Below are 72089 nucleotides of genomic sequence, written 5' to 3'. Positions count from 1 at the left end.
TACCATGGAATTGTATGCTTGAAACCTACGTAATCTTATTAAACAATGTCACTCCAATAAATTTTATTAGAAAACCGAACCCAAAGAAACTCCCCCTACCATTGTGCCCCTGCCTTTGTATCCACTGCCTTTCTCAGGCTGGGATAAACCTCCTTTCCTGGGCTCCTGTCAAACCTTGGGCCACTGCAACTGTTTGGATAGAGCTTTCTTCATTGTAAGGACACTGAGCACATGACTCGGTGGCGGCTGCAGAGTGACTGTCTTCTGCAGTTTGGTATGCCTTGGCCTAGAATAGGCAGTAAAGACACTTGCTCAAATGAACTGAACTGAACTTAGACAATTTTTACATGTACATTCTTTTAAAAACTAAAATTTGTACTCAAATCCATGGTCTACTCAAAGACAAGAAGCAGAACACAGTCATTTTGAATAGACATTACAGATCTACTCACTTCTTACAGATATTTTTAAATATATGGCAGTATGTTAATTATAAGGAATTTAACATACACGAATATTTTAACATGCTTCATTTCATTAATAAAAAAGCACTTAGGATTAAATTGTATAGCTTGTACTTTTATTTTTCTTGAATAGATTTATAGATAGCTGCTCTGGTTTTTCTATTGTGCAGAGATTTTAATTCATTATGTCTGGGTGTGCAAAAAAAATCTGTAATAAATATCTTGTTTGAGTCTATCTCCTTAATTGCATGAGATAGTTCCTGCCTGGAACTCCAGGGATTTGTTGAGCATCCTTAATGGATTTAAGGTAGTAAAGGATTTCTCTGTCTGTGGGAAAAAGCATCCCTGGAATAATGTCCAGCTGCCTCAGATGAGGCCTGTGTTTGTCCTGGGTGAGGTCCCTGGGCAACCCCACCAAGGGCATAAGTGCCCACCTGTGGCTTTGCACTGGGGGAAGAGACAGAATGAGAAAATGCCTCTAGATGAACTCGGGTCCCTGAAAGTGGGGATAATGATCCGAGCCCTCTCCACACGGCCTCGCCCAGCGCTTCAGATGCAGCAAAGTCTTGCCAGATATTTGCTAAAATAATCAAGAAGCCCCAGAGCCCTGGGCCCTGGGGCCCTTCGGGGCAGAGGCAAATCACCCTGGACTGGTCACAAGCTGCCATGGCACTCCAGCCAGGGCCACAGGTTATTCTCATAAAACGTAACTCAGAGACCATATCCATCATCTATTGTCATAATAACTCTGGGCAACAAATAACCCCCGACTCCCAGTGGCATACAGGAAAAGGCAGTGAGTGTTTCCCAAAGTCTATGGGTATCCATGAGTTCTAGGCATTGGGCTGGGCCAGTTTCTCTCCACTGGACTTAGGAATAAATCTTGATCGCTCTGGCCGGCAGGTCAGGGCCAGCCGTTGAGACAGCCTCAGCCAGGATGCTGTGCATACTTCCTGTGGCATCTTGTGGCCCAGGAGGCCAACCTGAGCTGGTGCCCCTGCAGTGGTAGGGTCTCAAGAGCAAGGAAGTCTGCAAAACCCCTGGAAGCCTAGGCTCAGATTTAGCACGTCCTCACTTCTGCCACGTCCTGGTGGCAAGTCTCAGGCCTGTCCAAGTCAAGGAAATGGGGACTAGAATCCAGGTCATGGTGTAAGGAGAAGACGAGTCATGTTGCAGAAGGCGTGGAACAAGGGCATTCTTACAACACACCACAGTCACAGAGAAAAGCTTGCCTTACATTCTTTATCACATCTTTAGAGGGAAGCAGGGAGATACAGAAAATGTTTTAGAGAGCTTTTAATACAAAACAATGAAAGTTCCACATCTAAGCAGGAGCTATCTAAAACATTCAAGATGTGGAACAAGACAGTGTGTTTTTACATAACCAAAGTAATGCATATATTTTGTATCAAATTGGAAAATTCTTTAAGAAGCACAAAAAAGAAAATAAAAGCCACCCAGTCCCCACTTCTCAGAGATAATAATGCTCACATCTTTTTCAATCACAAAAATTTCCTAACATGAACAAAAGCACCCATGTGCCCTTCATCCAGGTCAGTTTCAACAATTATGGATAATTTGTCATCCTGGTTGCATATTCATCCTCCTCCCACATTTTCTCGTACTGAAATATTCTAAAGCAAATCTCAGATCTCATGTTATTTCACCTGCAATATTTCAGCAGTGTGTATTTCTTACAGTGTGGACAGAGCCATCACACACACTCAGTAGCATAACACTTAGCAATTAATGAGAATTCCTTAATATCATCAGCTAATTTATGCATTATCTCACTCATGCTCGGTTTCCTCCTTGTCTCAAAAATGTATTTTTACAGTAGATTTGTTTGAGTTACGAGTTGAACCGAGTTCACAAATTGAATTTGAATTATTATTATTACCTTGGTACAAGCAATGAGCATTTACTCTCAGGGACCCCCAGATTGGCTGCATGCAGGTGGGCTGTTCTGGGTGAGCCAGGATGGGACTCCAATCCATTTGGGGGTAACTAACCCACAGAGGTCATGGTCAGATTCATCTAGACTCAAATAGAGTAACTTTAGAGAAGTGACTCTAGTTCACTAGCCCTCAGGTTCTTCTTTTCTAATGACTGGCTGACATAGTAGCCACACGGTGGGGTTGCCGTGAGGGTGACGTGACAGCAAATGCGTGGTGTGCTTGGAACTTAGCAGTGGGGCTCTCCCTCCTTCAAGGCAAGGCGCAGGAAACAGCTCCTGAGTTCGGGTTTTTCCGAAGATGTGTAGGAACACACAGTGAGGAACTTCCGTGGGACCTGGTGTGGCCCCCAGGGACCTCCTTCCCAGCATCTGCTCTGTCATAGGAAAGTCGGCCGAGAACCTCCTCCTCCGCCACTCCCTTCAGCCGGCTGCTGTCCAGGTTTCGAGCCCAAGGGGTTGGATCCTGTGTCTAATATGACTTTCTTCCTCAGAACAGAGCACAGTTTTCATGGGGCAAGATGCAAACCCAAGCTGACACAAGGAGTTTTCCCTGAAGGTACAGGTCTGGGGTGTCCCCTGGACTGTCTCGTCCAGCCCTGTCCCACTGCTCTAGCTGATGAGACGTGCTCGAGAAATCATCTGTGCCTGGGCACAGCCTGTGCATCTAATGAGGAGAATGAGGCCAGGATGCATCCTGCCAGTCCCATGCCTCCTGGCACCTGAGGGTACGAATACCCACCCCCCCGCGGGCACGTAGGCACCGCCTCTGTGCCCACGCCTTTGATGGTTCTGACATCCTTTGTGGGGCTGCCAAAGAATGTTGCTGTACAATTAGTTCTTTTGGCAGGACCTGTGTCCCAGGCTTCTGTACCTGCCTGCTCTTGGCAGCTTGGAGCTTCCCCAGGTGAGAGCGGAGCACCTGGAGGCCTAGCTCACCAAAGCTTCCCGAGTAGAGAGGGAAGATGGAACACGGGTCTGGTCCTTCCATAACAAAAACTGTGCCACAGTGTGGCAATCTGCTTCTCAGGAATTCTGAAGCGGTAGTTCCTGTTGTATCTTATCTTCTTCTCTGAGTAGTCTCACAGGAGACTCAGCTAACCTATGCATTTACTGAGAAGTATATTGAAAAGTATCATTTTCCAAGATAGAGGACTAAAAGACTGAGGCAACCTCTTGCTCCAAGAGCTCTCCATTGATGGCAAATGATAGCGGTCATAAATGTCTACAGACCAACGGGACAACAGGGATATAGGTTTTTGCAAAAGAGAACAGAGAGGCAGAACAGCTGACCTAACACGGAAGACACAAGAGACACCCAGAGTAGAGCAAACTCTCATGAAACTTTAAGGAGGAAGAAAAGCTATCTAAGCAAAGAAAGGAGGGTACAGCAGGGTGGGTCAGAGCGAGGGACAGCAGGGTGGGGCCAGGATGCATCCTGCCAGTCCTGCCAGTAATTCTATCCCCTTTGGGAGCTGTGAGCAGTTTCTCAATGGAGCAGACCGTGGAGGGGGTTTCTAGTGACAACTCCAGAGATGTGAGGTGTGAGGGCAGCTGCTGAAGGACTTCTCACCTCACACCAGGTTCGGACTCTCACTGTGTCGTGATAAGTCTACCGAACAGAAGAACCAGGTTTTCTATTTCAAAGTGGGTTTGCCCATTTAATAGATAAGAAAACAGAAGAGCAGAGAGCTTAAGTGACTTCTAATGTCATTTGTATTAAGTGAAAAAGCCAGGATTTGAGTATGGATTACCTCATATGGGAAAGATTATGTTTGCAGAACCTCATAGAAAAGATTAAATACAACTGGGTAACCACCGAGTGGCGGAGGAAAGGCCAAATAAATTTGTCTAGCCTTCGCCTCCCAGACTGTACACATGATTTGAGCAAGTCAACAACACCTTCACCAACCTGATGAAATCCCAGGTCTTCTGCAGGACTAGAACATTCATTCACTTTGCAAATAATGGGTATTCCCATTTGGAAGAATCTGTCAATTGATGAGTCCATGTAAGACTGACCAACTAGAACGGCGATTGGCTGTTGTCAAGCTACCAAATGTGAGGTGTGTTTGAATGGCGTGTTTCTCTGATAAGTAGTCACTCCACTAATTTAAAATGTTCATTTAGTGTTGGTTTTGTTTTCCAGGGCCAGCTAGCAGTCATTGCAAATAACACATGCATAATCTGGGAATTTTGCGTGTGTGTGTACCTCATGGATGGAAAGACCAAGGAAAACAGTACTCCATTCAACTTGGTTTTCACTGTAAATACACCACACACATTTCAGATGTTCAGAAGCAGACAAATGAGAGAAGTTTCACTATAAACCTACAGAAACCACAAAACACATTGGTTTTCTTCAAGGAGTCTTGATTTGGTGAAGACAGGCTGACTTTCTAATTTCCGAAAAGGGAGTGAGTTCAAAAAGGTTAAAAAAAAGACCCCTATTTCCAAGTCTGATGACACACCTGTTCCAAGTTCAAAAGTCATCCTGTTCAGTGAGAAGAGGAGAAATGCACCCAGCTGGGATTCCAGGCATTATGTGGATGGGCACATTTTCCATGCACCTCCCCATTGGAGATATGAACATTATTTCCATTGAGCCTTCGGGGGTGTTTTGTGACTTCCTATTATTTTAAAGTATATATTTCTCTTCCAGAAACTGAGAGAGCAAATATCACATGATGTGTTAATTAGAGTCCTAAGTATTAAAAGAAATTAGAACACCCCCAAACTTTATCATTTTCATGTTTAAATAAGTTACAAAGGTAAAAATAAATTCTAAAATTCTTAAATTAACCCTTTATACAACTGCCAGTATCTGTTTGTTTTTATTGTTAGCGAAACTCTTTAAACCAGTTTCTATTTCTATCATAGGCAGTTGGCTAGTTGTTAATAAAGGAAGGAACATAATCAACTGGGAGCATAAGCTTGTCTCTCCAGGATGTTGCTGCTACGCACGCGCCCCAGGGGACTGCAGTGCTGTCCCACAAAAGGAATTGATCACCCTCCCTCACTCATACAGGGACAAAGAACTGCCTTTTCAATCTCCCCTATTGCCCAGACTGTGGGAAGAAATAAGTACATGTGCCATAGAAGCCAAAATGGCGACCATAGAGGCCTGTCCGTCTAGCCTGAAAAAAGGATCAATTGGCTAAAAGGCAGGTCCAGCACAGACCCATGAATGCTTGGGAAGTTGATTGGTTATTTTGAAAAAACACCTGGTCCACCCCAGGTCCAAAACAATACAACCCAGCTTCACAAAGAATCTCTCCCTCCCTCTCTCTTTCTCTCATGCTCACCCTACTTGTTTGTGTGTTCTCTCCATGGTGACCACCTGGGTCCAGCAGCTGCGTGGCCTCCAAATGCAGGCTCCAGACAGGAGTGTGGAGATAGCAGCACAGCCGGAACAGTGCTAAGCTACTCGGATGGGAACTGAGACCACTTAGCAGCCACTTGTGGGCTCCAAAGGACTAAGCTTTAATATGAAACAGAAACTCTAGACACTGGCATTTGTTTTAGCCTTGCTGAGGACACGGTTGACTCTTTCTTAACAGTGGGACAGACAGAGATGGAACACAGGGGCAGCCGTCTATTTCCACCTGAATAAATCTCACCCTTATTGTTCAGGACACTGCCACACAAAGGGCATGTACCCGCTCCCATCTGACGTAAACATGCCATTTGTACCCAAAAGAAGATGAGGTCCCTTTATTTGGCCTTCACAGTGATCTCCCAGTGGCAGAACTCTCACAGCCTCAGCTCTTGCCTCCCACTGTATCTCATCACAGACTAAAGGTCCCCAGCCCCACACCCCAGAGGTCAACCATCAGACTAAGGATCACTCACGAGGAGAACCATCAGCTCATGCCTTGTTTTTGCAGTGAAATATACAAAAAAATGAATAAAACACATGAATATTTTATTAACAACCATTAAGATCTACTAGAATAGACTCTATTACACTAGTAATAAAAACGATCATAATGTTATTGCAACAGCAATAAAAACAATTGCCCGTGTATATTGCCGGAGTTCTCCACAGTGGGCACTGTGAGGGCCACTTTATAACTAACGTGTAGGGAGCGTGTTTGCAGAGGACAGCTCCCCTGCCTCTCTGCTCAATGCCTTTTAGACACTCTTGCTCTTTGGAGAGGAGGGTCCTGTCTCCCTCTACCCTCTTTCCCACAGTAAAAGCCAGGACGTCCCCTCCCCGTGCCTGGGCTGCTGCCAAGGCCCATACTTACAGTTGGTCCTTCCAGATATGTAACCATCATCGCCATTCATCTGCAGATCTCTTTCATCCTGCAAAACTGAAACTGTGAAACACTAACTCCCCACCCCCAGACCCCAGCCCCTGAGGGCCCTCAGCCCCCAGAACCACCACTCTGCTTTCTGTCCCTAAGAACTTGACTGTTCTAGGGATCTCACTTAAGTGGAATCATGCAGTGTTTGTCTTTTTGCAGCTTGGCTTGTCTCACTTAGCATAATATAGTTCAAAGTTTCATCTGTGCTGTAACATCCGACAGAATGCCCAGAGACTGAATCCTATTCTGCTGTGTGGATGAATTCATTTGGCTTATCCCTTCACCAATCGACCACATTTTACTTCCCAACCTGTGTGCACACCAGAGCTTCAGCCTGCTGTGGTAGAGAATGTTTGTGATGGCTAATTTGGTGGGTCAACCTGGCCAAGCCATGGGCTTCCCAGATAGTTGGTCCAACGTTGTTCAAAATGTTTCTCTGGGGACATTTTTGGATGAGATTCATATTGAATTGGTGGACTGAGGACACCAGACTGCCTCCTCTCTTGGGGGAGCCCCATGGAATCGTTGAAGGCCTGCATGGAACAGAGGCTGAACTGTTCCGGAACAAGAGGGGGATTCCCCCTGCCTTTGAGCTGGGATGCTGGCTCATTTCTTCCTTGAACTTGATTGAGACACCAGTTCTTTCTGGGCCTCCAGAAAGATATGCATATATATAATATTATATAGAGATATTGCTTACATGTATAATGGCTATGTAATTATTTTTGTTGTCATGCATGTATGTAATATCTAATTACATAATACACAGTACATATATTGGTTCTGTGGCTCTGGAGAACTCGGATCTAGCACCCACTGTGTGAGTCACTCACAGCCCTTCTTCACCTTAGAGTCTCGAAGGGGAGAACAGTGAGGTGGAGGAACCAGAGACCGGTATCCCCAAGGGCCCCTCCCTGTCGAGAAACGATGCCAAGGAGCCAGAAAGCAACTCTCCTCAAAAATGTTTGCTTTGGTGTGTCAGTGTGCTAGGGCTGCCGTAACAAGCGCCACAGACTAAACAACAGGAATGGATTGCCCCACAGCTCTGGAGGCCAGAAGTTCAAGGTCCAGGTGTCACTAGAGTAGGTCCCTTCCGAGGCTGGGAAACAGAAATGGTCCCATGCCTGTCCCCTAGCTTCTGGGGGGTTGCCGGCTGTCTTGGGTGGTCTGTGGCTTGTAAAAAGCCTATCTAGCTTCATCTTCATGTGGTCTTTCACCTGCATGCATCTCTGTGTCCAAATGTCTCCCTCTTATAGGGACGCCAATCATATTAGATGACAACCCCTCCTACTCCAGTATGGCTCATCCTAACTTAACTAGTTGCATCAGTAATGACCCCAAATTCAAGTAAGGTCTCATTCTGAGGTACTAGAGATTAGGGCTGTAAAGTAAAAGGATTTTTAGGAGACACAATTCAACCCACAAGGCCTTGGTGAGTGTTGTTTGTTTTGGAGCTTGCAACACTTAGCTCTCTGGGAAAATCACTCCCATTAAGTCTCGGAGAGTCTTTCCCAAATGTGCCAACTCAGACATGACCTCAGCAAGGCCCGGAAGTAGCACAGCCCCTTCTCCCCATCCGCTGCCTTGGCCAGTTTGTGGATGCAATGCTGGGCATGCATTATTGATGGACCCGAGCTTGCCAAGCGAGCTGGCTGGGTGTGTGTGTGTGTGTGTGTGTGTCACACAGAGAAAAAGGCAGACAAAAGGGCGTGGAGAGGATGACACCTCTTGCTGGTAGGGGTTCCGCTTTCATTAAGGACATGTTCTGCCTTGATGCCCCTGACAGAAGCTGTGAAGCAGTGGACGGTGGAGGCAGCTTTGAAGTCCAGTGAATACTCACTAAACGAAGAGTGTTCAAGGACTTAGCAACCTGCTTTCAAAGGCCCATTCAGCAGTGCCCTGCACGCCCCCTCACTTGGCCCTCCATCACCTCCGCGCAGCTTGGTGGCTCTGCGTCTCCAGATTTTGTTCTTGCTGTTCCGGCCCCTCCCTTCCCCCCCACCCCCGCCCTCTCTTTATTGCTCGCAGGTCCTCTCTGAAGACTCAACCACTTACAGTTGTTGAGTGATTAAATATTTAAAATCAGGGCAATGAGTGAGGTGTTGAATAATAAATGCTAAGGTTGGAGCAGCCTTAGATAATTTCTGCAGATTTCTTCATCCATACCCTCTTTGATTCCAGGGCAAAAAAAAATCCTTTAATTAACTTTTTGGGTGCAGCTGTGACAGTCGATAGGCCTTTATCACTGTTTTTTCATGAACTGCTGCCCTGCCGTTGGTCTCATTCTGCCACCCACCCGCATGGTGAGGTGCACCCTCCCTCATTTGTTTCTGAACGTGCAAGGGGAAGGCATGTTTTTAAAACTCAGATCCCTAGAGCACATCACGAAGTGTGACTACCGTAGCCATTTTGGGGTGTGGAAGAAAGTATCTGAGGCTCGCTAAGTGCAGAAATACAGCTTCCTTTTCTTGGGCCACAGTCAAGCAGTTACTCTAACATTTCATGCACACTTGTCTTTAACTCTCAGCACAAGTCTATGTGGAAGCTACTGGTACTATTCAGGTGTATGTCTTTGGGGAAGCCACGACCGGAAGAGGTCAGATCATTTGCTCAAGCACAGAGCTGTGGCGGACCCTGGCTCTCCTATTAGGGCAGGTTCCAGTTCAGGGAAGAGGGATAAAGAAAGAAATCAGGAGTAGCCTCTGGCCTGGTGGGAAGCTCTGAGATGCTCAAGTGCCCAGCAAATAGAGAGAACCACTGTGGGGAAGGTTGATGGAAGAGAGATGTCTGAACAGAAGAGCAACGGGCCAGCTCTGTGCGCAGGTGTTTGGAATACATCACAGAAAAGAAGACCTATGAGCTGAAGCTAAAAGAGTGTGAGATGTTTTCCCGAGGATGAGCTCGGGGAGCGACCAACCTTTCATCTTCTGAGTATTTCTGAATTGTCCATTTCGAATCTTCAGAAGGGGCAGGTGAAAATGTTGCAGTCAAACTCTCTTATCTTTTTGGGGACAAGGTTCTATCTAGTACTATATTCTGAAAGCACAGACTCAGAGGGTATTTGAGGCAGTTTACATGTGGTCATTGTGACCAGTGGAAAACTTTTATTTTTTGCTATAGACCTATTTTCTCTGCCCACCTCCAAATTCGTATGTTGAAAACTAAGCCTCAGCGGGGTTTTGGGGAAGTAATTAGGTCATGAGGGTGATTTAAAAGACCCCACAGAGCTCCTCCGCCTCTCTGACCACATGAGAGCACAGTGAGAAGGTAGTTGTCTATGAACCAGGACACAGGTCCTCACCAGACACCGATCCTGTTGGTGCCTTGATCTTGAACTTCCAGTGCCCAGAAATAAAATAAATAAATTTCAGTTGTTTCTAAACATCCAGTCTGTGGTATTTTACTGTGGCAACTCAAACAAATTCCAACATTACTATAGAGTGATAATATCAGAAATCACATAATTATTTTTTAAAGATGAAGGACATTCTCCCCTCAGAAAAGGATGCTAGAAAGAAAAAAAATATCCTCTCTTCTCTAGCACAAAAGGAAAATTAGGTGGATATTTGGAGCCGAAGACCTGGGCACTCGTGTTTCCACGCCCACTTGCATGTCTGTCCTGAGATAAAGGAAGCCGTTCTTTCACAGCATCAAACAACTGTCGAGCCAGGTGTCAGTCCCACCCCATTTGCAAATGGGTCCACATTCTGCCGTATCCCGTATTCTGTTGGGTTTTCAACAACCTCATCTCCTTCTCCTCCCCATGCCCCCTCAGGGGCACAGGCACATCTGTCGGGAAGCTGACACACTTTCTTGGGTGCTTGACAAGGGGACTAACCTGCAGGGACCCAGAGTTTTGTGTCCTCAACATTTTCCTTCTTCTTGAGACTTGGAAATTATTCCTTTTGGCATTAGAAAACCTCTCTTCCAGCTCCCTGGGTGCAGAACCTCGAAGAGTTATCTTCTTGAATGTCATTGATGATATTTGAAGTAGAGGGAGATCACAAATTCACATGCAAATCGAATTTATCAAGTGCCTCTCCAGGCAAAGCACTTTCTCAGAAGCATTTTATCCATTACAGCATTCAATTTCTCCACAACATTTTATAGGTGAGACACCAAGTCTTGGAAAAAGTTCAGTGGCAAGCCCAAGGTCACAACAGTGGGAATGGTCAAGTCAGGATTAACCTCAGGCTTCTGAGTGCAAATGTGTCCCTGATTCTAACTAAGATCCTTTGACAAGCTGATGTATTTATGTAAATACAAGACAGAACTGTGTCAGTGGGAACTGGAATCTGTTTCTTTTTAAAAAGTCTAGGTATGGTAACTACTATTTCTCTAGAGCAGTATTTTCCCAAATTTATCTGTGTAGAATATTGGTTTCATTAACGAATTTATGAAAGGAGACCTTTCGAACAAGTTCAGGACGTGCTGGCTTAAGCAAAGTTACTTTCTTGGCTACTGGTATTCAGAGAGTTTTTAATACACTGGTGTGCAATGTGGATTTTCCAGGTGCATTTGTGGCGTTAAATTTGCCTAACAAAGATGTGTTATGTTTAGGGCCCTGGGATAAACACTAACTGCAGTAGACAATAAAGCTGTAGGAGATAAGCAACTCTATTCCACAGAAGTTTCCAACCGGGCAGAGTGGCATTGCATGTGTAGTTACAGATTGCCTGACTTCCGGTTGCTCTTCTGAGTATTTTTCACTCCTCTCCCTCAGTGAATGTCTGTCTCAACACATCTATGGGCACTCAGGTGAGTTATTCATTTTTTAACAGATACTGAGATCTGACCCTCTTTGAGGCCATGTGACTGCTTGTTGCACATGTTCAACTCCTAATGCTTGTCATTGAAGTTTAATGAAGAGCGAACTGTATAGCATCGTTCAGAGCACAGGTTTGAACACTGGCGTTGCCACCTGCGAGCTGTATCAGGCACATCATTTCATGTCTTTGCATCTTAGTCTCCATCTTTGTACAATGTAGGTGAAAATGTAAATCAGAGAGGGTTGTCGAAGTGTGCCTAGCACATGCCTGGCATGTGGCAAGTGAAGGCCTCTTAATGAGGCCCCTTTGATGTTCCAACTGAAAATTTCATCCCCCCTTCACCCCCACCCTGGACACTTTCAGCTCTCAATGCTGCTCTACTTATTTAAATCACTATTTTTATCACCTTATAGCTTAACATATAATTTACTTCAGCATCATGCCTGTTGTGCATTGCCTGTCTCCCCCCAATGGCACGTTCACCCAGGAAGCAGCAGTCTCTGCCTGCTCTGTTCATTGATGCAACCCGTGGGTCAGGACAAGAGCCAGGCATGTAGGAGGTGCTGGGAGAGATGTGCTGAACTGGCCTGTACCTCTGACATGGAGCGAGAAGGTAGGTATCCGGCCGAGGTATCCGACTGGGCACGTGGGACGAGGAAGCGAAGGCCAGAGGCACAGAGAGTTCTGAGTAAATATTTCCAAAGCTTCAGAAGCTATTATAGTAATGACTGGTAATACCTACCTGCACCACTACTATATGGGCAATACTATTCAGCCTACACTGTGGTTAAAGAAATTCCGAGAATAAAAAAGAAAGATTAAATAGCGTGCCCAAGTTCATCCCGTGGGTCAGGACCCAGGTCTTAGACTACCTATGCCATGTCTCGAGTGTTGATGAAATGGTAACAGTGAGCAGACCGTGGGAAAGAAGAGGGAAAGACAACTGGTGACGAGAAAGCCACCTATGTGATCAGAGGCAAAATGCTGTAAAAACACTGTCACGTTGCCTCTGATGAAGGGGGCGTGCCCGCCCCCTTTTTACCAAGGACTGTTTGCACACGGGTTCCTGGTATTTTTCTGTTAGTTAACCTATTGGAGATAATAATCCCAAGACGGTGCACGTAAAAAATCAATACTCAGGTCACAGCTGTCGCTGGCTAGGGAAGAGCCATTCCTTTCCAGCACAGTTCACAGGCTACGCAGAAGTATTTCTAAAGCCTTGCTCTTGCCCTTGGGTCCCCAGGACAACAGCCCACACTTCTGGCATCTTTGGAAGGGGGAGGCACACAATGGGAAAGGGCTCTGGGTTAACAGGGCCTCTGCTTTATCCTTTTCTCAACAAAAGAAAGTCATTGCCAAGTCACCAAAGGCCGCAGAGATTTATCACCAGCTGCCAAAGCTTGCTGGTAAGTTCAAGACACCCTGAACCCACCAGAGGCCACTGCAGAGCATGAAGCAGGAAGCCCAGGAAGGTGGGGAGAGTGCAGGGCGGGACCTGGCACCAGGTAAAGATGAAAAATGCCTCTCGGGAAGATTCATCCTTCCTATAGTCCACTGTTAAAGTCATAAAAGAGCCATGATTCATTTCTTCCTTGATAATGGAGGAGACAATTAGTAATTACTGGATTTATGGTATTTGTTGTGTTAACTCAACCAATAAAGTCTCCAGCAGAATGGAGCTTTGAGGCACCCTGGTTGTAGAATAGTATTATGAAAGTTTTCATAAAGAAAGCAGCTGTTCTGTGTGTCCCGCACACTTACAGGCGGGAGGGGGCCTGGCCATGACCATCTGAAACCTAAAGATGCTGAGTGTTTTCATCCTGGTTCTCTTGTTTCATTCCTCCAGAATTAATCCAAAGAAATAGGACCTGGCAACCAATGCTGCGAGTTTGCCTGAATGAGCTTTCTCAGAAACGCGTGTCCAGTCCACCCCCACAGCGCCATGGACTGCCGTCCAGTGCCTCTGGGACTTAATTTTACCTGTGTCCCTGTTTGATTAATGTGTCCCCCAACCTTAGGCTACAACTGAACAGAGGTCAGGAACTGGCCGTTTGACCTTTCATGTGTCCCAAGCAACAAGCACAGAATAAGGACTACTGGGAAATGTTCGTGGAATGAAATGGATATCTTCAGAAAACTCAGTGAGTAGACTCACCACCATCAGGAATGTTCAGGACAAATGCTTACCTTCAGTGAGTTTGACCATGGTTGTACAATTTAGGGAAAACTCTGTGAATATCTGACAACAGAACTATTTAGAAGATCACAGTAACTATCCAGCCACCTTCAACATATAGTATATGAGTGAACGCTCTAGAAATACAATCAAATTCTTAGAAATGATATTCAATGGGTAAGGTGGAAAACAAAAATGTATAGTACTTGAAATATGTATTCACCTGGATTAAAACCAAATGCCTAGACCAAGTGCCTGCAAGACAGGGCTTACTTAATTTGTAAAATAAATATAAAGTCATTCAGATAGATGAGAATTGGTATTAAAAAGGCAAGAATATATGTGTCTGAGTTAATTAACACTTATGTTGTAAATACATGTTAATTAAAGTAAAATGTTTAAATAATTAACACTTTAAGTGGCTATCATTATTTGCATCGCACTTTTTTACAACTATAGTTAAATACTGGGTCCCCTTCCTTGAGAAGTTTAATTTATATCATTCGGTAGAAGGAAACAGACATTTTCCAGTTCCCATGACTTCACAGTGGAGCCGCTTCACTGTCCTGATGTGGAGAAGGTCACCTTGACATGCCGTCACTTCCCGTTCCCCCCCCCAGTGTTGCAGTCCAGTGGGCCTGGAGAGTCCACTAGGTTCTAGCCACCCTAACCCACATCCAAAATGTCAGGTTCTTCCCTCCAAACCCAGGGGAGGAACATAAAGTCAACACGGAGTCAAATAACCATCCCAAGGCCAAGTGCCTTGACATATACAGCTTTGCTCTCATTGAGCCTGGGGATTTCAAACTTTTCAAAGTCAAACCAAAGTCACACTTTGACCAGTTGAAGTATTGTTTGTTTGGAGGTGATAATTGTGTCCATTATTTTTGAAAACTCCTAAGGGTGGGAGAAAGGGGGATAAATAAGGAACTTCTGCTGATTTATGGGATGTCAAACTGAGCCAGAGTGATGGTGCAATCCCTCCATCCTGATTTACGTGGCTGAAGATTTCTGTTTAAGCAATCAGCGTCCACTGGCCTTGCATCAGGTCCTCTGAGGCCCACGAACTTGGCTGTTAAAGTCATTATGTGCTAACTGTAGCCATTAGGCTAAGCCATGTTGAGCAACAATAGACAAACACATCACCAAACATGTCTATCAAAAGCTAGCATCTGCTCAGAACTGTGGCGTCACTGTGATGTTGATTTCTTAGTGGGCTACTGTCCCAAGGAGGGTCCAAGAAAGCAGCACTGGACTTGAACTCAGAGAACTTGGGTTTCACATACTAACAGGCTTTATTTCTTAGGGTCCATGTGACTTTGGGGCCATTGCTGTGAGTCTCCAAACCTCAGTTTACTCATCATTGCGTGAAGGTGATAATGACTAATGACATCTATCCTGTCGATGATACAAGCTAGTCTGTATGACTTTCACTATGTGAAAGGGATCCTTTTCATGTCCATTAGTAAGAGCTAAAATATAACATCTTATTTCATTTTTAAGGACTAAAATAAAGATCATAGAAATTCTCACATGAGTGCCAATTCAGCCAAGGATAAACAGAAACCATTTGGTCATCCCCAAACCAACCCTAGTGGTGCTCTGTTGGCCTGTGCATGGCTAGCTTGAATCGTGGTATTTCAGCACACTTTGATGATGAGACTGACCCACTGGAATATTCCATGAATAAGTAAGAATGAGCAATGGGGCTTTATGCTTCTGGCTTGGACTACAAGGAAGATGGACGCCAAGGGAACCCCAGCTTGAGCACCTGTGTGCCTTCACTCTAGTTTTGGCAGCACTGCTGGGAGGTAGATGTAATGAAGAACCAGAATAAGTTTGTCTAGCTTTGGCAAGTCACTCACCAACAAATGGCAAAAATAGGTATTTGACCCACATAGCTGTACCTTCATATACTGTGCCTCTCTCTTCTGGCACCAACAATGAGTTCTTGAATCTTTTCAGGGGTTGCCATAGTAAAGTCTTTGCTACCTTGTCATGGAGGTCTTGGCTGGCTGTGGGCTTCCAGGTTCCTCGGTCTTATGTCACGAATCTCCAGGGCTGCTCAGTCGCCTGTCCCTCCACTGAATGAAGCTCTCAGCTCAGCCCAGCATGTTCACCTCCAACTCCTGTAAACTATAACAGAGGACATAAATGAGCTTTTTTAAAAAATTGAAACTCATTTTGTGGTGGTGAGGAACATATCTGGGGTTAGGAGCACTCAGTTTGAATCCCTGTTTTGCTCTTTTTCAAGGTCTTATTCCCTAAGTTCTTTAAAACTTCATGAGCTTCAATCACCCCTCTACAGTAGTGAAAAAGAATAGGCTGTAGAGGAGAGGGGACCCCTGTGCACTTTGGATGGAAATGCAAGTTGATGCAAACACTACGGAAAATGGTATGAAGGTTCCTCAAAAAATTAAACACAGAACTGCCGTGTGACCCAGAAATCCCTCTTCTGGACTTGTACCCAGAGGAAATGAACTCACTATGTGGAAGAGATGCTCCATGTGTATTACACAATGATTCATGACAATCAAGAAAGGACAGCTACCTCGGCGTTCGTCAAAGGTAACAGACACAGAAGATGTGGTGCATAGAAGCAACGGGACATGATTCAGCCACTGAAAAGGAGACCCTGCCATTCGTAACAGCACGACGGCCCTTGAGGGCACTCTGCTGAGAGTAATAAAGCGGACAGGGAAAGGCAAATGCTGTACCATCTCACACATGGAATCAAAGAAAAGAAACTGAACTGCTGGATACAGAGAACGCAGTGGTGGGCACCTCGAGTGGGGGGTGGAGCGAAATGAGCAAAGGTGGTCAAAACCTCCCGTCCCCCCAAAAAAACCATGAAAAGTACTTTAAACAGTTCCTGGAACATAGGTTTTACTTTTTAATCTAACATAAGATAATTGTAAAACAGATTTCTTTTCATTTATTTTTTTAAGATTTTACTTATTTATTTTTAGACAAGGGAAGGGAGGGAGAGAGAGAAGACTCACCAGTGTGTGGTTGCCTTTTGCATACCCCCTACTGAGAATCCGGCCTGCAACCCAGGTGTGTGCCCGAGACTGGGGATTGAACCGGCGGCCCTTTTGTTCACAGGTCAGCACTCAATCCACTGAGCCACACCGGCCAGGTCTCTAAGAGATGACTTGAGACACTGGGTTACAAAATCTTTACTTTTCTGACACTTCGGAGGCCTGATTTAAGTTAAATACCTTTTTATGCACAAGAATCCCTATAGTATATTAGCACATATCTGTGTTTTTCTAATTATTCGGCTAAGGAAACAGTACCAGGTGCCTGGTCTCAGACAGAAGTGGTCTCAAATAGAAGTGGATTTGCACCGGGCTCCAGACATCCAAGGTCCTGCCGTTGACCGAGGCCAGGGTGGGGCCCCGGGTGGTAGGGAACCTGCTGGGGGCCAGCGGCATTTGCCCTCCCCTTCCGGGCCTTGGTGGCACCAGTGCCGTCTGACCCGGGGCCCCAGATGGTGGCTGTGCTTCCCAGGTGTCCATGACTCCCAGCAAATTACAGTAAAGGCTGGAGAAGGTGGAGGGGAAAAGTTAAAAGCCATGTTTTCTCTGAAATTTTTATGTGCTGAAATGTGAAACTCACTGTCACAAAAGCATTGCTTTTACGGGGCCTCTGGCATCAGACCAGCCCGGAAACGGCCCGGAGCAGGTAACCGTGAAGGGCCACCAGCAGGCCCCGGCGCCCCAGCGCGGGACTCTCAAGTATCTCTTCCCAAGTCCACAGACACTCCTCCCACGAGGGGAGAGGGCCAGGTTGGCTTCTCGCTCATTCCGAGCTGAGGGCCAGGTGATTCCAAAGCCTGCAAGGCCCTGGCAGAGGACCTGGAACGGGCTCCAAGAGGCCCCTGTCGGGCTGGCTTCTCGAAAACCGCGCTCTCCCCAGAGCCTCATATGTGAGCAAAGTAGTTCAGCTGATGGATTCTCATGTCATTTTCTAAATCCAAATGAGCAAAACATCCCCAGTCTGATTTGGGCTGTGTGTGTGCATGTGTGTGCACACATGTGTACGTGTCTGTAACGAGGAAGCACAGTGGCAATGGAGCAGATGGGAAGCGTGGGGCAGCAATAGAAAGAGCGGCGTGATCCTCCCCTCTGGGCCGAGGTCTCCCACCACGGGGCAGTTTGATGGAGGAGGACCTGCTCCACCTCAAAGGCAGGGAATGATCAAACCGGGAATGAAATTCGATCACAACTTACGAATGCTGTTGTCTCTGGCACAAAGCCCTGTGCTCCAGCTGCCGGGCCACTGCTGTGTTCTTCGAATCACAACACTGCGGAGCTGTGGGGACACATCACAAAAGTCATCTCGCCCAAGCCTGTGAAAAGTCCCCTTCCGGTGCCCCTGGGCTCCAACTCTCCCAGAGCCCCCAGGGGATGGAGACGAACCTGTGACCACAGACAGCTGACTGCTAACCCTCCTCTCCTACTCAGGACCTGGGTATATGTCCCGCAGTGTGTGTGTGACTGTGTACGTGTGAATATGTGTGTACACACACATATCTGTGTCACACAGACAACAGGCATTTAATTCATTCATCCACTAACTACTCATTGAGTCCATGTCATGTGCCAGACCCCGGGCGTGGCTCTAGGGTACAGTCACAGACCAAAAGAAATGGTGCCTGCTTTCATGTATCTCAGTCACTCAGTATTTCAAAATAGACCTACAGGCCAGAGCAGAGACTCAAGTTGCCGGACCAGAGAGGGGTCTGTCAGAGTGGGGAGGCCTGTAAGGGGAAGGCTGGTCCCCGCGTTAAGGAAGAAGTTCAGCTATTGGGTTGTTCGGTCAAAGTCTTGTCCACTGGCTGAGCAAGATTTTCTGAAATGTCACCGACGTAGATGAGGTTGACCTCAGCCCCATGGAGTGCTCGAGTGAGCCGGGCCCACCGGGGGACATGGGGCCACTGGACAGAAGAGGAGGGGAAGAGGAGGCTGGGAGGCGGGCTGGGTTCATCCCTTCCATCCTTTCCACTCTCTGGGCTGCTCGCTTTGCTGCCTGTCCTGCATTCCCTCCCTCACTGCGGGTGCGTAGGTCAGCTTCTGTCATGGAAAGTGCTGTGGAAAGACCAGGGGAGAGTGCGTGGGACCTGGAGCTCTAGGTCTCCTCCGAGAGCCAGGCACTTAGCCTTGACCCCACAACCTTCCCCACAAAGGCCCATGACCTAAACTTCTGTTGGAGTCCTGCTCACTGGCAGCGACCCCTGCCTTCTTCCAGGGCTTCTGCCTAGAAGGGTCCAGAGGGCCAAGGCCCCACTCAGCTGGTCCTGCAGCAGATCCTCGTTCCAGTGGGTAAAGAGTTTGTCCACTGCTGAGGCCCCCTGGGAGAAGGAAGGATTGGTCCAATTAAGCAATTAGGCTCGATTAACAACTTAAACAAGAGCCTAAGGGAGTCCGTGTTAATGACAGAGGGGGCCCTCTTTCTGAATAGAGCTCAGAGAAGGAAAATATCTTCTTTGAGATTCTGGAAGATTCTCCCAGATCCCATAAATGTGGTTATCAAGGAGGGCTTCCCAGTAGAGTTAAAAACTGGATACATGAATAGGAATTAATTAGAGAAAAAGGGGACTTGCAGGCAAATCGAAGCTTGCATGAAAGTCCAAGATGAGATTCTAAGAACTAGGCTTCATTGGCCTTGACAGGAGCTGTAAGGAGACACAGCCCGGCAGCCCCGACAGGTGGACTTGAGAGAAGACCAGGCCACCAGCCCGAAGGAGCAGGGCCTGGTGTGTGGGCTGGACGGGACTGGCCCAGCCTTCCTCCTCCGGGGTCAGCACCACACCGAGAGAAAAGCACTGCCTTTGCCAGATTCCTCCATGTTGCAGTTCTGAGACCTCAGTTAACGCCTGTTAACTGTTTTTACTTCCATCATCTGCAAGATGACTGCAGTGATTTATTTCCCAGAAATCACTGAGAATTTCTGCAGAAATCACTGAGAAGATGAAGTGAAACAATGTATATAAAACCTGGAAGGGCCCAGGGGTAGTCGCACCCAGCGGCAATGAGCACCCCTAGGACCCAGGTTCTGGGGTCCAGATACCATCCTTCAAGAGAATAAATCAGTCCGGAGAAGCAGCAGTTTCCAGGACTGGTGGGAAGACCTTGGAAGATGAGCCTGTATTGTCTATTGGCACCTGAAAACAAGGACCTTCTCAGGAAAAGATGGGGATTCTTGAATGGACACAGGATCCAACTTGAACTTTGTTCTAATGGCCAAATATAGGACAGTTTTAACAGGAAGATATATGATGGCAATGATGGACTCTACCCCACAGGACAGAATCAGAATCCTTGAGTACATAGTGATATAACTATTCTAATCACTAAATAAGGACATGGAGAAGGGCAATCTCTTTCTTATAAGAGAATATCGATTTAGAAATGCATTAAAATACCAAAAAGGTTTTTTTTAATCATCTTTTGAGAAACACCCCAGTAAAAATTGTTCAGGTCAAGAATCCTTGATCGGTACTAAAATAGGTGGGTGAAACAGTGATGAGAAAAAAAGATGTTTGCAGTTTCACAATTTGGTGCCATAAGACCTCACTGATCATGAAGGAAAAAATAGTCACTTACCAATGCAGAAATCTGATGCCACAACCCCTTAGCTCAGTGGTCCAAGTGGACACCACCAGCAATGAAACATGGACCTCAGGGACCCTAGACACTGAGAGGAGCACAAATACTGTGATATTCTTGTAAAAAAGGCATCATTTAAATTTAAGGATAAAGAAACCCCAGACGAACTCAAATGGAGGCTTTATTTGGTTAGAGTCACAGGCAAATACTAATTTTCTCTCTTTGGTCATTGCCCTGTAAATGCTAATATTGGGGGAAGCAGGGAAAAAGCTATATGAGAATTTTGTGCTGCTTTTGCAACTCTTTCTTAAGTCCAAATTCTTTCAAAATAAAAAATTTGACTTTTTTAATTAAAAAGGAACACAAACCAGACTACTATCTAGGAACACAAAAAAGGTGCTCAGCAAATGGCAGGCTTGGTTGCCGCGGGGGTTCAGTCTATTGTCCCCGAGAAAGAAAACCTTGGCCCCCAAAAGGGCTGAGCAGGGAAGCAAAGTTGTTTTGTAAGGGCTGCAAACTTCAAGGCTGCTGGGAGGCTGTGGGGAGGGGGGAAATGTGCTGGATTCTGGAAAGAATGGTCCCTTTTCTTCTCTGTGAAAAGAAAAAATACACACGACAAAATTCAGAGAGACAATAAGTCTTCAGCAGCCTGTGACTGGAGGCCAGCCATTGTTCAATGCTCAGGGCCGAGGCCTGAAAAGGATGCTGCTTCCTCACTTCCTGGGCCATTCGCTGGCAGCTGCATTGTCTCTGAGAACATGAAGGCTGGAGTAGGGAAGGGCGGAGCCTGGCTCACACCTGGGAGGGGTTTTCAGGAGATGGAACCTGCCCCCTGGCACTGACGGGGGCTGCACTAGCAAGTGCCGGAGGGTCTCTCCCCACCTGTGACTCCACATGCTTTGAGTGACCTCCCTTCTTTTAAAATAAACAGGTCACCCTAATGCAATCATATACTTGATTGTGGGGTTCTGTGCCACAAGTGTGGGGAGTAGGGAGGCATGCATTGCGGGAGCCACCTTCAATTTGGGCTGTGCCCTGCCACAGCTGACTGTCCTCTGCCCTGCCTCAAACCACCCCCTGCCACCTGGCCACTCTCAGAATAGATCCTAAAGCACTTGGCGGGCTCACTCGAGCTTCTAACCCAGCCTCACCTCCAATCATCCCTCCTTGGATGACATGCACTAGCAGTCAGGAATGACCTTCAGTTTTCTGAGCATATCTTACAGTCCCAAGCCTCAGGACATTTCATTCAGTTCAGGGACCGCCCTTCCTAGATTCTCCCAATGCCTCGTGCCAACCACTCGGAGGAGAGGGAGTCATTTTCTGCTTGCTGGGTCTTTCCCCGTTTCCGATTAGGACACGTTCACCCAGCACCGTGATTTCTCCTGTACCTCTCTGTCTTCACCTCGCACTGCCAGGTGCCCCAGGCAAGGAGCTGGACCAATTCCGCCCTTGTGTCCCCAATATTAAGAAGAGTCCTGGCTCTAGAAATGGCTTCCACTCTGAGTTGAGAACTGCTTGACTGCTGAATGCACTAATACACAACGTTTTGATTTATTTAGTTTTTTGAGAACATATATAAGCAGTTAAAATTTATGTATTCAGAAACTATAAATTCACCATTTCCTATTTCTCCAATGATGAAGTGTTTAACGATGAACTGTTTATAAAACTTAATGAAAATATAACACATTGTAAAGAAATGCCGTCTAAAAAGGAAATATTTTGCATTTAAAGATGTCATTTATTAATTCCCATAAACATACATCCACTCAAATCGATGGCTCACTTTCACCAAATAGCTCGTTAGAAGCAGGAGACTGCAAGTTGGTGTCATGTTATTGTGGGGTGGAAAGAACTGAATGGATGTTACTAATGGTATACACTCTGCCACAGATAAAGACAAGTAAATCCTAATCAAACATGACAGAGCATACTTGTATACATATAGCTGTAGTTACACATTTGTTTATTGATTTGAATTATAATCTAATTATATTCCACACTAATGTAGCTGAGAAAAGTTAGGCTTCTTAGGAAACCTAAATATGAACCTCCATGAAATTCTGATGTCAAAAAATATTTGTCCAAAATATTTTATGTAATAAACTTTTTAAATTACACTTATTGGGCTGACACTGGTTAATAAAATGTATAGGGTTCGAGTGTACAATTCTATGATGTATGATCTGTATAGTATATTGCATTGTATCCTCACCACCCAAAGTCAAGCCATCTTCCATCACCATGTATTTGGCCCCCTTCACCCTTCCTCCCCTCTCACCCCTTCCCTCCAGTAACCACCACACGTTGCCTGTGTCCATGAGATTCAGTTTTGTGCTTCGTATATGCATACGATACACACAGTGGAATACGGCTCAGCCACGAGATGACATGCTGCCATTTGCAACAATGTAGATGGGCCTTGAGACTATTATGCTAAGAGAAGCCAAGTCAGATGATTTCCCTCCTATGCGGGCAATCAACTCTATTTTGTGTGTGAAGCAAAATGAATGTATTGCCGGAGAGACAAGGTTTCGGAACAAAAATAAACCTCAACCTAATCAACACCCAAAGAACTTCAGATTATAATAAACAAAATCTGCTGATTAAATCAGAATTCACAGGCAATGACGGGACTTACAAACCCTTTATTATTAAAAAATACACTACAGTCCACTAATAATTTATCATTGTGATTATGGAATTTAATAAACATGTAAAGTAAATTTGGGAAGAGTTGCTATGCAGGTTAAAGCAATTTCTCACTAACTGGTGTTTTTTTGTCTGTCCCTACTCGTCGAAGGCAGGGACCCACCACCCTGATCCAATTACTCATCACATCTTGCTTATATTAGGTCCTAGTCAACCTCCTTCTCCGTTAACTTCTTCCCAGCCACACTGTCACCTCACCTGGCCACACGTGTCTATGAACGTCTACAGCTTCCCCACAGGTCCCTCTGCTCGGTGCCTATCCAGCCCCGACTTCTTGTGGCCAAATTGACTTTTTCAAAGCAAATCTATGACTTTTTCCGCTAAACCACTCAGTGACTTCACCTTGCCCTTGGATAAACGTCCACATTCTTGCAGGATCAACAGCTCCTTGCCTCCTGGTCCTGCATTCATTCACTCATTCATTCATTCATGTGTCTGCTCACCCGTTGATGAACTCACCCAGTATGTATGCGATATTGCTGGGTGGCCAGAAACAATGTCAGGCATCAAGGCTGATGTGAGAAAAGACTAAAACAAAGCTCTTGCCCTTGACAGTTATGAAGTCTCATGAGAGGCCCAGACCTGCAGGGACAAAAGCGGTTAATGCTTTCATACATTCTCTGATGCACGTCCGTTCATTTGGCCACAGCAGGGCGAGAGAGGGCAGTTCAGGAAGTTTGCTCTGCAGATTCTGAGCGGCGGAGGGCTTCGGGGGCAAGGAACCTGGCGCATTTGGAGACGACGTGCCAGGGTGAACCAGAGAAACATGTTCTCACAGTATTGAGTCAGAGGCGAACCACCGTGCCCGAAGTCTGGACCTTTCCCTGTTGTCGGTAGTAATCCCACAGAAGTTTGTCGTCAGGGGAACCAACACAGTCAATCTGCTTTTGAGCAACCCAACTTCTAAGGTCCTTTTGGTCACTCACTTGCTAAAAACTCCTTAGTAAGACCGAACTTTGTCTCGTTTACTAAAATTGTCTAGGAGTTAACCTCTGCTGACTTTCGACAGATTTGGAACTGACAAGCCACAAAATTAGGGAGGGATGAAATAGTCCAGGGATGGTTAAAAGAAACTGGGACCCAAGATGTCCCAGAGTCACCTTGTCATTAGATTCTGTACAAGGTGACCGGGAGGGTCCAGTGGAAATCCCAGCACTCACTCAGAGTTGAAAAGAGATTCTGGCACTTGTGTCTACAGAGGCTGTGACTGCGTGCCTTGATTGACCTAACATGTCACTGGCTAGTGCTGCCTCAGTGACGAAGAGGGGACAGTGCCACGATGTTTGATAACTGATCTAATAGCCAGTCAGACATTCCTCTGTTGCCCTGGGTTCATTATGCTCGATCACCTTAATAATGTCCTCGTCCTCTGCTTATTCAGCCGTGGCCTGGTTCTCTGACTTGAATTGTTTGGGACAGCCAGGTCTCTCCTGAGTGACTTGTCGAGTTATATTATGGTACCTGACCTACTTTGTACAGGTCTCAGGCTGCTGTGCAAACAGCACAGCCCCATAAATATCCCCTGGACCTCTGGCTAGAGACGGTGTAGGCATTGAACACCAGAAGGGACCTTCAGGATTGACTATCCTAACGCTACCCTTGCCCCTCCTTCTGTGCACAACCCTCAACTGCCCCTTCAAGGAAGAGCGGCCGCTGGCCAACACTCCCGCCTTCCTGATCATGAACAGCTTCCACTGATTCACTCAACAAACAGGTATCGGTCCCTGGCTCCATGCCAAGCCTTGCCTTAGGCATTGGTGCTATAACAGGGTAAGGAAGACATCGTCTCCACCGGTCCAAACAAGACTCAGGGTACTAGGGAGTTAATCACTCGATTGTATCATCAGAGCTTTAAAGAAATGATATGGAACATGATGACAGTGTGGACAGAGAGCCCCCACCTACCCTGGGGTGTTAGGACACGATTTCTTGGGAGGAGTGGGAGGATACGTGGGGTCTGACTAATGGGCAGAGGGGATGGGGTACCCAGCGAGGAAAATCGAAGTGCAGATTCCGACTGAACGAAGAAAACCTGCAAGGCCAGCATGCTCAGGTGGGAATGTAGACGGTGGTGTGGTCTGGGGTCTATGGGCCTTATGGGTCATATTAAGAACCTTGGTCTTTGTCCTTAGAACAATAAAAGCTATTTAAGCAAAAAGATGACATGATCAGAATGGCCTTTGACAAACATTTTTTAACTAAAGAGCAAAAAATTCATATCTAATTGTTAAGATATGCAATTTTTTCATTGTATTGCATAGAACAGCACAGCATTTGGGGCCAGGCACTGCTTTGTCTGAGTCTGAACTTGGCCTCTTACAAGGTGAGTCATCGAAGGCAAGTTTCCTATAAACTCAGAGCCCCACTTTTCTTCCTCATCAATCTACCACTTTACCTCGATCTGATCAAGCCAATAGCCATTCAGGATAGGTTAGAACAGACACAGGGGTGTTTTCCCAGAGCTGCTTTAGGGAACTTCATTTTGACTCAGCCACAGATAACCCCTGACCACCTGCTGGGCCCCACGCTCCAGGGCTGGAAACTAAACCACACGGCCTGGGAGGCCCACGCCTGGCCCCGGTTGGTGCCGAGCACAAGAGAGGAAGCAGACGCCCGTGGTCACTTACAGTTCCGGCCGGCAGAGAGAGCTGGTCCGGGTAAAGGGGCTGTGGCTAACTCAAGGACAAAGGGTCAGCATGCCCAAGTTCAAAGTGCAGGTACCTTACTCTCGGCATTAACTTCCCTAGCCCCCAAGGCCTCTGCCTTGCCTAAGACCTCCAGGTCTCAGTTCTGGCACTGCTCCATCTGTGTGGCCCTCTGAGAATCCCAACATGGGGTTACAGACCTGCGTCCCCCACTCTCCCAGGAGGGTGGACTCGCAGTTCAGGCATGTCCAGTGGACAGATCTCTGCTCCCTCAGCAGACACTGGTCACAGAGGGAAGGGACAGAGCTGAATGTGGTGCCATCATTTCCTTTCTGCATAGCCAAGTGAGAGCCATTATTCTGCATGTGTAACAGACATGTGATGCTATTTGGGGGAGAAGGGTGAATGGTCCAGGCAGTGCTTGTGCGGACACGCTGCTATCGCTTTCTAGAATAAAACTTAAAATAACTCTAGTTAATCAGAGACTCTTGAATGAGCTTCCATCAAATTAGTTGGTTTGCTTGTTAAATTAATATTTACTGATTGAGGTTTGCACCTAGGGAATATTCTATGGGAATATAAAAGTAGGCCATTCGGGCCAGGCCAGAGGGATGGAGCAGGTGCAGAGAACGTAGGGGGGAGCACATCCCGTACACAGTCATCCTATAATCGAATCCAGTAATGCTGACGGAGACCATGGAGTGAACACTTCTTAAAGAGAAAAATCCACAAAATATCTATTACAGTGCAACAGTAATATGTATATGTACAAGAGTCCATTGTACGTATAGTCCTTCTGCAGGACAAGTGCCCTGCGGGGCTCACATGCTACAAAGTTCCTGCAAATGGGAACTTTGGGAAAGAGAAGACACACATGTCACACTGGGTGCTGGCTACGAATGCAGACTCCAGGGCTCCACCAGTGAGGCTTCTCACACGGAATACCCGAGACAGGCCCAGGACAGGCATCCAGCTGGCTATTGGAACACACTTCCGAAACACAGCCTTAAAGACTGAAGGCAAACTTCCTCATTGTACAAAAGAAGAAAACGAGGCTCAGGTGTTGGCTGCTGTAACAACAATACCATAGGCTGGGTGGATTTCTCAAGGTCCTGAAGGCTGGAAGGCCAAGGTCAGGGTGCCATCAAGGTTGGGTCCTGGCAAAGGCCCCCTGCCTGAGAGCAGGCTGCAGACTTCTCCCCATATCCTCCCAGCGCAGAGAGCAGAGAGAGCAAGCTTGCTCTCTGGTGACTCTTACAAGGGCACTGATCCTGTCATGGAGCCCCACCCTTGTGGCCCCTTCTAATCCTAATCACCCCTCCGGGCCCTAGTTCCTAACACCAGCATGTTAGAGGAAGGGTCGCAGCATAGGGGTGTTGGGGAGACAGGGACGTCCAGCCCATAAGAGGTTCTTTGCGTAACTGTCCGGAGTTCCTGTTGATGTTTCCTGGCACAGCTGGGGCTCTAAGCCAAGATTTCCAGCTCAAAGCCACGTTCTCTCTCCGGCAGAGCTGTTTGCTCTGTGATCCTGCTGGTCTTTCTCTATGAGCCAGAGGGTGGGGATATGACTTAGGAGAAACAAGGATGGGCAGAAGCAGGCTTACAGTTGTGAGTGTGCGAACACAGAGTTTTATCTCATGTTATTTATTAATTACTGTGTTATTTTCTATACGAATGATGGCAAACCTACCTTTGTTCCACCCTGTATACCTTTAACAAAGTGCCACGTGGACAAAAACATACCTGCCTTCCATGATCCCCAAAGAAAATGCTCTGGAAAAATGATCTCCTGATGCTGCTACTCACTCATGCCTACATTCAGAACTCCCTGGTCCCCATTCCCTCGCAGCAGCGATCTGTGCACACAGAGAGAGTTGTGAATAATTTAGAGGTGGAGGCCGAGAGGTAAACCAGCAGCATGAAATCTGTATACAGAATGCTGAAACGCACAGCTCCTGTGGGGGGAAGAACCAAAGACACCCAATCATATCATATTCTCGGTGGTGAGGACACCACGGCACGTGCAAATCACAGGCAGCAGAGGTCATCGGAGATTTACAAGGGAGTCCCTGGCCATTTCGCTTCAAAGGCAAAACATAGTTTCCACTGAATTACAAGCCCTTAGCACCTGTGAATTGGGCCAAATGTCCATTCCATAGCAATAGCCCTGACCTTGAAAAAGAGCTGAGGGTGGGGAGACACCATCAGTCAGCCTCTGTTATTGATACCAGAGTCAGTCATTTGAGGCAGAATTTGTGTTTAAATGTGCATGTTCCTGGCCCCCTCTGTGTACCTCTTAAAAGGCAGGAGTGGTTAAGTTTCACTTTTTGTTATTTGCCACTTTCAAACCAAGCCTTTTTTTAAATGTGCTCAGTTTTATACTGAGGACTTTATTTACACTCGCTTATTTAACCCTCCAACGTGTCGAGGCTGGTTCAGCTATTTGACACTTCGCAGGAAAGAAAACCTGTCTGAGAACGGACGGTGCCTCCCTGGCCTCACTGGCCAGCAAACATCAGCGTCCGAATTCCAGCCCAGGTCTGAGGATGCCCCTAGGTGCTGCTCAGCGTTTGTGTTCAGCTTCTCGGCTCCAATTGCTCTGAATTCCCTGGTTTACCACCCGAGACTTGGGGACTAATTTTGGCCTTTTGTATTTGCTGAACTTTTGTATTGGTCTTTCAACTCTTGCCTGGGCACACACGCGAACCTCGGCTTCCTTCCCAACCCTAGGCCCAGCACTTGGCATCTCCCGGCTGCAGGTAGCAGACCCTCTTTCCTCCAGACCCAGAGCACACCCTTGCCATCTGACTGACCCAAGCTAGGTATCTGCTGGGGTGGGGGGCATGTGCACAGGGGTGTCACGAATAAATGAAGAGCTCAGGTGAATCACTGAGAGTCTGAACAGCGGTACATTCTAGGATGTAAAGGTTTGTCAGCTGAGCTAGGGGAGAAGAGTTAGATGCTCATTTATGCTTGTCCCCAACTACTGCGAAGATGTGGAGCATCAAAGACCCACCGACTATGGTCAAGTCACTGCAAATATCAGGGTAACAACCCTCCCTAAGCATAGAACATGCAGAACATGGAACGTTGGGGGACGGTGGGGGACCTGAACTTAATGCTCACAGAAAGCAAGATGAGAGTGTTTTACAGGCAGGCAAGGGCAAATGCCACGGAGTAAGATGGGTAGATAGATATCAAGATATATTCCATATGTTAGAAATGTAGAAAGAAGCTACCAAATCTTTTGCTTCTATCTCCTGAATATAGTAGAATATAGGCAAAAAGTACTTCCTGATTATGTTCAGCAATAATACCAACTTAAAAGGTAACATTTAAAAGAATGTCACTAAATGTTGCTTCTCTCATGGCCAAATAACAACAGCACTAATAAAACCAGATACAATGACTTGAATATCTACTCTAAGCCCGGGATTATACTGAAGACTTTGCATACGTGATCTCATTTCATCTCACAACCCTGCCAAGTGGAATTTGACTGAACCCCTTTCATTCGGCTCCTGAACAAGCACCTAAACTACAGTTCCCAGGATTCCCTGCAGTTAGGCTGGGCCAGGAGATTAGCATCAGGCCACTGGAATACAGCTGGGAGGGCCACGCACCACTTCCAGGCCTGTCCTCCAGAACCAGCATTGCGGTCCCCTGTGTCCCCGCGCTGTGCACGCTGGACAGATGGAGAGGATCCAGACAGAAAGGCAGAGCGTCAGAAGGAGGAGGCTCGGGTCACCAAACCGCTCTGCATAGCAGAACTTCCTGCTCCGCTCTTCCCCACAGGACTAGGACATGAGTGAGGAATAAAGTGTATTTTATTAAGCTGGTGAGACTGGGGGCTTGTGGTATACTGGTTGCCGCTACCATCGCTTCCCTGAGTATACTGTGTTGTTAACTGCAGTTCTCCAGTAAGGAGAGCAATTTGTGGGAGACCTTCCAGCCACAATTGCCGAACCTCTGTGGACAGGCTCCTGCCACGAGCATCCTGGCAGGCGGGCTGTACCTCCTACCTACGCTTGAGACAGCTCCTCGTTGCAGACCCAAGGACGGTGTCCTGCACCGGGAAAACATATGCACAGCCCCGTCCGGACTCCTCCTGGAGGTCTCAGTCACACAGGGGAAGGAACTGAGGTAAGGGATGCTGGATTCCTCTTTGCCAAGAATTATTTCTAGCCATTCCTCGACCAGGATCTCCTTTTCCCAGGCTCCTGGGCCAGGTAGAGGACGGGTGTGAGTCCCAGCTGGATGGCTACCACAGAGCATTCCAATGGCCTTGGACGTGGCCCAGGGCAAGTCAGATGCCTGGCAGGGGGGTGTCACTTGGAACCACACAGGCCAATTTCCTAGAAGGACAAACTATTGTTATTCCATGGTCAGAAAAGGTTGTTTGTATATTCAACATTGGTGTGTGTTGGTGTGTATGCATATAAGGTCATGCATATTCAATAAATATGCAAATATTGGAGCGTATGTCTCTCTTTGTGTATGTATATGCATATATGCACACACACATAAAATCAACCTGGCCCATGGGCATCCCTATGCAATTATATATAATGAATATATGAGTGTTCATGTACAGGTGTGTGTGTAAACATGTCCATGCTCGTTTGAACATAAAATACTGATGTGTGCACACACACACAGAATGGGGTGGGCAAAAGGTTTATAGTTGTGACTACATGAAACTCAGAGTTTATTATTGTATTATTATTTATTAGTCATTATATTATTTTTCTATATGAACAACTATAAACCTGTTTTTGCCCCACTATATATATATATATATATAAATATATATAAAAATATAGCCATGCTATGTAATATACACATATGCAAATATATAAAATAATGTATATCCACATCTCATATGCACTTGTGTGAATATGTGTATCTACAAACAAATACACCCAAGGTATCAAAAGCTCTTCCCAGCAAATAGAAACCCTTCTTGTTTCTCTCACAGTTTTGAGAGTCACCAAAAATCCACATAAAAGTAGAGATTGGGGAATTCAAATAAACCCAAATGTGCTGTTAAGGCAGCTGCTGGTGTGAGAATCATTTAAAAACTCAGTGACTCAACAGCAGCTCCCCTTAATTTGGGGCAGAACCGGGCGAGGGGATTTCTGTGGCCACCAGGAATGTCGGGCCACACTGGGCCGGCCAGCGCTGCCCTGACCACCCAAGTCTGCCCGCTGTGCAGCTGATAGATATGTTTTGACAAGTTCTATTAAGTACAAAGCCGGCCGCCGGGGCGACATGTGGAGTTGATAGAGAGAGAGGCAGAAAGGCAGATCGCAGTGTGAGGCCTGCTGATGTTGACAGAATTTGCCGGAACAAAATGAGTCCGTGCTCCCCATCGGCTATGACCAAATTTCAGGAAGGTCTTTGGCACCCACCATGCTTAGCAGGGCGAGCCTCTCCTCGGGTTCCTATTTCTGTCTCCCGATTGCCAGCAAATGAAGGATTTCTCAGAACTCTAATTGGTTTTCTCTATTTATGCTGAGTGGCCGGCGATGCGGAGGAGAGGAGGTGTGGAGTGGCTGAAGCCATTACCCGCAGTGCCAGTTTCCATCCTGGCCCACCTCCAAGAGCCCCTCCTGGTACCTGTATTTAGGAGCTTCCTGGGGAGGGGACTTGGCAAGCGCTCCTGGGCTGAGGGCTCACGCCTCCCCCCCCCAGCATCCCGAGTGCGTCTCCGTCACCCTCCAGAGCCCTCCTAAACAAGGTCTGGCAATGGCAAAAACAAACACTATTTTACAACATCCTTGGATGCTCTTCCAAAATGCAAAAGCAATTCATCAGTAGTCTCCCTGAGACTCTGCTCAATGTGGCTGCTGCCTTTGACACAGAGCTCGGCTTTGACAGGAGTCTAGACGCATGTGAGAGAGCCCAAAAAGTGGTAATGGGCTTCAATTATTTATTTGTTTAGAAGACTGGGGAGTAGAATGTGAGCTGTAAGCACACAGATAATCCATCTAAAGCCCTCCCAGCAGCGAGGTCCCTTGCTCCCTGCCTGTGCACTCTGCTTGGAAATGGATGGGTGCATTCGCCAGGTCTGGCACAGAGCCAAAGGTTCCCTGCGTGTGCGTGCATATTTAAGCAAGCTAAATTTGGGGTATCTGAATATCTTTGAGGCTTGATAAAGGCTGCTGTTTCTAAGTACTTAACATCCAGACTGTGCCGCTAGTTGTTAATGGATAGGATTTCTGTGTGCTGGAACTTTCTGTCATTTCATGGAAAATCAAGAGTGTTCCTTCTCTGAGAGAAACTGTCATTTAGTCATGTCTGCTCAAGATCTGGTGTGATCATTGTAGTAACTGATTGGAGGAAAGGAAGTCTCTCCTGCAGATACTTGGACTTGAGTAGTCGCCCAAGTCATTCTCAGTCTTGACCTTTGTCCCCTGCTGTTTATTATACATGTGGAAATATCTCGGAGGATCCATCATCCCAGGAGATTGTCAACAGTGGACACCCTGGCCTTTATAGTCCACGAGCTGACGATTTAAGCTCTCCTGAAACTACTGATGAGTGAAGGAAAATGGAGGTGTCCAACTCCACACGGGATTTCCTTAAAAAAATAAAATTTATTCAGATATAATAGTGAGTCAATGGCTAGACCAACCTGAACGTGCCCCATCTGGCCAGATATAATAGTGGGATATCTTGACCCAAGTGTGCACAGGTCCCGATAACTGTATTCCTCTCTCCCAAGCCCCCTTTTCACGTGTGTGTGCATCTCTCCAGGTCCTGGGCAGCCTTTCCCTCCAATCTTATCGAACATCTTATGCTGGGTGTGGTCCCTTCCTCCCCAGGCTTCCCGCCACACTCGATCTCTGGCCGTCTTCTCTTGTTGCTTGTTTACATTTCTTCACACTTGCTCTGAACTGTAAACACTTTCAGGTTTTGCTGATTTTATTGTTAGGGCATTAGACTTAGTCCACACTAGTTGTTTAACAAATATTTGTTGAATGGGATGGGAGGGGTGGTTGGATAAATGGATACAAACGTCTATATTTTGTCATTCCACTTAGATACCAAAATTCCAGAAGAGCAACCTGATCGGATATGAATTTGGGTATCTGCCTGCAGTGGGTTAAATGGTGCTTCCTCAGAAGTCACAGCAGCTGGGACCTCAAAATGTGACCTGATTTGGAAACGGGGTCTTTGCATATGCAATTAGTTAAAATGAGGTCATGCTAGATTAGGGTGGGCCCTGCATTCCAACATGACTGCTGTCCTTATAAAAAGTGAAACAGACGGACACACAAGAAGAAAGCCATCTGAAGATAGAGACAGAGTTTGGAGACAAGGGACATCAAGGATGGCCAGCAACCACGGGAAGCAAGGAGGAGGTCAGGAAAGATCCCACCTCAGGGCCTTCAGAGGGAGCATGGCCCTGCCAGGACCTTGACCTCAGACTTCTAGACCCCAGGGAGTAGGAGGAAATAAATTTCTGATGTTTTTCAAGCTTGTGATACTTTGTTACAGCGTCGCTAGGAAATAAATGCATCCTCCAAGAACCTATCTTGCTGAGAAGAGACTGTGTCTAGCTGGACTTTGCACAAAGACTCAGAACTGGAGGGGTTTCTCCCAGGCAGGGGAACCTGAGGAATTATGGAGCCCAGCAGTACCCCAAACAGCTGATCTCCCAAATGCAGGAAGGAAAGAAGGGTGGGGGGAAGGCAATAAAGTAACAGGGAAAAATTTGAGCTGTAAGCATATAGGTAATCCATTTGTGGAAGAGATAGGCTTGGGGTCCAAGTTAAAGTCTCAGGTCACAAAGTAAGAACTAAGCAATAGGCTGAGGTCATGCTGGCCAGATTCCATGGGCCAGAGATAGACAGGAGAGGTCCCGTGAATCCCTTGGGCAACCTCAAGGTTCGACTCTTGCTGCAGTTATTGGCTGTGCATAAGACATGGGTGGAGTACCCTTGCTTAATGGGCTAAAGATGAGGTAGAGAGAACCCTAAAATTGCCTAGAACTCAAATTCCTTCTTGGCATTTTCCTTTCTAAGTATTTGGCCATCTCTCATTTTTTCCCTGTTATACTTACTTTCAAATAAAACCTCAATCAAGGCTACAATTTAAGTCCTCCCAAATAATCCTTAAGTGATGTACAATTTGTGAAAATGCCATCCTGGGATTCACATGTCTTTGATTTGTAAGTTCTGAGCAACATGAATAAGACATTAAAGCACAGTGACCACAAAGCCCCGCTAATTCAAATTATCTGGAGGGCCTTCTGACTGAATGGCAAGAGATTGAATCTAGAAAACATTTTTAAAGAAATCCCTTTTTATTTCCTTCAAGGACAAACACTAACCAGAAGGAGGCCAGCCTACAGTTAAGTAGCAGCCCTCCAAGGATGAGGTTTAATGAATAGATAAGAATGGCTTGTAATTAGTCCATCATTTGTTTGTATGGCAAAGGGTGCTTGGGAAGTGTTCGAGGATGCTTGAAAACAGTGTGTGCTCTTAAGCAGTTGGAATATTTCCCCAGAAATTTGTTTATACTACTAATTTGTTTAGTGAAGCCATTGCTTCAGCCTCCAGTCTACTTATCCCAATTTTCACATGAGAGACCGGCGTGGAAATGCGGTCTCCTGTGGTTCATAAATCAGCATGAGAAGACACAGATCATAGATGCTCCAGGGAGGAGCCAGTGCTCCTCCTTGGCCGAGAGACTGAGGATGGTGTCATTGGCCTTCCATGGATATAGTGTCTCTCTAAGTCCACCATCACGTGTCTTCTCGGCTCTTGTCAATCACAGACAACACTTCCTCAGTCTTCATGATCCAAAAATCAATACCCTTTCCAAAGGTGAATGTGCTGTTGCTTTTATCTTGGGAATAAGTGAATGGCGAATTAGAGTGAGAAGACTTGACCTTGAGTTGGCAGAGCTGTGTGCCCTCCCATGGCTCTAGGACAGTCTCTGTTGTTCGCCTCTTCCAGGGCCAGGAGGCTACTGGCCTTCCTCAACGGGCAGCCGCGGGACTGCAACCTGTGCTTCCTGGGTCCTACTGCCCCCTCCTCCTCCATCTCCAACTTTCTGTCTTTCTCTTGTAAGGATACTTGGGATGATTTAAGGGCCATCTATGGTAGATGATTCTGGATAACCTCCTTATCTCAAAATACTTAATCACTTCTGCAAAGATGCTTTTTCCAAATAAGGTTCTGGGAAGTAGGATGGGGGTACCACTGGGAGGCCACCATTCAACCCACTACAGTCCTTAACAGATTCAGTCTCAGAAAGTAACACCTTAAGCTCTCACCACCTGCCCTGGAAAGACATCCCATCCCATCTCTCCCTGCCACCGTGGGCCTTTCTGGATGGAATGCTCAGGAGGTCCCTGGATCCAGCCTGGTCCCTGGCCTCGTGATCTGGAATTGGAATCAGGACCACCCAGGGCTTCCTGGCTGCCTCCCCGCACCACCAGACTGCCAGGGTTCCCATAAGACTGTGCTGTGGCATAAGCCCGCCCCTCCAAGACTCACAATGGCTTCAGCTGGGTCTCAGCATCTGTCGATATTTCCAGCATTCAGATGACCTAAGAAGTCCCATATGCACATATGAGACTATTTGATGTGCAATCTAGCACAGAAGAGAGAATGGTTGCTTTATTAAAAATTGCATCCACCGCAGTTAGCCCCATCCCCACCAGGGTGTATTGATGAAATTCCTGGAGGGTATCTGAGGGGACCAGACATTCCAGCAATGCAGTGTTTGGCCAACTCAGCTCTCCCCATGTGGCCCCTGAACCTCAGTGTGCCCTCCACGGCAGGGCAACCAGCGTCTCGCTGCTCACTTCACACACTGCATATAGGGGACCCCATAAACAGGGCTCACTGAAAAGCTCTAGACAGACCTTCAACTGAGGAGTCTGCACTGAGCAAGTCAGCTAAGGCCTCTCAGCCAGTAAGCTTACCCCTGGACCTGTTTCATTCTAGGAAAAAGGCAAATGGTAACTAGGTATTAGGGCTTCTGAGGGTTAATTGTGAATCAAGCATTTAGCACAATTCATTAGCATTCAAAATCGATGTTAACTCTAATCATTGACTGTTCATTTATCATCATACAAATTGACTTTTTTAAATGTATTTTATGAAAAAATAAATAACATGTACTGATATTTAATATAACGTGCTCATTCCTTTAAAAATTTAAGTGACCTTGAACAAATCACTTACCTTCTTGAGTTTCAGTTTCTGAATCTGCCAAATAAGAGAATTTGACTAGATCACTGGTTGTCACTCACTACAATAATAAATTGTCCACCCAGAATGCATTGTGCCTCCATTTAAATATACCTCTTGTACCTTGTAAGAATCTCATTATAATCCTCGTACATCTTCTATGAATCTCATTGATCTAATCTTTGAGGAAGATGGATATCCCCAAGCCTTAAAGACTGGGACATTTAGCAAGTTATTTCCCAAGTGGCATCTTCCAGAGGAATGATGCTGTGACTCACTTCTTCAATGACTGTAGATCCTTCAGCCAAAATTGGATTCTCAATCCACTAAACAATTTAGTAAGGGTAACTCCAAGTGTAATCTGTTAAGCTGCAAATGAACTTGGTAAAGAATGGGCTACATGGGAAAATGTAATATTGAAAATGATCCATCAGTGAAGAGGTTTCTCACATATGAGTTATGCAACAGTCTCTCCTGATCAGGGGGTCAGGAGATCAGGAAGCCCGAAAGAGGAGATCAATACCCTTGTGCATTAACGTGCTAATTAGTACATGTGTTCTGACTCTTCATGTTAGTCCCAGAGTAGTTCCCATGTTTTATATGATACAGAAATACTCACTTACAGTGACTCTATCCAATGCATTCTTAGGAATTTTTGCATATTTCAAAACTAAATGAATAAATGAATGAATGGATGGATAAATAAATTGTAGCAATTATTGGTAACGGCCGCATGCAGTTGTAGAGAGTACAAAGAACTCACTCACACAGTACCTCACGGGAAATCCCCAAAGACAGCGTGGAGTATACCAGACCCCAGAGAGGATCAGAAACCTGCCCAGGAGAAGTTGAATAGCACACAGGGGGGAGCAAAAAAGTGTTAAGTGCAAGACACCGGCCACGAGCTCCTGATTTCTAGATCTCTGTTATTTCTATTTACACCTTATAATTTATGGTGGTCATTATAATTTATTTCATTTATTTGATGCCTTGATATAATTTTACACACATACGCTTTTAAAAATTAAATTTTGTATTAAATGTAGGGACAGAAACAAACCGATTTTTATCATGTTTTTCATGCCATAATCAGCTCCCCAGAACAACCTCTCTCAACTTTTTCATCTCTCCTTGTTGGCACTTATGCCTCCATATTTCTAAATGACATGCTCGTATTGCTGCCATTTCTTGAAATGTTTTCCAGTTTTTTGACATTATCTCTTTTATTCTCTCTTTTCTATGCATACTTCTGTTCTCTACATTTTCAAAACATTATTATACCATAATTTGAGCTTAATTTAATATTTGTTGTTTCTGTTATGACTATAATGTTCACAGCTGAGCCACTTTGAATTTTAAGATTATATTTCCACACAGCTTTTTGTTGCATATAATAATTGCTTCATGTATATTTTTACTATTTTCTTTTCTCTAGGCACCCACCAGCAATTCAGACCCAAACTTTCTGACAAAACTATGAAACTCCCCTTTATGTTTACATCCATGAGGAAGTATATTGCCCCTATCTTTGAGTCACTTTTTCTGGGTCTTTTATGATTCTCCTTGGAACAGGACCGATTACATTCAAACACTGCTTCATACCTCCCTCCCAGGAACCTCCATCACCAACATTCTAGGGAATTTCCTTCCCTCTACCCTATGTTAACTCTCACTCCTGGATGCACTATATCCAACTTTCTTTGTTCACTTAGTCATTGTCATGATGTAAGCCTGCTGAAGCTTTCCTTAAAAGATACCTTTAATTATTCTGTGTACATTTCTTTGATTGTTAGCTGGGCATAGAATTCTAACTTAGAAATTATTTTCTCTCAGGATTTTCAAATTATTTCTTCATTCTCTTTTAACCAAATACTTTTCATCAAAAATACCAAAGACATTCTGATTCCCAAACTATTGAGTTTAACCCAAGTTTTTCTCATCAAAAATGCCCCTGAACATCTATTTTTTAGTTTCTGAAGTTTTGACATATCGTATCTCATTTGGGTCCTTCCTCACACATCACACTTAGTGGGTCTTTATATCTAAAAGCTTATGTGCTTTTACTCTTGAAAATATCATATTATTTAATTATTTTCTCCTCTCCATTACCTTCATTCTCTTTTTTAGAGATCTTATTATTTTAATGTTTCATTGGTACTTTCTGAATTGATTCGCTAATTTTTTACCTTTCTCTCTAATAATTCATATATTTGCTTGTTGTTCTCTCTGGAAAAATTTAATGACAGCTTATCAAGATATAATTAACATGCTATTCAGTTTACTGTTCTAAAGTGTGTATTAGGTGTTTTGTATATGTTTGTTTCCTTTAAAATCACAGTCATTTATTATTCTAGAATTTCTCCTCAATGTTTCTTTAGTTGCATCCCATAAGTCTTTGGATGCCATGTGTTCACATTTGTTCATCTCAAAGCATTTTTAACTTACCTTGTAACTTCTCCTTTGACCAGTGTGAAGTTCAATTATCACATACTTATGAGTTTCTCAAACTTCCTTCCATTAAGGATTTCTAATTTCACAATATTTAGTCGGATAACATACTTTGTATTATTGCAATACTTACAAATTTACAGAGGTATGTTTTATGCCTGAGGTGAGGTTTATTCTGAAGGATGATCTTTGTGTCCATGAGAATATGATTCTGCCGTTGTCGGGTAGAATGTCCTACAGATGCCTGTCAGGTCTAGTCTGTTACAGAGTTGGTGGGTCTTCCACTTTCTTGTGGACCTTCTGCCAACGTCAGTTCATTACTGACAGTGGGCTACTAAAATCTCCAACTCAAATGGCCCATTTCTTCCTTCAGGTTTTGTCAGTTTTGCCTCGTGTATTTTAAAGCTCTGTTGTTAAATGCATACATGTTACAATTGTTATGTATTCCCATGTTCTTACCCTGTTCTCATCATAGAATTCCTGCTTTGATCTAGTAACTATGTGTGCCTTGATGTCTCTTTTGTCCGATATTCATACAGCCATGAGAGCTCTTTGGTTATTGTCTACTACTTATTCTTTTTCTGCCCTTTATTTTCAACCAGTCTGTGTCTTTCAATCAAAAGTGTGTCTCTCATAGATTTTCTAGAAGAATCTTAAATTTTTTTCCAACCCTCCTATAGAATTATTAACTTTTTGTTTTATATTTTAGTTTTTAAGGACTCTATATTTCTAAACATTTTTAAAGAGATAATCTTTTCTCTTGGGAAATTAACTGTAATTTTATTTATCATTTTATTTTGGGATTTCTTGTACTCATTGCATTTGTTCTGTTTCTTCTATATTCCTATTCTATTACATTTTTCCCTTTCTTTGGCATTAGAAATTTTCTAAAAAATTTGGGTAGACTTGATTGCTTTTATTTATACTTAATAATGCTGAATTGAAAAGTCAATTGAGACTTTATATGTGCATAAACACAGCTTATCAATTCTGAGCCTTCACTGTGTAGCAATTAAGGAATCCTCAACTAGCATTCACCCCAGCTCTATGACTCTGATCTGATCAATTTTCCAAAGATTAATTCTCCAATTTTCTACCTAGTGTATAGGAGCCAGGCTTTCAGAGGCCTGGGAGCTAAGAGGGGAAATATTTCCTAGGTGTCATTGTTCTGCAGACAGTCTCTCTTACCTCTTTCCTCTCCTTTTCAGCACAGCTCCTGACCTCTGCATCCAGAATTTCAGAATCCTGGGCTCCTCCCGCTCCACCTCTCTGGTGGATGAACTTACCTTCTCTCAGCATGAGTGGGAGAGAATGACCCAGCTGTGCAGAGTAGAGAAAGCGGTCTCAGCAGCTTATTACTCTTGACTCAATTATCCCCTCATTCGAATCTAAAGACCACTCCGCACTCTGGCATTCTGAGAAAACTAGCCTCTCGCATTGCCTTTCATTTCTTTTCCTTGCAGCAAGAATGAGCTGCTTCCTCTCATCATCCCCTGACCGGAAGTGGGTTTCTTCCGCCCTCTGCTTTGTTACAACTGGGGACTCGCTTTCACCTGCTTGCCCTGCTCCAAGTTTTAACACGTCTCCTTCACTGTGACTGACTTCCTGATGATTTTCATCCTTCGACTTTCTACTTCTCATGTTTTATTTGTTTTCAGATAAAATACAGAGAAGAAATGTTTTTCACCTACCGTGTTTAAACATGATTCAGTAACAAAATCTCTACCCTCATTAACTCTATGTCTTTGATCATGGAAGAAAGAAAGAAACATAATTATTATGATAAGAGTTCCAAACAATAAACCACATTGTATATCACAAAGAACTTGACTATTTTGAAAACAATCATCATTAAGCATATTATTATGCCAAACCAAAGGTATACAGTTGTTACTCTACTGTTTCAAAGAATGCGTTTTTATCCATAACACTCAAGATATAAAAGTGACCTAAATGCCCATCAGTGGATAAATGGATAAAGAAATGTAGGATACACTCACAGTGGCACATTATTTGGCCTCAGTAAAAAGATCTACCCTTTGAAACAATAGGATGAATGACACCGTGCTAAGTGAAATAAGTCAGACACAGAACAAAGAGTGCACGATCCCACTTTTACGAGGTATCTAAGATAGTCAAACTCACGGAACAAGAGAGCAGAAAAATGTTGACCCGGAGCTGGTGGGAGAAAGGAAAAGGAGGCGTCAGTCACAAAGTACCCAGTTTCAGTCGTGGAAGATGGATATTCTCTAGAGACCTAATGCACAGTATAGGCCCTGTAGTTAACAAGACTGCAGTACAAACTTGAATGTTTTCTACAAGAATGAATCTTGCTTTAAGGGAACTTACCACAAACCAAAAATAGTAATACTAAAGAATAAATAAAAATTTAAAAAGTGGGTAGGAGGAAAATTTTGGAAGTAGTAAGTTAATTCATAGCCTCAGTTGTAATGCTGCTGTGTGGATGTATATTTATAGCCAAACTCCTTACGTTGTATGTGTTAAATATGTGTGACTCTTAATATGTTGATCCTACTTCAATAAAACAGTTAGAATGGAATAAGTTCTTTGTGTGATATATTAAGAAATATCTCGTCTCTCAGGTTGTCTCAAGTAACTTTAGTTTGTTGCCACAAGTCATCCAAGTTTACCAGGTAGTGATGGCTACCAAAGAGTGAGGGATGAATGTGAGAGGGAATCCCCAAAGTCTGGAATTTCTTTATAAAAATCGTGTCTTTATTATTATTCATTTAAACTTCAGTCACCTTCAGAGTACTTTCCATTTGATGCAAAACCCCTCTTGCGAGCTTTTTCTACTGCTCATAATAGTTTTGGAACTCATCAATGTTGATGCCTTTTAGTGCTTCTGCTGTTTTTTTTGTTTCACCTCTTCCACAGCAGCAAAATGTTTCCCTCTGAGGACTTTTTCCATCCAGGGAAACAAAAAAAGGCACTTGAGGTGAGTTTGGGTGACTAGGTAGAGTGGGGCACAGAGGTCATGTCATTTTTGGTCAAAAATTGCTGAACACTCAATATGGTGTGGGCAAGTGTGCCTATAAGTCACCCGTGATGAAACTGGCAAACACATTGAAAAAGCCATCAAAAAAATTCACTGAAGCTGAACACAGCCTCTCACAACAACGCCAGCTGGTACATTGATACAGATGGGTTCTTAGAATACTCACCCAACAGGGAAAACCTGTACTATAAGGGGCCTGACCTATGGAAGATAATTCTGGTGTTTGGGGGTCCTTCTTGTATATACGCTCTTCTGTCTCTCTCCCTTCATTTATCCACCTCCTTGTGTTGATGCACAAATGTATATATGTGTGTGTGTGTGTATATAAATATATGTATGTCTATAATTGTATTTAGGTATTTTTTCTTCTTCTTTTATAGAATGGAAATGTGAATACTGGACAATTTTATGAAATTCATGCTTGTGTTCTGCTTCCTTAAAGTTAGTCCTAAGAGGACAGAAGATTTGCAGCCCCATGAAATTACTCCAACTAGGTCTGAATCTCCAGCTGACCTGTGTTGAGGCATTTCATATCTCACCAGTCATATTTAAATCTTTAAGAAACATTACCGAGAAGATGTTGAGCAAATTTACAAGTCATCTTTTATTGACACTTAATTGAGTAGTTGTTTCTTTGGCAAATATTTAGTCCTTGGCCACTGTAGATTCTTGATGACAGAGTCCGCTTCCAAGGGCTAAGAGGAGAGCAAACTTTTCGGCATCTTTCTTTTGCCATGGCCTCTTTGGGGCTTCCTTTGGGGGTCTCACACAACAGGTCAGTTTTCAAGTTCCATTCCAACTCACTGTTCCACTTCATTCTAGTGAACTTACCAATTTTCTCATTTTATTAATTCATCATTTAATGGGAATCTCTGCTCAGCTAAGGCATGTATTTTTATGATGGGAAACCAGTATTGTTTTTTAAAGAGGTGGTCAATGTCAAACTTACATGTGACCAGAAATGAAGCAATGGCTTCCCAAACACCTCATTTGGTCATTCTGATCATTTTTTCAGCCAACATCATCTTGATAAAGCAAGGTATTCTCTCTCTCTCCCCGCACCATGGATGCATGTAATGCAAAAATTTATGTAGATGGGTATAGATTTAGAGGTAAAATAAAATATATAAGGAGGTAGAAAATAAACATCTTAAATGCATAAAACTGAGAAATCTTTTATTCTCTACTGGGAAAATGTGTCAGCCCCAATTTCACCATTGGATGCTCTGAGTATCGGCGGTCTGTATCCTTAGATACAGTCTGTAGGTACTCTGTCTCCTTAGAAGAAGGTATTTCCATGCTCCCCTCATAACAAGACTTGGTTGACAGCCAACACTCCCTGGCATTTTGTGTATGTTTTTGAGCATGGCATGTCCTGGTGTGAAGAGAAATAATGATTGTGTGTCCCCAGGAGGAGATCCATTTTGACAACTCTCATTAGAAGTCAGGTGTGTAGTACAGTTGCCTCCCAGCTTCAGGGACAGTTTGAAATGTGGCCTTTGCAAATGCTCATGACCACCTCAACTGAGAAGTGGTAGGAATTGGGTCTGATAGTGGTGTGCACTGCCGATGTGGAATCAGAGTTGGGGTGAGGCCTGTGGTGGAAGGGCCGGGCGTGGGGGTTGAGGGGGGTCACTGACTGCATTCTCCTTCTGTGCATCCTTCCTCTCTCACAGTTCTTTCTTGCTCTCACCACCAGACCCAGTGACTGGCCTCCTAGGCAATGAGAAGGGTCCATCTTGTCTCTGGCCACAGTTAAATGATCTTTTCCCTCTTGTTAATTAAATAAATGTATTGAGGTGACATTGATTAGTACAATGCTATAGGTTTCAGGTGTATGGTTCTATGACACAGCATCTGTATGTTGCATTTTGTGTTCACCACCCAAAGTCTTCTGCAGAAGAAGTGGTGGAAAACTTCACTCTTCCCTCTTTCCTCTCGAAGGCAGTCACCAGGGCTCTTTCCACTGAAAGTTTCACCAAAGGGGGAGTTACGTATAAAAAGTGAATTCACTCAGACTTTAAAAAAGAATAAACACCGAAGAGCCCTTTTCTGTTATTTGAAATTAGGTGATTATGTAACTGTGTCTTGAAAGATGTTGGTTAAATAAGTTGTGGTATGTCTATTCAAGGGACTAACATGCCATTACTGAGAGAAAAGAAATATCTCCAATAACTAAAGAATCTAATGACTAAGTTTTGTAGACTAAAGGCATCTAAAAATATGGTATGATTTTGTTTCCCCAAAACCGAAGACCAAAGAAAATGTCTGAAAATACATTTAAAGTGTTATAGGGACACCTTTGTTTCGTGGGCTGTCAGGTAAGTATACTTTCTTTTTTTTCAGGTACTTGATTTTTGACATAAATTTGTATTCACTTCATATTCACAAAAAAGAGATGAAAAGCTATATTCCTGGATGGAAATAAACACAAAGACAGACTTCATTTGGATGACTCCTAGCATCATCCAGGCCTTAGACATGACAATTCCATCCACAAGGTCACTGTGGAAGGCCCCATTCCAAGAACCCTCATTTTGCTCATCTGCAAAGTGAACATAACAGTAATTCCTACCCTCCAAGGAAAGCTATATAGTGGAAGAATATTACTGAAAACATGAGACACAATATGATGAAGTGGCTAGAAGATCTGGCTCTAGCACCAGACCCCCTTCCTGGAAATGGACCCGGTGCCATTGCTTCCTGGTAGTGTGACCTTAGGTGAGTTCCTGAACCCCTCTGAGCCTCATGCTCCTGATCTACAAGTGAGACAAATGAACGTACCCACCGTCAGGAAGACTGACGCAGCTAACGTTCGTGATGCACCTGCAACAGCGCCAACTACGTAACAAGCACTGTGTGTATATTGGTAAGTAAGTAAAACACTCTATGGCACACTCAGCTGCAGAATTTAGGTCTCTAACTGCCTAGGCAAAATCTCCTTTGACCTACACTATGCTGGGGTCGTATTCTTCATCTTTTCATTTTTGTTCTGTTTTGTGTACATGTCTGAGTAACGCAGCAAAGGTAGCAATGAAGCCAACTCTATAAAATCACCGTGGAAAAAAATATGAGTGCCAAGCAACACTGTGAGACAATGGCTTTGTTCTTTTTTCCCGACTGCCCTAGGTGGGTCCATTCAAATCAATACTAGAGTTGAATAATTTTTCTAAACAAGGACAGATTTGTACTTGAAAGTATCTGGCACATTAATTGAAAGATCTTGATGGCCGGTTGTCCATGCCTGTTAGGGGCTATCTTTTAAACTAAGATGGCTGCCACTTCAATCAAGAGTCAATTAGAAACATTAATAAAACAGCCCAGTCAACTCCCATTAGACCCAAGCCAGACCTTTTTCTTCTCTATTAAGCAAGCAATAGCTAATCACTATTTTTTGTCAATATCTCAGAAGCATGATCTGTAATTTACCTCCAGTAAATGAATAATACCAATCGGCCACCTCCTCTGAGTTGAAAGGACTCTCCCGGGGGAAGACAGGAAGTCCATATGCTGTCACTTGCTGTTTGTAAAGAGGACACATTGGTGTTCAGGAAGGAAGAAACAAATGAACACTGCCTTCCAGGGGATGAAAGAAGCAGGACAGACTATGCCCCCAGAAGTGAAAGAGAAAATGACGAGAGGGATTTGAGAGGAATACTTGGCAAAATAAGCAAAAGAAGGTGGAAAAGAGGCCAAGCTGGTTTGTACATTGTCAGCTCAGTCAAGTCCAGTTTTAGATGAGCAAGAATCGACTGAGAGAGGATGTTCTCTGTGTGGAGTTCTAGAGAATGAAGGCGTGTAGGAGATCCCTGCGGTCTGGGATCTCATGACCTCATGGGAGAGACAGACATTCGGCAGGCAGTCCTGTACACTGGGGTCAGCTTTAATAGATGTGCCTGCAGAAGCTGGGGGACACAAGGGGAGTAGACACCCCATTCAGATGGGGGAAGATTAATAAGACTCAGATTCATTCCTCCATTATCCTGCTTTGCTGGAGTTTGTGGGGAAGAGATCAGAAGAGCAGAACATTTAGCCTTAGATTTATAGGTCAGAGTTAGAAATGATACAGTAAATTAGTTGGTCCAATCTTCTACTCTTTTCACGATTCTCTTCTTACCCACAACTCTCCTGGCTTCTGATCGTGACCCTCTAGGGGCTCAAAGCACCCCCTTCTAGAAGCAGCCCTATTCTGATGCTTGTCTCTTGTGATGGTTTCTGTGGTTCTTAGGTCAGCCTCATAATGTGGGAAAGTAAAAAAAAGCTTGGAGCAAGTAAACCAGGGGGTGCATCTCAGTTTCGCCCTATGTAAATGTGATGACCTTTGAGGTTTTACTTTCCTCGCTGGGAGAGAATACTACCTGCATCCCTCCTGGCCCACAGGGCCGTTATAACAGCCGTGTTATACAGAGATGCGGTAAGAGGAAATTACTGAAGTTAGCAACCGTGTTTTTATTGTCACTTACTTATCAACATTGCTGTTCTTAGCATTCTTGAAGGACCCCCTTGTGTTTTACCTGGTTATTCTCTGACTAGGGAATGCCTCAGCTGGATTTTAGAGTCCTGGCTGCAAAATTCTTGTCTCAACTGAACAGACCGAGATGGAATCCTATGCCTAGTGTGTGTAATTGTGAGTTGGATTTTCTACCAGCTTGTCTGTCTAGAAAGCACAAAGCCAGAAAATGTTTCTGGTGGTCCACTGCCAGAGTCCACAGCCCCAGTGACCTCTCTAACCATGGTTCTGTATAACTTACATGCATGTACACACATATGTGGGGACAAAAAGAGGTTTACAGTTGTGAGTATGCTAAATAGAGTTTATGCTTCTATGATTATTTGTGTGTTAATTATCATATTATTTGTGTCATTATTGTTATTACTTTGTACCCTTAATTATATGTAATTTATCTTTTAGGGAATGATGGCTGGTAATTTAACCTACTTTTGCCCACACCCATATATATGTATATATATAACACATACATACACACATATATACACATACACACATAGGTGTGAGTATATACACATATACACGTGCATACATATATACATGTGTGTATATGGATGTGTACATGCACATGCGTGCATACATGTATATACACACATCCATATATATATAAAACTGTGAAAGTCCTGTGTCTGAGGGAAAGGCAGAATGTTGTAATGAAAAGAAATTAGTCATAGAACTGGTGTGAGAATTAATTCTGAAAATTAGAGCAGAAAAAAGCCTTGGAGATCACCTAGTCTAATTGCCTCGGCCTACGCCAGGGGAGACCCACCACAACTAGCTTAGGACCACCAGCTTTGTGCGCGTGGATGGCAGGCTACTTCCATTAGCTCTGGAATAATGCCCCCAAGACCAGGAGACCGTTTTTAACAGGAATTTTGAATCTAGAAAACTACTTACAGTGGTGAGATCACCAGATCAAATGCAGCACACCCAGTTAAATTTAAATTTCAGACAAACAGTAAATGATGAGCATAAGTAAATTCCATGCAATATTTGGGATATATTTATGCTTAAAATTATTTGTTGGTGAATCAAAGGAAGTATGTGTTGTTAAATTTGGTAAATATGGATACATTTCCTCCAAGGGTTAAAACCTATTTACCCCTGCTATTAGCTATACATTAGAACATGTTTGCATAAATTCAGAATTTTTACCAATCTCATAGGTGAAAAGTAGTGTCGTGGTGCTGTTTACAGCTCCATTACTTGAGTTATGAGTCACTTGAAGATTTTTCGTATGTTTAGGAGCAGCTGAATTTTCTTTACTGAGAACGTTTTGTTCATGTCATTTGTTGCCACTTGGCTGTTTTCTTGGTGTTGGTACTCTAACTCACACTTGTTTTGGCTGTAGGAAATTATCCCTTTATTTGTAGTATGAGTTTTAAGATTTTTTTTCTAATTTGGTTACTTACCTTCTGGTCTTCTCTGGCATAAATGACTATTCCATTTCCAATGCAGTTGAGTGTCATTTTTTGTGTGGATTTTAAGTCACAGGCAGAAAATTTTCTAGGCACCAAGATCATAAAGAAATTCACTTCTTTTTTCTTTCATCTTATAGTTTCATTTTTATATTTTTAAATCTTTACTACATTTATATTTTCTTCTGTTATATGAAGTGAGGTTGGATTCAATTCTTCCCTGATTAATACTCAGATGTTCCAATACATCATTGTTTTCCTCATTTATTTGAGAGCCCAGCTTCATCGCAGTCACAGATTTAGGCACACAGATTTCTGAATATATCTGTGCTTATTTTAACCCATCAAATATTTTCCGATCACTCCATTCACTGATATAGTGATACCCTAGCTACATTTTAATGTTCTGTAAAAAGAACAAACTGACAGTAACAAGAGGGGAGTTGGGAGGGGAGAATGAGGAACAAAGGGTGGAGGGTCATCCAGGAACATGCATCAAGGACACACGGACAAAGCCCAAGTGGGGTAGGGTTGAGGGTGGGAGGTGGGGATGGCTGGGGTGGGGGGAGGTGGGGGAAATGGAGACAACTGTACTTGAACAACAATTTTTTTAAAAGGCTAAATAAATAAAATACAGCCTTATATCTGGTTAGGCTGAACATTATTTATTTTTCATTTCTTAACACTTCATATTTTTATAGGAATTTTAGAATCAATTTAGTCTTGTTTCAGAAACAAAAGAAAACACTTTTTGTATTTTAAATTGGCATCCTACTACGTGTATAAATAAAATAAAGAAGACTTCACATTGTTATTATATTGCATTTTTCTCTTCCAAATCAAGGTGGGTATTTTTCTATTTGTTCAGTATTTGTGTTCTTCAGTAGGGTTTTCAATTTTTCTTCAGAATTAAAAAATATATATATTTATTTTTAGAGAGGGGGAAGAGAAAGAGAAAGAGTGGGAGAGAAACATTAATGTTTGGTTGCCTCTCATGTGTCCCCTACTGGGGACCTGGCCTGCAACCCAGACATGTGCCCTGACTGGGAATTGAACCAGCCACCCCTTGCTTCATAGGCCCATGCTCAATCCACTGAGCTACACCAGCCAGACCTTCTTCAGAATATTTTTACCTATTTCTTATTAAACTTATTCCTGAGCCTTTCATCTTTTTGGTGTTGTTATGGATGAGGGTCTTTTCATCCACCATCTCTTCTAATTATTCATTGTTTTTATATATTAATTTGTATTTATTAACTCTAATACCTGTTATCAGCCTGAATTTTTACATAGCTTTGTTATATGCAAATATTTTTTCACTTAATTCTCTTAGATTTCCCAGTGTTCGATTGTGCACTCTGGTAGCTTTAATGAAGCATTTTATTCCCTCTTATTTTTGTGTTTCTCTCATTTTCACACAAGTACAAGGTTTAACAATGGGGGTGAGAGTGGACATCTTTATCTTATTTTATATCTTAATAATGGTGGCTTTTGGGTGAATAAGCACATTTATATACTTATAACTCTCTCTATATATATCCATTGTGTGGTGCGCACCTGCAGTTAATCCTCTTCATTGCTGAGTGGTATTCCATCACTTATCCCCAACCCATGACGGACAGCCAGATTGTCTCCAGTTTGGAGCCTGCTACAAATAGAGTCTCTGAATGTTTATGTGCAAGTCTTTGAGTTGACATGTGCTTTCGTTTCCCTTACCTAAGTATCTGAGAGTGAAATGGCCGATTCATCTGGTAGGTGGAAGACTAATATTTTGTTAAAGAAACTGCCAAAGCATCTTTTAGAGCAGTTGCTCTCTTTACATGCCCATCAACAACTAATGAGAGTTGCCATGTCTCTGCCTCTTCATCGACACTCAGTGCATTGTCAGTGTTTCAATTTCAACCTGTCCAGTGGGTGCAGAGTGGGTTCTCAGTATGACTGCAGTTTGCATTTCCTCGATGACTTTTGATGCGACCATTTCTTATATATTTTCCTGGGTAAAGTATTCATGCAAGCCTGTTGCATATTTTTAATTGGGTTGTCTGTCTTCTTATTATTGAATTCAGAAACAGTTCTTAACAAGACACAGTTTAAATATTTTCAAATGCTTTTCAGCATTTATAGAGATGACCACTTAATCTGTGTCCTTGAATCTACCGATACGATGACTTTTCTAATAACTCCAAGTCTCTGCATTGCTGCCACAAATAGGAGATACACTGCCACTGGGACCCGTGTGCCATTTCTTTATTTGAGACTGTTGTACCAAACTTGAAAAGAAAGATGATTAATTCATATTTTGGTGCAATGTGCATTAGATTTTGTCAAATATTTTACAATCATTTCTAAAAATTACTAGTACATTTTATTTCCTTTAATATTACGTGGAAAAAATTAACTGGTATAGGTACTATTTCCATTTAAGGTTGTATTAAAATTTTCCTTGCTCCGAGGATAAATGGGTCTGGTACCGGAAATGTACAAGATGTACCTGGGGTGTTTTGTAGTGCAAGAAAATAAGTATGCACTAAAAAAAAATAATAACACAATAATGGGAATATGCCAAAGGAACCCAGGAGGCAGCCGAAAGACCTCCCAATGGCAAAAGCTAAAATAATTGACCAATAAAATAAATATAAATTATACTGATATAAATAAGTGTGCAAAATAGCCCTGGCTGGCGTGGCTTAGGGACCTGAGTGCTGGCCTGCAAACCAAAGCATCAATTTCCAGGCAGGACACCTGTCTGGGTTGCAGGCCAGGTCCCCAGTTGAAGGCGTGTGTGAGGCAACCAATCAGCGTATCTCCCACACACTGATGTTTGTCAACCTCTCTTTCTCCCTCCCTCCCACTCACTCTAAAAATAACTAAATAAAAGTCTTTTGAAAAATAAGTGAGCAAATAAATAAATAAGTGAGGAATGGGGAGAAGAGACAAATATCCCATGCAGATGAGCTCTAAACAATCAATGTCAGTAGTCTGGGTAGAACAAGTAGCTGGAACAAAACGTGCCACCCCTAAAGTGTGGGCTGCGCATAGAGGTTTCTTTACAAAGAGTGTAAAAAGGAGGGAAAAGAGTGAGTTCACAGTGGAGAAACCCATCAAACACCAAACCAGCCAGGTGGTCTGCATCAACACCAACAGTGATAAAAACACTCTGATGTATGCACCCTTAACATGATATGATGAAAACAGCATTTTACTTCTATGGTCCTCTTCTGTCAAATCCCGTAACTCCAGTCTATCCACAAGAAAAATATCAGATTAGTCCTAACTGAGGGACATTCTACAAAATACCTGATTAGTCTATCTGGACAACGTATGTTGAGAGAGAGAAGTGGGAGTTCAGAGGTGCATTAGAAGAAGGGGCAGAGTCAGATCTCATTGTACCTTCTAAGCCTCAATGAAGTGTTTGAATTTTATCCTGGGAGCAGGAAGGAGCTGGAGGGATTTAAAAGGAGGAGAAATGTGATTCCAAATGCCAGAAAAATGGGCACATGGTCACTGGGGTATTACCTCCTGGTCACAGGAATTAAATTCATATTCAGTGAAACAGAATAGGGAGCCCAGAATAGACCCACAGGGATCCAGTCTACAGATCTTTAACAAAGGAGCAAAGACAATATAATAAAACAAAGATAGTCTTTTCAGCAAAGATACTGGAACAACTGGACATCCACATGCAAAAAAAAAATTCTAGACACAGACCTTACATCCCTCACAAAAACTAACTCAGAATGGGTCGCTGGACCTAAATGTAAAACACAAAACTATGAAATTCCTAGACGATAACATAGGAGAAAATCTAGACGACCTTGGGTATAGTGATGGTTTTCAGATGCAACACCAAAGGCATGATCCATGAAAAAATAATTTAGAAGTTAAACTTCATTAAAATACAAAAACTTATGCTCTCTAAAAGACAATGATAAGACAAGTGATAAGAAGATAAGCTTTCGACCGAGAGAATATTTTTGCTAAAGACATCTGGTAAGTTACTTAAAACTCAATAATAAGAAAACAAATAACCCAATTAAAAATGGGCCAAATATCTTCATAGACACTTTACCAAAGAAGATATACAGATGCTGAATAAATATATGAAACGATGTTCTACATCCCATCATCAGGGAAATCAAACTTAAAAGAAAAATACACAGTACACACTTCTTAGAACAGCCAAGATCCACCACACCGACAACTCCGGTTGCTGGTGAGGATGTGCAGCAACAGGAACTCATTCTCTGTTGGTAAGGGATACAAAACAGTTCAGTCACTTCGGAAAACAGTTTGGCAGTTTCTTGAAAAACTAAACATACATTTGCCATGTGATTCAGCAATGGCACTCCTTGCTATTTACCCAAAGGAGTTAAAAACTTATGTCCACACAAAAATCTGCATAGAGATGTTTACATCAGCTTAATCATAACCAACAAAACTTGGAAGCAGCCAAGATGCCCTTTAGGAGATGAATGGATAAATAAACTGGAGTGTATGCAGTCAATGGAATATTATTCAGGCTAGAAATAAGCTACCAAGCGATGAAAAGACATGGAGAGATGTCAAATGCATGCTAATATGTGAAAGAAGCCCACCTGAAGAGACAACACAGTGTGGATTCTTAGTATATAACACCCCTGAAAAAAGACAAAACTATGATCACTAGGAAGATCATTGGCGGCCAGCAGCTGGGAGAGGGCAGGGAGGTGGAGCACAAAACACTTCGGGCACTCAGTGAAGCGACTGTGTAAGAGACCGTAATGACGATACATGTCATTACACATCCGTCCTACTCCGTGGACTGTACAGCATTAAGAGTGAACCTCAATGTAAATGAAGGGCTTTGGGTAATTACGACACGTCAGAGTAGGTTCATCAGTCACACCACGTGTGCCACTCTGGTGGGGGATGTTGATAGCAGAGGAGGCTACGCATGTGTGAACCCAGAGTATGTGTGGAAAACCTCTATGCTTTCCCCTCAATTCTGCTGTTAACCTAAAGCTGATTTAAAATAATACATTTAGAACAAAAGCATCTCCATTCATATGGTCGACCTTACTCATTGAGGACGTACTGAGTAACTACCTACATATGGCAAGGGACCGGAATAAAATCAGACGTGTTCCAGTGAAGTTACAGACGGTAACTCACATGGGAGAGGAAGAACCATCAATCCCTTCCCACTGGTGGCCCCATGATGGACTTTGTCTGTCTCTAGTGGTCATGGGAGTTGACAAAAGAACAACATTGTTTTTCGGGGGGTGTGGTCCGCCTGACCTCACTGGTCTTCAAGCCCTCAGATCGTTGACTCCCCTCCTGTTGATGAGACTGAGGTGGCACGTCGAGGTGACATAATGAAAAAAAATAGCTTGTATTAACTGAATGTTTACTGTTCACTAGTGAGTGTTTTGCAGTATTAACGTCAATGAACACAATCTCCACAGCTACCTGATGGGGGAAGAACTCATTACTCTCCCATTTTACACTAGAGGAAGTGGAGGCTCAGAACACGTAGTCAAGAATGGTAAAGCCTCTGAGATTCTATGCTGCCTGCCAGCTAACAAGTTAGCTGGTCACACGGTTCCCCAGAACCACACAGTGCTGGCAGAAGACATGGGGTTCCTGGGTCAGAGACAAAAGACAGTTTCTAGTCACAGCTGGAGATAGGAATCACCGGGGTGGCACTACTCCTTGAACCGCTCCCTGGGTCTCCATTTCCACGAGGTGATGCAGAAGGAGCCAGTGATGCCTGCACGCGCATGGGCTGCCTTGCGAGAGGGGCTGAGGGAACGTGCATCTCTCGTAATGAGCAGTAAGTTTGCCGGCCCTTCCGCTAGAGGGAGAGATGGCTGCTGTCTTCCTAGACTGTTGGAGAAGCAGAGGAAAGTGTGTGAGGTGCATAAAAACACACACACACACCAAAAAAAATATGGAGAATTGTCTCCCAGCATCAGGCACTTACCTGAGGTCACAAGGGGCAAAGCTAGAATGGCGACTGGGCGGATCAGAGCCCCCATGACTAACCAACCCGTAGTGCCTGCTTCCCCCCTAGGCTGTCAGAGCATCTGAAGATGTAGGTGGTTGAGGGGGCAGAGGACGGACTCCGAGGGTCCAGAGGACTGACCCAAAGCGGGAAGGTTCCTTGGGGCCATGGGTGTCTTGGGTCGTGTGTCCTACCTGGAGCCTGTTGCCCATGGAGGAACAAACAGGGGAAGGGGCTCAGACAAGGGGGTCTGTAGGTGAGGAACATGGAGAAACAGAAATTGAGACCCAGGAGGATGAGCGCGCGGCAGTGTGACAAAGGAGGAGAGAGTGGGATGAGGGCCAAGCTGGACCAGTGCTGGAGTCCTTGACCCCGCGGCTCACCCCGACCTGCATTTCCAGGGTCCGGCCTGGCTTGGCCACTGCCAAACACGGGGCTGCTGAAGGGGGGAACTTTTCCCCTCAGAATGCCTCGTAGTAGACCAGCAGATGGGGGTTACAGGGGGCACAGCCAGCCCCTCACTGACCTTTCCTTCCCCCAGTGCAACCCTAACCACAGTGGCGCTGGGTGCGGGGACAGCCCTGGGGGTGGTTTCAATGGCAGAGGCCTCGTTGTTTGACAAAGTTCTAATCTAGGTTAGGGCTCAATGCCGAGGGCTCTTTGGAGTAAAATCATCTCTTTATTAATGAGATCCAGCCCCATCTCTCTGATAGAAATGATGGGAAAAGGGGTCCCTTTGGTGCTATTCAAATGAACGGGAGAGAACAGTGGGCGTTTTTAAAACTCTCTCCCTATCATAGGAGGATGGAGCTCATTAGCGAGGGGAATGATTTTGCTGGGGAAAGGCTGTTACAATAAGAAAACATAACCTACTCAAGATGAACCAGATCCAAGTCAATTAGGCTAGGGAAAAAGGGGAGGGGGAGGGCGAGCAAACGAGCTTCAAAAATACCACCTCTTTCCTTCCATTCATTTGAATAACAGCAAGGGGACATTTTAGATTTTTAATCATTTTTTTACTTGAATCAGTCTGGATCTCATTAATATCAGGATGAGCTCACTTAAAAGACCCAGTGTTAAACTCCTGTTCGACTGAGATTAATCAAATCAAACATGATTTGAGCAAAAAAAAAAAGAGAAAAGTCTAAAGTATTATATCTATTTCTAATACACTGCATTCTGCCTTTAAAAAATAAAAAAGGGTCCGCATGGTGTTTCTCATTCAGCTTCTTTTGATGTGTCTGGGATACGTTTTCTTAGGTAAACCAGTATTGAAATCACAGTGAAATGCGGTTGGCCACATGAAGTTACTGCAAAAGAGGGGATTTAAATAATTTACATGTGTGTGAGCCGGAGGAGGGGCTGGCAGGCAGCATCAACTACTGAGGAAATGGCTTCCACGGGGAGCGTTTGCCTACAATCTTGCAGGGCCACAATTTCTCTGTGTTGTCATATAAATGTACTTCATCCAAACATTTCTCAATCTCAGCAGTGTTGACTTTGGGGACCCAGATGTGTGGGGTCCTTCGCTCGGGGGTTGTCCCGTGCGTGACAAGATGTTGAGCAGCATCCTGGGCCTTCAGCCCCAGATTCCAGTCGTCCCCCTTCCAACCCAATTACTACAACCAAAAACTGTTTGCAGACATTGCCACATGCCCCCAGAGGCAAAGCCACACCCCCTCCACCACTGACAACCACTCATTGAAGGTAATCTTGGCAAGAAGGCAAGAGGCAGAACCGTGTCCGTAAAACTGGCGAAGCCTTAATCCCTTGGAGAGTCAGCGAAGCTGCTTGCAGAGATGCACCCACAGCAGAGACAAGACAGTGACCCGGAGACAAGCGCAGCCCGTCTTCTGCCTGGCCCCCGCCTTCACAGCTGTCGTCTGGGACCCCCCAGCAGCCGCTCCCGAGCAGAAGCCAGCTGACAGGGGGAGAAACTGGAGTGCCAGTGAGTTTTAGGGAAAGAGATGGGAATGTGGGGGGCGGAGAGGGATGGGCCTGAGAGTGACCTGGGCTTGGACCAGCATCCATGCCCGGCACCAGGGACCAGCATCCATGTATGTGAACTGCTGCTTTCCACGGTGGTTCCCTGGCTTTTCTGAGCTAGAAACTGCTCTTGACACTTCTGTGAAATATGCCATCCGGAAATAGCCTGGCAGCCACGAGCACCTTTTCTCGGTGGCCTAAGCCACCCGGCGCCAGAACCAGATTCAACAGGGCCTCTGCTGTGCCTGCAGAAGAAGAGCAGCCAGTAGTGAAGAAGGGGCCTTGCAGAGCTGAGGCTCCGAGACAGGGGGCAGCAGACCCTGCCCGCCCAGGGCCAGCTAGGGAAGGCATTCGGCTCTGTGAGCCAAGCTTACTGGTTACGGTTGTAACACGCAAGCGGTGTAGACAGTCGATAATCAAATGGATGTGCAATAGCCGTGTTCCAATAAAATTTTATTTACAGAAAACAGGGGGCTGGCCTTGGCGCACAGGATGTGGACAGCCAGTCCCCACTCTGGAGGGGGACAGTGTGTCCCTGTCTGTCTCCTGGACGGGGGGGAGGGGGGGCTCTGTTGGTTTGCCCAGCATGCACGAATCATCACTTTGCCACCCTTGTTTGGGGCCGGGGGGGGGGGGGGGTGTCATAGCGTTATAAAACATTTTTTTATCTAATGGTCCATGTTTAATATAAACATAAGGGGTATATTATTCACACTTAAAATATACCACTGCCCAGGAGATTGTTAAAAATGATTTAAATTGAGAGGCAGGCCTAATTGCACAGGAAGAGCATCATTTTCTTCGGGGTGTTTCTTGTCGTGCAGAAAAGCGCTCCGCTCTTCCTGGTGAATTCACAGCCCGGCGCCGCCCACTCTCGGCGCTCTGGCATGTTACTAATGGATTTACGGCTGCAAATCAGCCCCGCAGTGGAGCCGCCGATACAGTAGACGGTGTTTATTGTACCTCCCACGCGCCTGCAAGCACGTGCTTCTTCTCCCAGAACAATTAGCAGCGGCCCGACCTCCCGTGGTCCGCCCTAGTCGGGGGTCTCTGGTGTGGCGAAGGAAGTGGGCGCTCCCCTCACCGCCCTCCTCTCTCCGCAGCCAAGAAGGGCTTCTTCTCCGGGGAATACGGAGGCGCAGGTTTCATTCGGAGCTGTCTCCACATGGGACCGTGCCAGGAAATCTGACACGCTTGTACCGCGCACCAGCTGGTCTGAAAAGGTAAGAGGAGTCCAGGGACACAGCGGCTCTGTGCCAGGCCCGCTCCCGTCCACACAGCCCCCTGCTGGCGCCCCCTCCCTCTGGAGGACCTGCCCCTGGGCCTCCTCCGGGTGGCTCAGCTTCCTCCCCAACCCCTGCTGGGTGGCCGCCCCAAATTGCCTCGTTCTGATGGGGCAGCAGAGCTGGGAGGGTGGGGGTGAGGGCCCTGCTTCAGATGGACCCACCTTTGGATCCCAGCTCTGCACCAGCTCACTGCGTGACTTGGGCAAATCTCTGGGCCTCCTGGCCTTGGTTGCCTCCTTGATAAGATGGGAGTAATGATACCTGGTATGGGATGAATCATGCCCCCGCCCAGAGTGTATATTATAAGCCCCAGCTCCGGGTAACTCCGAATGGCATTGTATTTGGAAATAGGCCCTTTTAAGAGGTGCTTCTGTTAAAATGAGGCCATTAGGATTGGCCCTAAAACAGTATGACTGGTGTCTTTGGAAGAAGAGGAGATGAGGACACAGGCAGACACAGAAGAAAGACTGGATGAGGACCCAGGAGATGGCCATCGGCCAGCCAAGGAGAGAGGCCTCGGGAGGAGCCCACCCTGGCCGCCCACAGCCCGGTCTCAGCCTTTCAGCCTCTGAACTGTGACACAGTACACTGCTGTTTCTGAGGCCACCCCTCTGTGGCCCTTTGTTAAAGTGGCCCGAGCAGATGCACGGAACACTCGTCCTAAAGGTCATAGCATGTAAAGCACACACCGTGGATACCTGCCGTTCTTTCGACTGCTTTGCATGTAAAGCTCTTTGAAAGTGTGAGCACACCTCGTGTATGTCTTTGTGGGAAGCTGGGCCAAGCCAGGTGACACAGTGGTCCTGTCCTTTCTGGTTAAATGCAACTAGGGACAGCACACTCACTTCTGGAAATCTCACCTCCCAGATTCGAGCAGATTCCACTGTTAGAGAGTTTGTTATTTGTCTAAACTACACTGATATTCTGCACCCCTCTTCTGTGGCTCCTGTTTAACCTTCAGGGACTTATAAAATAAAAAAGATTGTTGACCGTAACGTAGGAACCCCTAAGTTTACTTTCTCGGGGCTGAATGGGGCCTGTAGTTTTAACTGATCCTGCGGTGCTGTGATTCCAAAACCCTCCACCACAGCCTTTGGTTGCTTCTGAAGGCTACTGTGTTCTCAGCTGAACCAGGCCACGTGGCATGGGTCCCAGCGCCTACCCCCTGTGCTCAGGGTAACTATTTTGGTGGGTTTTTTGCACTTATGTACCAGACCTCACAAGGTTCATCAAGATAGAAAAGATACTCTTTAATTAGGCTAATATTTTATTTATGTTGCACTCCCCCCCGGCCATGTGTAGCAGAAGTTCTATTTACAGTCCTGCCAAATACCACAGAATCAATCAACGGGACCTAAATTTACTTTCCCAAAAGATGCTGTTTGAATGAGATTTACATTGAAAAGTTTGTGTTTGCATTTCCTTCCAGGCTCCCTCCCTGATTCATTTGGTCCAGACAATGCTCTACAAGAATATCAGCTTACGCCAGCCTCCTGAGCCCGAGGTTCAAAGCTGTTCCTTCTCCTGCCCTCCCTGCACGGATTCAGAGTCTTTAAAAACCGGGGAGCCAAGTGCCTGGGAAAACAAGGGAACCAGAATACAGACAACTCAGTACAAGAAAACTACCACCCTCAGTCTAACAATGTGACAGCAGGAGTGACGGACAGTGTTTTTGAAAGCCCTACTAAGTGTCAGGGACCCCTGTGACTTCCTTACTTGTAGAAATCAAATAGCCCGGTGAGAAGATAAGACAGCCTTTTCTGCTACACACCCATTCCGGAGACAGGAAGTAGCTCCCATCCAGGTGACACTGGGGAACACTGTCTGCATCGTGCACACGAGGGCTTTGGTTCCTGAGGCCCTTTTTCCACCACCCAGGAGCAGAGGCTAAACCTCAGGTGCACCTGCCCCAGGGCCCCAGCGGGATGAGGAAGAAGCAGCCTGCGTCAGGGATAACTTCGCCCACGGGCCTTGTCTTGGCTCTGTCCCAGGGCTCGCTCTGCCTCAGAAGTGCTTATTTTGTGGTCGCCCCAGTCTTCATACATTCTGACCTTCATCTTCCCTCGCACGCCCTTCCCTCAGGACCCTTTACCTGAAATTACAGGTGAAGAGCTGTACAAGTGGTCGAATGGCTTTACCTGAAGTAATTTAATACACTGTTGGTGAGGGCGGCAACTCGTGTGTGTGTGTGTGTGTGTGTGTGTGTGTGCGTGTGTTTAGGGGTGTGATTGTAAAGGTACCTACCTTGTGAGTTGTTAGCTCTTCGCACTCTTTCTGCCACGAGCCCTGTTATTTTTAGTGTCCGATGTTGTAGGATGCCAGGCTTTTGGGAGCATGTACTTGGCTTTATATCAGGAAGGCATTTGGCAAGTAGAGAAGCCCGGATTCTGGACGGGTCAGGTGACCTCCACCGGGCCACCCAGCGGGGAGTTGGCGGGGTTGGATTGAAGCCAGGTCCCTCGGTCTGTCCTGATCTCCATACACTGTCTGTTCTGTGACCCTCACAACCAATGCCACCCAAGACTAAGGTCTTTCTTTCCTGAGTCTTCATGTTAGAAGGCGTGAGGTTCACAAAACAGCCATCAGCACTTGCATTTCCATGGAGACTGAAACCAAATTGGGAGAAAAGAGTATGTTACACCTAGTTTAAGAGAGGAATGGCTACAATAAAAGTCAAATGATATGTGTATATTATACCTTTGCTCTTTTTAGGTTCTGAATTGAGGAGAAACAACATAGAAAGGGGCTGCGAGCAGAGGCTGGCACATACTAGATGCACAGTGAAATGGCATCTAACCTGGGGGGCTGAGGGACTCCCCCCAATAGGTCCTGCTTGGGACACGAGGACAGTGAACATCACCAGTCAGCGTCCCCACATTCTGTCTTGGTCTACCCATGAAAACAGCCTCCCATACTACAGAATTCCTTATCTTAAGGCTTAAAAGAACCAACATAAACCTCCCCTGAACACTGTGACTTTGGTCTCTGGAGAAAGTGAAATGGCCTCAGGAGGCACTGGAAACCCCCTACATTAGGGGACATTGCTCAGTCTTAGGGGAGACTGTTGTCTTCACATTGTACTTGAAGTTTGCCTGTTTTAGGATTTACTTAAAAATGGAGTCGCAGTGTCCTTTTCCTCCTGCATCTTGTGTTTCGATGTCATTCATGAAGCTGGAGTTGAGTTTCAATGGGAATGGACATGACCCTGGAGATTGTGATCCAGGGCAAGGAAGCAGGATTTCCGGGTTTAAAAATTAGTATCAGGTCAGCTGTCTGTTCCTGCTGTGACCAAATCCTGGCTTCACATTTTTCGGGGGACACAGTGTCTCCCGTCCCCCCTCAAGGACTCGGTTTCCCTGTGTCTGCACAGAGAACTGATGTCTCTTCCTCTGGCATTCCTTGTGGATGAGGACAGCTGGAGATTAGATATGGACATTCTTCCTCTGAGTCCACACATGGGCCCCTTGGCCACCCGCCTAAGTGTGACACCAGATGTCTCTTCTAGGGGTTTCCTACCACGGCTAACACTGGTTCTTTCTTCCTGGAGCACCTGCTCACAATACAATACGGATAGGGTGAGAGGACACACGCTTGTTAATGGTCTGCTTTGTCTGAGTCAACTACGTTGATGTTTTTAAGCTTCCAAATAGCCCAACTATTGACAGATTACAAATCTGTGAGTTTGAAAGGTTCATTTGCACCTTAGGCTTACTCAACAACCACGCACAGTGAAACACTGTCCATTTCGAAAGCCTTCACTCCAACTGTGTTGACAAAGAAATAACCCAGAGGACTCCACTTTATGGCTTATTGAAATGTTCTTGTTTCAACTGTGTGTCTTGAAATGACTTACACTAGCCTCTGCTGCTGAGCCAACCAGCCAGTTCATTCTCAGAGGCGAGCAGATCATCTGAGCTGAGCTTTCGGTGGGTCTGAACTTGAATTCCCCATTTTGGCGAGGCAGCCTTGGTTGCGTGTGTAGAAAAACACTGTAATGAATTTCTACACTCACCCACACACCCCCAAACACACAGGGAGGAGAATGCATATTCTTATGTAATCAAAGGTGGAAAGCATAATATGGCCCACATACGAGACTAGACACAGAAGTCAGAAAGCTCTTGGGAACCCAGCAGGCTTCCCTTCCTGACCGGGCCCTGCTCAGCAAATGTGCCTCCCCCACCTCATGTTCTCTGCAGCTCACCTGGCTGGCCAGTGCAGGGTGGCTGTGAAGCCCCCGAGGTCCGGAGTCTCCATGGGAGCAGCCAGCCTGAGCAAATAGTGCGTCTCAGCCTCCCCGCACTCTACCCTTCCTTCCCCTGCATTTCAGGGCAACATGGCTTGTGAAGCACATCAGCACGTTGCTTCCTGCCCCACACACCTGGAAATATTAGATGCCATATATAAACTATGCACAAATATTTAGCTGAGCTCCTAAGCCAGAAAGAAAATATGCACAGGCAAGATATAGAGAACGAATCGAGATTCCTGAGCTTGTGGCCCAAACTGGGGGCGGGGGGGCGTGTAGACCAAACCCCAGCTACACAAGCTGGCTTACTGGACCCTACCCCACGTCCAGAGGTGAGGCTCTGGGACACAAACCCAAAAGCAGCAACAAGAAAACAATAAGCACGAAGCAAAGACTTGTCCTTTCTGCGGACTGGGACTAGAATGTCTCAACTGGCCAGAAGCTCACTGCCTTACCCTAAGCGATGGTATAAATAGTAGCTGATGAGAAATGGACACCACAGAGGTGTAGGGGGGTGGGTCCAGGATTCAAACAGAGCAACCCATGCAATACCGAAACTCAGCCCAAGGCCCCACAGAGGGGTTCATGGCTGGTGAGGTCTGTGGGGCCTGGGCAGAGGCAAACCCGAAATGTCCCCAGAGGACACCTGCACCCCTCGGGCCATGCAGGGAAGAGAATGTCCACTGAAGATAAAGCCCATGGAAAATGACCTGGAACACAGAGGTATAAGACATACACCACTGCAAATGACAATTTATGGATTGAAACCTGAGAGAGCTCAGACCTATGGAGCCATCAAAGCAGGGAAGTCTGAAAGGTACTTACAATAAGTAAGAATATTTAATATATGCAAGCATCTGAAGGAACATCATCTATGTTGCAAAAAACAATACAGGAAAACACGTGGGAAAAATAACCAATGAGAAAATCTGGATATCAAAAATTATTCAAATTATTTTTCCTTTCTGTAATAGTAGTCTTCACAGAAAACAAAACAATTAGGAAGTTGGGAGTTAGGGGAATTTTAAAAGTATGTCTCTCAGGTGGATTAACAGTAAGAAAATAGAAAACATACGTTTAAAAATCAAGAAGCCCAAACTGGTCTATTAGAAAACATGGATGGAAAGAACATAGAGAATTAGAGGAAAGTGATTCTTGAAGTGTCAGTGGCCAGAGTACATCTAGAAATGAACACAACAGCCAAAATGTGTTTGGAAGGGTCTTAGTCGATAGGCATGTCCATGTGGCTTTCACCCTGTCCACTGGACTCACCTAGAACATGAGCGAGAAGGCCAGAGCTCCTACCACCATGTCGTGCATATGAAGTGACTACAGGCCACTGAAAAAGACTCACAGCCAGAGGCCAGGTCCCTGAGGGCCCTGGGCGAGCCATTATGGAAGCTGCAGGCGGCCCGATCCCATTGCTGAATGAGAAAAATGATACCGGACAAGTGTTAGCCACTGTTTTATGGCACACTCTAGTACTTATAGTTTACACAATCGTTGTCAAATTAAAAACCTGCTTTTTGATGTACATTTTTGATGTATTGAGTGTGTTCAGATATTCAAAAACGGAGAACTCCAGCCACAGATATTCACTGAAAGAGCCACAAGAGGAGATATTTTGGTAAGAAAACTAAGTCGGAAGAAGCAGGAATCGAGAAGTAATGATTATTAAACACACTGGTATATGTGTTGGAAATGCTAAATTAGTAGTGTTATTGTTAATCTTTTGGGCATTAAAATGAGTTACAACTAAAATATTGGATAATGGCTGAGAATTTAGGGGAATGAGTGGGATTCACAGTGAATGAAAAGACTATAAAGTCTTCATCTTGTTTGAGAAGAGACCAGAACTACCAACTTGCTTTAGACTTTGTTTAAAGAGGTAAATTCAAATGTAAGGGTAACTGTAGCAGGATCATCAGCATCCCCCTCCTTTCCTTCTCATCTTTGGCCTTTAACCTGCACACCTGCAAGATCCATTCAGGTGAGCACACCTGGATCATACAACAGTGACCAGAGAGTGGGGCTACTGAGTAAAAGCAGGGCTACCTGCAGCCCATTCCCCAGATGGCCGTGGTGATGGTGACTCACAGAGAAGATGGGACTGTAACTCCTTTCCCCATCATCCAAGCGTTGCGCGATTCTGGACAAGTCTCACCGCTTCTCTACACCGTGTGCCCCTCTTCCAGGTGACAGGTTAATGAACACGTTCCTTTATGAGTTAGTAAGTGCAGGTGCTCCTTATTCAGAAGTGCTATGTCTGCTTCACGTAACGGTGTTATATATAGTCCAGTGGCTTTCCGGTGCTTTTTGAGATGCTGTTTCAGAAAGGACACCTCCTTCCAGAGTACAGCCAACTATTTGCCTTTGTACAGAATATGCTCTTTCCTCCTGAACACCCCACATGATGGTGTACATTGGCCAAGTCACCCACACACATGATTATAGAGAAGTCGCTGGCAGGGAACTGCTAGAATCCTCCAAAGGAGGAAGACCTCCTAAGGAGGAGGATAATCTGCTTTAGGCCGAGGGAGTGAATCACAGAGAAAATGCGGGAAGCTCAGCTCCTGGCCAGGGCAGCGCCGGGCGTGGCTGCTTGGCAGGCTGACCTGTCTGTTGTCTTGCTGTATGACAAGGAGAAGCACCGGGGATCTTCCTTCTTCCTTAGTGTTTCTGCTGACACATCCCTTAGTTAAAGCAACACAAATTCCACTCATTGTCTTGTAGATAATTGCCATGAAATAAATAGCTTGTTTTATTTTTTATAATTTAAATCCTCCTAATCCTCTCTCTCTTGGCTGGGCGTGCCTCCTAGAACAGAAAAGCTGCCTGGCACCGGCTGCTGTTCATGTCAGCCAGGCTCATGGTAGACCCAGGTCCCTGGTCTTGCCTCTGACCTCACCAGGGAGCCTTGTGGAGGGTCCCTCTCTATTTATTGTCCAGCAACAGCAGCCTCAGTCAGCTCCCTGAACTCCTGGATTCAGCTTTCAGGGTTTTCAAGAACTTGCCTTTCCTTCCTTTGTGGCTTTGCTCTCCTCTCCATCCTTGCTCATCCCCAGGAAAGACTGTGACAGGGTGTTGTCATTTCTTCCTTGACCTGGCTACCTTCTCACAAGTTGGATCAGGGACCCAGTTCTTATCTCTTAGCTCCCTGACAAAAATGCTCATCATTGTCATTCAGTCTTTACGGCAAGTCAAGAAGAGGCTTCCCATGGGTTGGGCAGGTAATTTTGTACCAGATTTCCTGTGTTATTATTTCTAATGCTCCTGACAACACTATGCACAGTATCACTCATATTTCAGAGGTGAAGAAGATGAGGGTGGGCCCCCACCCTTTAAACAACAAAATAAGACATCAGACAAAATGCAACCCCAAAGCACCCAATGGATTGATTTCCCGATGTCTCTCTTTGAATGACAGTCCCCTTGTTAATTTGAAAACAAAAACCTCAACCAGTAGCTAACTCCAAGCATGTGCCAGGATTGCTCACAAACACTCGGTACGATGACTCACTCAGTTCTTGCTAAACAGTGGAAGATCAGAACTGCTGTCATTCTCGCTGTAAAAATAGGAAAACTGAGACTCAGAGGGGTTAAATTCTAGTGGCCCCAGGGCTAAGAAGGTGAACCCAGCCCACTCCCCACTCCCACAGCCAATCCCCACACTGTTGTCCATGTCCCTGGGTCATTCGTACATGTCCTTTGACTAATGTAGTGTACAGATGGGCTAGAGGAGAGCAAGACCAGTTGCTAGAAGGCTGCTTGGGAACACACTTCAGCAGTCAAGGCTGCAGATGAAGACGCCGAGACCAGAGCACTGGTGGTGGGGGAGGAGATGAGGGGAGGGGAGGTTTGAGTGATGCCTTTGAAGCAACTTTGAATGTAGAGATGAGGAAAGGCTGAGGACTCAAGGATGATGGGTCCAGATGGGCACAGGTCATTTACAGCTGGGTGTCTAATGAATGTCTGCCTTACAGTAACCTGGGACTTGATCATGATGAGAGCTGCCACTCACTGAGCTTCATGATGTGCCAGGGAATTTTTGCATGTAACCCACATGGTTAGTACACGCAGTCGTAACAGAGTTAAATAACATGCTCAGGGCCTCACAGCTAGCAAGTGGCCAGGATTCAAACCCGGGCAGCTGACACTTCAAAGACATGCTCTTGACCACATACCATCATTCCAACCAGCTGACTTTGGTACCTGTTGGGTTTTAAGAGCTTCATGAACACATCAAGAGTAATTCCCAATAGTTCATTAGGGTGAGAGGATCAAGTTCAAACAAAAGAAGAGGCAGCTGGATGGTCCTCATGCTTTTCAACAATTACAAGTGCAGAAGAGACACCCAGTTGGATGAGGCTGAAGAGAGGGCCCATAGACTCGGCATGGAGGAGTCTGGTGCCTCATTCTTATCCCCCCTGTGGGATTGGCATGCCAGTCTCAGGCCCACATGTAGGGACATTCTTTAATAGACTAGGAAGTTACTGAAGGAAATGTAGACTGTCACTAAGAACATGAAAAATTATGTACATTACCGTGTCTAACAAACACATGTGCTACCTACATAATACACGCTTAAAACTAAAGCCATTTTAAATGGATCTGCACAAGGCTGGTGAGAAAAAAATCACACATCAGTGGTCCTGGATGTCACCATCACCTACTTCTCCATGACGTTTGGGTGCAGTGTGTCCATCAGAGTTCCTTCCATACGTCAATTCTTCCAGGCTGTACGGGAATATGTATGTAAAATGTATAACTCATTCTTATAGAAAGACAATTATTAATGTCAACTGGGCAGAACGAATGCCAAATAAATATCTTTTAAAATAACCAGCTAAGGTCTAGAAATGTCTGCTATGGAAATGTCGACAGTGATGAAGCAAAGAGACCATTTAATTATCTTTGCCGACTATTCTCACATGGACTCTGACGGGGAAAACTATCATATGTTTAATGAACCTAATGGGATGTTCCTTCTCATACAAATGTTGTTCCTGCCTGTGTTACAACAGTTTTCTCTTTGTCCTTGCACTGTGTTTATTAGTGCACTTCTCTGGTCTCCCACGCCCCTTTAAATTTACAAGCTCCTTGAGAATTGAGAGCCTCTTTGAGGACGGGAGATAAAGTGGAAGAGACGTGAGCTGTAGAAGTAAAGAGAACTTGCTACATCTGACTGGACCACTCCACGCCAGCACACTCTGGGGCAAGCCACGTTTCATCGCAGGACCTCGGCTTCCTACTTTGTAACAGGGTAAGCAGCACCCAGCTCAGGGGTGGGCGGTGAGGATTAAATGAAATTATACAGCAGAAAAGACCCAGCAGCATTTTTCTTTTGAGTTTTCATTGGAATACACTTGGACTTGAATTTAATTCCAGTGAGAAGAATCAAATTTAATGGTGGGTTGATTATAATTAGGTTTATCTATTGTGAGATCTCTTGGGTGGGTTTTGGAACATTTGTGAGCCCTTTCAAATTGTTGGCAATGTATTTGTTGGTGGGTACACATTCATATTTCTTTAGGGAGAAAGACTTTCATCCTTCTCAGGAGGTGTGCATGATCACCTGGCACAAGGGGACATGTGAAGGACACTGTGGCAGTCACAAGGCCCCCTCACTCAGATTTCCGTTTAAATTGGACTTACCACCCAACTGCAGGGAGTGTGGTCTATAAATGTCACTCACCTGTCACCCCCATAGCCGAGCACTCTTCTGCCTTCTCAGGGACACAGAATCTTGTGGCCCATACAGGTGCCAATAAATACCTGCCCATTCCTCCTTGATGTGGGGCACTCTGATGTTGTCCAGAGACCCCAGGGTTATTGGAGGTATTTTTATACCTACATCAGTCCTCACCCTCCTCTCCCACGCCCTCACAGGGGTTGATTTCTAGTGAACATCTTGCACCCTACACGTCCTGCTAGAGTCTGCTTCTGGAGAACTCTACCATGAGAGAAAAAAAAAGAAGAAGAAAAACATAAGATGAGATGACAGTAGTCCCATAAAGGTAGGGGTGGTCATCATGGTCAAATGCAGTAGGAAGTTCAAGATGAGGGCAGACTTGGCTCAGTAGGAACAGGAACTTCTCCATAGGGCCTGTAAAAATGCCAGTTTTGTGGGACCAACAGGAAGCTTCAGGGCAGATATCTGACAGGTCATTTCGGTATGACACACAGGAGACAGCTACTTAGAATCCTGCTTTTGAAGCAAGAATGCTGGGTGCGGGTGGGGCGGGGGCTGGCATAGGGTCAAAGAGAGACCTGAGTATTTGATTATATAGAGAGATAAGTTTGTAAAACCCTTTCTTACAAACCACATCTTCCCCTTTAGACATGTCTGAAAACCCTTGGCAAGAACAGCCCTCAAACCTCCCTCAAATTATTAAGTCAAGTAATGGGTTTTCAGAGCATAGGGAGTTCAAAAGGCTGTCAGGTTGGAGCCAGACACCCGAGGAATGCGCGTGCCCCCGAGAAGAGGCACGCATCCATTAAGACGTATCAGATGGCCCTTATCAGGGAGTCCCATCGGCCAGTGATGGGACAGGTTATTGTGTGTGCCAGGTCGCTCAGAAGTGGCCCCTCCAAGGTTCACTGAGAGCAGTGAGTTCAACCCTCCTCCTTCACCCTGTTCAAACAAAGCACGGCACTGCTTGGTTTGGGCAGGAAAAAAGAACTGGAGGAAGACTCTACATTGAAAGAGGCCGCTGGAGCAACGGGTCAGCAGGACTCCCATCCCTGGGCTACTGATTTCTAGTCCACCTCAACAACACCTCTTCAGGGGGAAAGACTCAGCCCCATCAGGAGGGGCCTTAGCTGAGGAGTTCCTTTAGGGCAACTGAGATATGCCAGCATTTTCTAAGTAAGCTTCAGCCTGAGATCTGGCAGAAGACAAAGATGCCAGTGGCCTATGTGATAAGCTGTGCAAAAATACTGACACTGACAATCAGCCAGTGTTCTGCCGCAAGGACTCTACTTCAGCTACAAAAGGCCAGTATCCATCCATGGATACTGTGGCTATGTCCTATTTGTCACCTCCTTTACTCTCTATCCCCATAGCCTCTGGCTACCATGTTTTTCTGGCTTCACAAGCAGTAGTCTAATAAAATTTGATTTTTCTGCCCCCCCAGAAAAGAAAACTAAAACACACTCAGTAAAACTCAAACTACTTTTATACATGCCTATCCCCTTAAAGGCCCTCCCACTTAGTCTTCTTTTGAAAACAATGACCTTTTGACCTTGGGTATACCCTTTCTGACAATGACCTTTGGCATTGGGCAAGTCCTCTCTGGGCTTCAAAAGAGAGGAGGTGAACTAAATAATCTAATGATCTTTGAAGACTTTACAAAGAGTAACAATTCCCTGATTTCTGACACCAGTTCAGGATTTTGAATTTTTTACAATGCATAATGACAAGCTTTACTGCTCTACAAGTATTTTGTTTCATTAGACTATTCCACAGAAAACAAGCATTCAGTTATCATGATCAGATTTGTGAGGATAGTTTGCTTTGTAATAATGATCATCCATGTTAGGGCCTTTCTGAATTTGTGAAGGACTTCTGCATTTGTCACCATCTCATCTGGTCTCCAAAACAGACAGACATTGCTTATACTTACTTATAGATCAGACAGCGGAGGCTTCTCCAGAGTGACACATCGGTAGAGCACTAGGTAAGGAAGAAGTGGTATGTATGTCCAACAGAGCACTACTCGGCCATGAGATACGGTGAAATACCGCCATTTGCAACTACATAGATAAACCTTGAGAATATCGTGCTAAGCAAAATAAGTTAGATAGAAAAATTAGGAACCGTATGACTTCACTCCTGTGTGGGATACAAAACTGAAAGCAACAACTGAACAAACAAGAAAAACAAAAAAATTCAAAGACACGGACAACTGCATGGTGGTCACCAGAGGGAAAGGGGATAGAGGCATTTGTAAAGGGTAATGGGTGATGGGCACACAATGCAACGTATAGATGATGCATCACAGAATTGTACACTTGAAACCTATAGAATCTTATTAACCAATGTCACCCCGATAGTTTTTTTTTTAAGTGGAAGAAGCTGTCTTGCTGAAAAAGCTGAGTCCACAGTAGGACCCAGCCTGCTCCAATTCCTACTCCTGGACAGCTGCAAGAAAACTGGCTTCTTGCAAACATCCTACAGCACTATTGCTTGGGCAACCTTTGCACACTCGTAGAACTGTGGTGGATGTGCATATTCCCCACGAGGGAAGGCTCTTCTCTGTTATGCCCCCAGTTTAAAATTCTCCCAAAACCATTAAACTTCCATAGAAAGAAATAAGACCAAAGGAAAAACAAAATGATCAAAAAAGCTATTTTATAAATAGCTTCATTCATAAACTGGGGAGTTTAGGTCCTGGCAAAAGGGACCCTCCAAAATGCATTTCTGCCAAGCATGCCGCACGCTGATCACGTGGCCACCACTGGCAGCCAGCCCGGGGCACCCATTCTGAGGGCCACCAGGGTTGGGTTTGTCATTTATAACATGAGGCCAACCAACAAGTTCTATTATTCAAACATGTGAAGCAGATCCAAGGAGAGGAGTACTTTAATCTTTCGCTAAGAAGCGACATTTTCAGCTCTTTCCACTCACTTTTCATTATTTAACCACAGGGGAACTGTTTCTAAGAATTACTATGTTAAGCAGTATATTAAAAAAATGAGTCCTGGTATTTTTTGCAATAAATAACCATTTGCATTTATTCTGAAAACACAAGTGCTCACCAGAACTTCCTTACATTGTCTGCTTGCAGAAGTGTGGACCTATTAGAAACAGTACAGACTTGCTTCCTAGGAACTCAGGCAAAAACCCAGCCCCCAGCTCTGTGATGTGCACTCGCTCTGCACCAGTCCCTACACAGTACCTTGCAACGATGGATGAAAGACTGGCCTGACCTTCAGCACGTGCCAAGTAGGACAGCACAGAATAGGAGGAGCAACAGCCTTGGGAGCAAAGAGATGTGAATTCAAGAGTCGGCTTTGTTGATTCAGCTGTAAGAACCCAGCCAAATAGCATAACTGTGCCTAGCCTCAGTTTCCTCCTGAGTAAAATGAAAATCATGACATCTGTTGTTTGGGGGTCTTGGGAATATGGGAATAAGTAAAGACCACCTAAATGGGAACCAACAGAGACTATGGGTGTAGAGCTTGCTATAAAGGAAGCAGCTCTTGTCACTTGTGTTTGGCAGGCACTCAAAGGCAGGCAGGAGACGGGGAAGTTTGATCGGAACTACCAGTGAAGGCTTCAGGGGGCCTTCTTGACTGGAGGCTGTTGGCCTGTGGTGGTGAAGGCGGCTGACCAAGAGCAGGCATCTTCTGTGGTTGGTTTGGGGAAGTGCATCTGGATTTGTTCTGGTTGGTTCTGAGTTGGCAGTGGGGGATGGGGAGTGGGAGAACGGACAGGTGTTGACTAAATTTTCCCCAATTGTTCTAACCAAGCTCTGAGCCGATGAGTATGGTGTTTGTGTTTTGGCTTCAAGGGCTGGTGGCCGCAGAGGTTGTGGGTCAGAGTTCTGCTTTCATGTATGGTTTGGCCATTGTTTATTTGTGTACTCAGTCACTCAGGAGACAGACAGACATACAGACACATGCCCAGGGTGAGCTCATTATGGGATGAGGATTATTATGGGGCTCCATCAAAGAAGAAAACAGCATGTGTTACATGAGGGGCGCCGAGTCCTTCGAGAGTCTGAAGAAGGAAGCTACCAACTCTGCTTGAAGCTTTGAAGGATTTGGCATTTTTGTCAGGGCTTTGGATTGTGAATAAAACTAAATAGACGAGGAACTCAAGAAAAGCTCCACCCACCCTCCATGGAGGACCTACCATGTTCAAGGACAAAGAGGCAAGCATGTGGAAGAAGAACATCTTTTGGTTAGTGGACCCCAGGTGCTTTTGGACCAATATAGGAGAGTCACACTGCAAGCAAAGAGGTGAACTTTGAATACAAACTTGAATTTTGAAGATATGAGGACAAACATGACCACAGCAAAATGAACCTGCCCTAAACCAAAAACTGACCACAGTAAGGGAAGAGTAATAGTAGGGAAGAACCCAACATTTTCTCAAAACCTGGCCAGGGTCTGTTGTTCTGGACCCCAAACTGTTGCTCAGGAAGGGTAGCATCTGGGCTTCTCAGGTCACATCCCTGAGCCTTTCATACTCAGTGGACTGGCTCCAAGACACCACAGTCATGCCAACCTCCAACACTGCCACAGAGCCCTGGGGTGAGGGACTCTTTTCTCTTCTCCCCAATGGGGGTTCTAAATCAGAGCTTTCTGTTTATGTTCATGTCAAATTCTGTCTAAGCAGGGAAAAGCCCAGTTATAAAGAACAGAACACTTTTTTTAGTGAACATCAGCAGAGAGGGTGCCATTCCCAAGCCAGGGCTCTAATGGACTTCAAAGGCAAGACACTCATGTGCCTAGAATCTGGTGGAGGTCAAGGGAATAGATTTTATGTTAAGGTTCTACTGGGTACCCATATGTTTGCCGTCAAGTTCAGCAGGCTCCACATAAAAGAGACCCTCCCACCCTTTAACTTGCACAGGATCTTGGTTCAGAGCCCTTTGTCTTGGCCCATTTGCTCTTTATCACTAAACTGCTGGAGATTCCCCCAGCATTTAACTTGGTGATTCCATTACAAGTGTAAACTCATTATGTATCCCTATGATCTGACTTCAAGCTCACCGAGTAACTTTCTGAGGATAAATGAACTCACAGCCACCTACCTGGAGAGTGAAAATGTGTAAGATGGAGGATCACGTCATTCAATGTCACCCATTCACTAACAGTGACCTTTTTTATTTAAAGTCAATAAAGTTCCATCCGGGCATGTAGATCAGTCTCATGAACAAGTTCATTGCTGGAAGAGTAAATACTCTACTACCTTTAGATGGCACTTCTGAGTATAACACAGTGGACACTTTACCAAGATAATTTCACCTTTTGAGCCCCACCTGCCCAGCCAATGGCCTTCCTTGGTGGTAATATGACCATGGACCCCTTCACTGAATGCTGCACTTCCCTTCTACCCCTCAGACTGTAGACTTTTGGATTCCAAACTGCCTGCTCCATTAGCCTGTGAACACCTCAAACACCTTCACCCATTCCTCTAACACGTATCTCGTGAGCGACTCTAGATGATAGGGAAAGAACCAACAGCTGGTGAAGAAGCCCCAAGGCACCAAATACATCAGGGACAAGAAGGAGGCTGGGCATTGAAGACCTGTGGGCAAGAGAGGTAGGGGGGGACCGAGGGCAGAGAGAAGGCACACCGTGCAGATGTGTGATTTTTATTCTA

Source organism: Artibeus jamaicensis, unplaced genomic scaffold (genome assembly GCF_021234435.1).
Source record: "Artibeus jamaicensis isolate MK-2021 breed Jamaican fruit bat unplaced genomic scaffold, CSHL_Jam_final contig_444, whole genome shotgun sequence".
In the NCBI taxonomy this organism is placed as follows: Eukaryota; Metazoa; Chordata; class Mammalia; order Chiroptera; family Phyllostomidae; genus Artibeus; species Artibeus jamaicensis.
This window is presented reverse-complemented; position numbering follows the sequence as displayed.